This window comes from Gracilinanus agilis, chromosome 6 (genome assembly GCF_016433145.1).
Source record: "Gracilinanus agilis isolate LMUSP501 chromosome 6, AgileGrace, whole genome shotgun sequence".
Lineage (NCBI taxonomy): Eukaryota > Metazoa > Chordata > Mammalia > Didelphimorphia > Didelphidae > Gracilinanus > Gracilinanus agilis.
In genome coordinates, this window is record NC_058135.1 from 142,869,762 (window position 1) to 142,941,850 (window position 72,089).

Here is a 72,089-nt window from a genome sequence, read left to right on the forward strand (position 1 = left end):
CAGGGATGATTTAGTTTATTATAACAATGGAAGGTGAAAAAGAGAATTGGGATAAGCTAAACTAATATTCACTACCTAACCTTCCCACAGATCTAAAGTTGTTTCCTCACAGGAAGCCTTTATAGAAATTGAGCTACTCTGATCCTTACCTATCTGTCTAAAGCCTCAGTCCCTAATATAGATAAAACTACACTAACCTCAAACCCCCTCCCCTTTTGATGGTAATAGGAGTAGTGAATTTTGGCAGTTAGGCAGGACAGGGCCCAGTAAGAGGTTCTAGATCCATAAGGATCCTAAACCTAATTCTCACAGACAGATGGACCAGATGGTTCAGGATCAAATCAGGAAGCTAAGTAGATATATCAACCAGTCAACAGGGAAGCAGGTAGATGGAAAAACAAGGTAAAAAACAGCTACAGGAAATAGCCAGTCTCTTCAGGTTAAACCCAGAGAAAAGACTGAGATCCAACCTTAGTCAGCTGCCTCAATCCAATTTTCCCATTCTAGAAATCTCAACCTATTAGTCTCATGCCTCTGCCTTTTGCTAAGTTACTCAAATCCTCTGTTCCTTTTAACAGGTCCCAAGTCTCACTGCTCTCAGGGTTAGGTTTGTGGTGTCCTCAGCCAGGGCCCCTGATAACCTACCAATTGCCCCAAGCTCACTCTGACTGGCATACTTGCTCTGACTCTGGTGCGGTAGGTGTAGTGGGGAAGGGGTGATCATTTCATGCTTTAGTATGAGTGATTTTATCCCCTTATAGTGTGAAAATGCCCAAGCCCTGCCTACCTTCAAATCTTTGCCCTATAGTAGAGACCCTTCAGTCACCTAATTCTGCTCCTTGTCCTTTTGAGGTTCTTCACATCAGTCAGTTATGAGGAGAGAAAGCCCCTTGCTACTAGTCTGTGGCCATCTTATTCTGGAAATCCTAAGGAGCTTAAATTTGAGATGAGGAACCAAATGAGAAAGATAGAGGCATCTAGGCAAGAAAATGGGAAATAGTTTAAAAAGAAAATAACAGTTTAAAAGACAAAAACTCCCAATTGGAAAAAGAAGCCCAGAAATAAAATGAAATGATAAGCAAATTGGAGACCAGAAATTAACAGTTGGAAGCCATGAAAAGCAGGATAGACCAAAATGAAAAGGAAAATCAAAAAATAATAGTTAAAAAATCAGTCTTTAAAGATAAGAATTGGGCAAGTAGAAGATAATGATATCACTAGACAGCAAGAATTAATAAAGCAAAATCAAAAGATTGACAAAATAAAAAGAAACATGAAATATCTCACTGAGAAAATTCCTGACATGGAAAACTGGTCTAGCAGAAACAATCTGACAATGATTGGTCTACCTGAAAACCTAAAAATAAATAGAAACCTTGACATACTACAAGAAATTATTCAAGAAAACTGCCCTGATCTTGCAAAATTTGTGTGGCTATAAAATATATATACTAATGATTTGTTAACTTCCCATTTAAATTAATTCATCTTGATAATTTTTAACTCCACTTCTTAGCTTAGAAATTAAAATCAAAAGGACCTGGGGTTGAAATCTGTCCTCAGACACTTGTTGTATGATCCTATGCATTACACTTTAATTCAGGTAAAATCACTAAGAACTTATGTATAAATGCATAAATGGGTGGCATTACAATGGGAATTGTTGTAGGAATTTCTCACATTTTTTTCATTATTTCCCTTGATATTCTTGATCTTTTGTTCGTCCAAATGAACTTTGTTAAAGTTTTTTTTCTAATTCTGTAAACAAGTTTTTTGGTAGTTTGATAGGTATGGCACTAAATAAGTAAATTAATTTGTATATAATGGTCATTTTTATTATATTAGCTTATCCTATCCATGATCAATCAATGTTTTTCCAATTGTTTATATCTACTTTTAATTGTTTGGAAAGTGTTTTGTAGTTGTGTTCGTATAATTCCTGTGTTTGTTTTTGTAGATAGATTCCTAAGTATTTTATATTGTCTAGGTTGATTTCAAATGGTGTTTCTCTTTCTAACTCTTGCTGATATAGAAACAAAAATAATGCAACTAAAATCAGAAGGGAATAAACAAACTGGGAAAAAATCTTTATAACAAAAAACTCTGACAAAGATCTAATTACTCAAATATACAAGGAACTAAATCAATTGTACAAAAAAATCAAGCCATTCTCCAATTGATAAATGGGCAAGGGACAAGAATAGACAATTTTCAGACAAAGAAGTAAAAACTATCAATAAGCACATGAGAAAGTGTTCTAAATCTCTAATAATTAGAGAAACGCAAATCAAAACAAATCTGAGGTATCACCTCACACCTAGCAGATTGGCTAAAATGAAAGAAGGGGAGATTAATGAATGTTGGAGGGGATGTGGCAAAATTGGGACATTAATACACTGCAAGTGGAGTTGTCAATTGATTCAACCATTCTGGATGGCAATTTGGAACTATGCCCAAAGAGCTCTAAAAGACTGCCTGCCCTTTGATCCAGCCATATCATTTCTGGGTTTGTACCCCAAAGTGATCATAGGGAAAACATATGCACAAAAATATTTATAGCCGAGCTCTTTGTGGTAACAAAAAACTTGAAAACAATGTTGTGCTTGTCAATTGGGGAATGGCTAAACAAATTGTGATATCTGTTGGTGATGAAATACTACTGAACTCAAAGGAATAATAAACTAGAGTAATTCCACGTGAACTGGAATGACCTCCAGGAATTGAATGAGAATGAAAGGAGCAGAACCAGGAGAACATTGTACACAGAGACTGATACACTGTGGTAAAATCGAATTTAATGGACTTTTGTACTAGCAGCAATGCAATGACCCAGGACAACTCTGAGGGATTTATGGAAAAGAACTTCATCCACATTCAGAGAAAGAACTAAGGGAGCAGAAACAGAAGAAAAACAACTGCTTTTTCACATGGATTGATGGGGATATGATTGGGATGTAGACTCTAAAGGATCACCCTAGTACAAATTACAATAATATGGGAATAGGTCTTCATCAATGACACATGTAAAACACAGTGGCATTGCTCATTGGATATGGGAGGGAGATGAGAGGAGGGAAGGGAAAGAACATGAATCATATAATCATGGAAAATTTTTCTTAATTAATCGATAAAATTTAATTAAAAAAAGAAAACCTGAAAACACTTTATGAATTTTAACATCAAAGCTGTTATCCATAATTGTTAGACACGAAAAATAACAATCAAAAACTGAAAGTATTTCCTAATAAAGTCAGTTACGTGTCTATAGATTTTAAAACTAATTACTCTCTCTTGGAAAATCTTCAAACTTGTGAAGAGGTAAATACTTGCAAAATTTGTGTTGTTATAAAATCCAGATGTATAATTCAGTTGTTTTAGTTGTACATTGCTATTGTTAATTATATAGTAGCATGATAATTCCTGCATGTTTGAGACTCATGACATGAAGTTTAAGGTAATATGCCATGTCATTCACCACCTCCAATTACAATTCCTCTTTTCCTGTAATACATAGTATCTTCATAACTTTAAAAAAAGTCATGTGTCATAAGATATTTTGAATAACTCTTAATTAGGGATTTGTACTTTATATTTATACATTCAATCTTCTGCTCTGCCTTTCAAATCTGCAGAAGAAAAAAAAAAGATGCTTCTATATTAGATAGCCCATTGGATGTATCTCACTCTACTCTCTTTAATGTTGCCTTTTTTTAAAAAAAATCTTTTAGATTTTAAGCTCTTAGAGGCTGTGTGTTTATTATTTGAATCTCCAATGCTTAATACAATGCCAGGCACATAGGAGGTATGTAACAGATATTTGTTTGATCAAATGTGGGATTCCTAATCAGAAGTAAATGGGTAAATTGTTGAGAGTACATGAATTTCATAATATTACATCTTCATATTCACTAACATACAATTAAAATTTAGTATTTACATAAATTATTTAAAAATACTTCTATAAAAAGGTGTCTGTAGGCTTCACCAGACTCCCAAGGAGTAAAAAATAACAAAATATTTAAGAATGTCTGCTCTAATTTCTAGTGAAGATAGCAATATCAGCAAAACCTTACTCAATACTTTGAGCATAAGTCAACACAGTATATGAATAGGCAGTTGGAGAGGTTTCTAGCTTTCTCAAAAAATATGAAGCTGTCTGACCTTTACCAAGACATTAAATTATATTCTATTACATTTTATTTATTTAATCTTTTAAGATGTAGTTTCCTCATTTGTAATATTGGAATAAGTCTCATAATGTTTACCTCACTGATCTGTTGTCAAGATCAAGATATAGTACTTTGAATTTTTTTAAAGTGAAGAGTTATAGGTACATGTGAGATAATATTATGAGTACTCTGGCTACATATGAAGAAGTAAACCTTTTGTTGTTCTCGTCCCAATATTCCATAAATGTATTTCCCTTCATAGACTGACATATAGACACACAAAGATACTCATTTATGAAAGTATCAGAATCAGTTGATTTCATTTTAAAATGGATGCAAACATTATTCATAACAAATCTCATTGAACTCTTTCAATAACCAAAAAAAAAAAACAACTAGATGATTTTATTATTTTGTTTTACTTTTACCCATGCAGCCATGCAGTAAATATACCTCTTAGACTTCTTCTGGGTGATCTACTTTAACTGTTAGACATTTTTTTTCTGAAATATATGTTTAGATAAATTATGGTGAGGAAAGGAAGAATAATATTTATTTTTCCTTTTCTATAGATATGAAATTTACTGAATGAAACAACATCACTTGGGAGGTAAATTTTAAACCTAAAAAGTCCTTCATATTCCTCATATATCCTCTAAAATGATCTAGACTATACCTTTTATTTAAGGAACCAATTTTTAAAAAAATCAAATTGTAATTTGGAATTACATTTTCCTAAATAATTATGTTTCCAAAGAATAAAAGAAAAAAGTGAAATATTTCTCAATAAATTAGAAGAAAACCTCCAAATCTCTCTCTCACTCTCTCTTAATTTCATTTTACGATAGTAATAATAAAAAATAGCTGATATTTACAAGACACCTTATTATTTCAAAAGTGCTCTCTATATATGATCTCATAAAAACCCAGTAATGTGGGTATTACTATTAACACACTCATTTTATTGATGATATTACTGAAGTTCAGAAAATAATTTACCCGAAGACAGATGGCTTTTAAACATGTAAAACTGTAAAATCAAGGTCTGTTTTACTCAGTGGCTAAGGGCTCCATCCATTTACCCATTTTGCTTCATATATTGCTATGCTAAGTAGCATTGTGGATATTTATTTTTTCTAGGCATTCAAAAATTCATAATATATAGATTTTTAAGGTTAGGGAAATGAGTAATTTTCTGAGTTTATGCTTCAAATTAGATTCCAGCATGGAACCATACATTTCTAAAACTTTTAACTTATAGAATGATCTTCATTCAAAAAGTCTAAATGGTATTTCATTTTTGCATGCACACCTCTTACAGCCATGTGAAATTTTGTTATCTTTCTTCTAAGTAAAACACTGTATGGAGACCAGGAAATAATGTGTTTATTTGCATGATATCAAGGAGTCAGAGATAAAGCATATGGTTAAAGTCACAGTCCAAATTATGAATTCTTCCTCAGAGAACACTAATTAAATAAAGAATTAAATAAATCAACATAGTCAGTCACCTGGCAACCATTAAAAGAGTGCCAGGATTAATGTAGGGTAGACTTGATTAATAACTGGAGCCTCAGACACATTTTATCTATGTGACTCTGAACAAGTCACTTAATCTCATTTACCTGGCACTTGCCATTCTGTATTAAAGTCATTACTAAGACAGAAAGTAAATGTTTTTTAAAAGGTAGGCCCACATTTGAAAATCAGTTTGACAACATAAGTCTAATTCTGCTATGAGTTATAAATGGGTTGTTTCTATGTACTTTGTGTTTTGTCCATTGACATCTTTACTGAGTCCACACATGTTTGGTGTACAATATGAAAGTCTTTGGAATTATTTGATGAAAAAATCTTCATAAAATTGAGACCATATGATATAGAGTGTGATATATACATGTAGGGTTTCAATTTTTTTGTTTGTTATAAGTATTTAATTAATTAGGAGATCATAGCAAGAATAATTATAAATTGTGATTATTTACAACAAAGAATTGTTGGTTTAGCCATTTAATGAATGCACATTTATATTATTATGAATTGTTCTAGGTGTAAGGTCATTGGAGAGTTTGTTGTATTTAAAATTATAAAATTTATGATCCAAGACACAAAGATTCATCAAATATTAGAATGAGAAGAGTCTTTGGAAAATAAGCTAATCCAATCTACTAATTTTTCATAGGAAGCAATTGAAGATTTGATGAGTGTGATAACTTATGCAAGGAGCATAATGAATTAGTGACAAAGCATTTACTATCGTAATAGGCTTTAAGTCAGTTTCCATGACACTAATTTCATGCCCTTCTAGACTTTGTAATTCTTTAATGACCAGATTCAGATCTAGGATCCCATGGCCAGAAAGACCACTAATATGTTAGGCATAAAACCTGAGAATGATTTATGGGAAGATATGCATAAGAGTTTTGTCAATTGCCTTGTGCTGGGTGTTGGGTTCTCAGTTTGGGCTAGGGCAGAGACTTAGAGCTTTCCTTTGGGCCTGCACCAGCCAGGTACACTATATCCTACTCTCTGCTAGGGTTGGGGGTCTAACTGAAGGCTTGGGCTGGGACTTGGAATTTGAAGGTATATCCATTGCTGTTGGCTTAGGCAGGGTTGAGATTCTAGTCATTGGCTTGGGCCCAGGTTCAAAACCTACAATGGTGTCAGTTTCAGGGGAAAGGTGGGTCTTACTGTTGTCACTCTGTCTACCTTTCAAGTTCTTTTCTGCATGAAAGCTCCTTCGTCTCTTTGATGGTTCTTTCATTTCATTATTTATTTTGAGGCACTATTTTATGGTTGGCTGGAGAGGATTCTCATAGTGGTTTGAGCTTTCCCTGCTTCTATTCTACCATTTTGGCTCTGTTATTTTTAAGACAAGAATTTTCATAGTTATTGTTTTCATTACTGCTTTAAAGTACAAAATACCTATGGATAAGAATAAATTACTTTCATGTAATTTGTACTGTAGCATATTTAGAATATAATTTATCTGAAAATGCACCATTTTAGAAAATTGTACTTAAGTTATATGGGATATTGATAAGAGGCATTTAAAATATAATTTAAAATGCTTTCACTAGATTATTATTTTAGTCATGAAATTAATTCATTATTCATGTTTTGCAACTTCAGTTCTACATAAACCCAGAACTATAACATTAAAAAATTGGAAAACTCTGGAAATTTGTGGTTAGTTTGTATTCTGTGTAATTGTTCAAGTTTTTTGCTCTCAAAATAAGGATCATGAATCCCAGAGCCTGAGAAAATTATACAAATCTTATCTAAATTAAAATCTAAATTAAATTTGTTTTTCCTCTGATATAACTTATTCTCTTTTTCTGAGTCTTCAGTTATTCTAGTGAATTTATTGTTGTTCAACAGAAAAATACCAAAAATACAACAACATGAAATTAAAGGGTGGAATCCCATAGAACAAAGTTATTTCAACACAGTATTCAGAAACGCCAAAAAAATTCTAAGAACTCCAGTCAGAAGAAAATAAAAGTGAGATCAGAACACTGAAATTTGTGTTGGAAAAAGCTTCATTCTATATTACCATAGATTTAGCTTTTTAAATGAGTTTCTCAGTCACTCCAGGACCATCATAGTAATTCTCTTTGATTGAAAAATCTGAAAAATAGGTATTTTTCAATAAGTATTTTTCTTCAGTATAGTAGAGTTGGCAGTATTTTCCCCACTCAAATCTGAATAGAATAAAAAAAAAGTTTTAATTTTCCTTGAGTTGAAGGATTATCATAAAACCAAGCTTATAATGTGTAATATCTAATACAGCTCTAGTTCCAATAAGATTAAAAGTTTGATGAAAACCTATAAGAAACACACATATTAGTATGTATATGTATTTATGTATGTGTCTCTGCATATGAAAATCTATGGGAAACTTCTCTATCTAAATCTCTCTCTCTCTGTATTATATTTCTCTATCTAGACCATTGATGGGCAAACTATGATCCACAGGCCAGATGCAGCCCCCTTAAATGATCTATCCAACAGCAGGATATTATTCCTAATCTGACAAATACAATGAGTAGGATACAATACAATGAAACTTTGAAAGAGTTGCCTTAGAAAGAGACTGACAGATGAGCATTTCCTTTCCTTTGGCCCCCTCTTTAAAAAGTTTGCCCATCACTGATCTAGACACATATAACTATACATGCATTCATATATGTGTATGTTCATTATACATACATAGTGCATTCATTTATATACATGCACCTATGATTTAGTTTGGGAAATTTAGTGTGTGATCAGGTGAATAGTTTGTAGGATTTAATTTGAAATCACATTAATTTGTCTGTTTTATTATGATTTTTACTAATTTGATTGAAATTTTCTTCTGATTGGGCTTATATAATTATAAAACACAATAGGTTTGGGGCAAAGCAGAAAAATTTCCCTAAATAAAATTGGAGTATATGTATTACTAATTTTATTTCATTATTCATATCATCCCCAGGAAAAAAAAAGAATGACCCATAAAATATTTTGTGGAGAAAAATATTTTCTCAGTATTGTTTGGACAAGATGCCTTTTAAGTACCTTTGAAGAACTCTTAATGACCCAATAATCATCTAGCTAACACAATATACTTTTTTGTGCAATAAGAAGAATCAAGTTAAACATTCACAAAATATCTATATATTTGTAATTAACTAGAGAATCTTTCTGATCAAATAATTTTTCTGTCAACAATTTACCAAGAAGTAGAATATAAATATAATGGTCAAATATTTAATAATTCCTGAAACATCCCTTAAGCAACACTAAATAACAGTACAGCCTGAACCAGAAAATTTCAAGGTTCATAGAACAAACATTTCTAATATTATTGCTTAATAATGTCTTAATTTCTCTAAGTCTATCAGTTACAATTATAGGAGGATTTACTTTATTTCAAGTGCTATTCAATTAAGAAACATGTTATTCAAAATTAGAGTGATTATCATATACTCCTCTGGGTTAAGTAAAAATTTATTTCCACAAAGCTCCAGGAAAAATATAAAAATAAAAAATACACAAAATGCTGTTACTTAAAACCTACTTTTAAAGATAACTTTCATGTATAATTCCAAATTCAGTACTACTTACACTACAACAAAGATACCAACATTTCTATGAGGGACAAATTGCACATTTTGTTATTCCTAATTATGGATGAGAAAATTAAGATTTAGAAAGTTTATATATGACTTGTTTATATTAATACTGTTCATAGAATCACATTTTTGCTAATGATAAGAAACTTAGAATACTTTTTTTGTAAATGTTTCCATAATTTAGGACAAGAGAAGTTCAGGTCATATAAGTAATAAGTAGTAGAGTCAGAATTTGATCTGAGGTCCTCATATTCAGAATCCTGTCATCTTTGCATGACATTATAATGAGCTAGACTCTTTTCTAACAAGTACTCCTTTCATGTTGAAATGATGTTTTTGGCAGGCTTGCTTCTATTAAATGGAGAATGCAAAGTATTGGCACATGTGATTTAGGTAATTTATATGAGAAACATCACCAAGCCAGCTGCAGGATTCTCTATTGCATGATGGAGATTACAATCCATTAATCAATTTATAAGCATAAATAAATTATAGTTCAAGAATAAACAAGAATTTAAACCACCCCAAATCAATAAGCATAATTAAAACAATAGTATGCTGAAGTCATTTATTTGATTGTCTCACAGCTGCCGGGTGGAATTAGTGAAGCATGGGGCCAAACAGCTAACACTACATTTAGTTTCATTTATTGAAATAATGAAAGTATGTTAATGACAAAGTACCAAAGTGTATAATAGGAATTAATGTACCATGGAATAAAATTATATTTGGGAATCGAGGAGAGTAAAGTAAAAGTTGAAAAGTCTTTAAATGAACATTGTAGAATACATATTTGGAAATGACTAGTATATTATTTTCATACAGGGATATCTCCAATTTAAATACCATGAAGAATGATAGCAATAAGCAAAAGGCAGAAAAGTACTAGTGTAAAGGCATATTAAGTTCAAATATTCAAAAGAGTTTTCTACAATCACAGATAATAGGAGCTTCAAAATGTCAATACATGTACTGTCTCTTCTCTTCAATCTACATAGCTAAGTTTTCAGCCAAGACCCATTTTAATAGGACAATTATATTATGGAATAATACTATTTTATATTAAAGTGAGTGAGAATATCAGTGAGGCAGGATGACCCAGTGCAAAAAGCAACTTGTTATATAGCCTATGTGAGACTGTTGTTTCTTATATTTGATAGCTGTGCAGACTTGGAAAAAATCACTTTATATGTATTATATTCATTTTTGTATTGTGTTTAAAATTATAATTTGTTCTGGAATATTAATAAGATACATTTCAGCTTTTCATGTCAAATGTCTATTTTGGAAATTTTATGTATGGGCTTATTGAAATTAAAAAAGACACACTTCTAAAGCTCTTTGTAATTAGTTAGAGAGGAAAGAGGGATGATAGATCTATGACTTTTTCCTATTATTTTTTTCATTTTAAAAATATAGATATAATTTTAATATATTTTCTTGCATTTTGTACTCCTTATATTTCTGCCTCCCTCTTTCCCCTTCCTCTTCCTCTTCCCTCATTCCCCAAATGGCAGGTGATATAATTTAGGTTGTACAGGTTTTATCATGACAATACATATTTCCAAGTCATCATTTTGTGAAACAAGACATATATTGCTTACACTAACAATAAATTCATGGAAGAATTAAAGTGAAAAAATAATATGCTACCTTCTGCATTCAGACTCCATCAAACTTTCTATAGTGGTGGGTAGGTATTTTTTTATCACAAGTACCTTGACATTGTCCTGGATCCTCGCATCATTGATAATAATTAATTCATTTACAGTTGGCCATTGTGCATTATTAATGTTACTGTGTAGAACAGTCTTCTGGTTCTGCTCACTTCACTTTGGATCTTTCCACAATTCTTTCCAGATTTCTTAGTGATTGTCATGTTTGTCATTTGTTACAGCACAATAGTATTCCATCACAATATTTCACAAATTCATCAACTATTCCCCCAAATATGGACAACTCTTCACAGTTCTTTACCCCCACAAAAAAAGCTGCTATAAATATTTTTGAATAAGTAAATTCTTTCCTCTATACAACCTTATAATTTGATCTGCATGGGTAAAGTCAAATGGAAAACGTTCTCCCCTGGGGGAGATGGCCAAATATTTCAGAGTTACTAGAAAGTTAAAATCCATGCCCATAGTCAAATAGCTAGACACTAAAGGCAGGGATTGAATTCTGGTCTTCTTGGTTTCAAAGTTAGCTCTCTTTCTATCCATACTATAAGTTATCTCTCTTCCTGTCAAACACAAACTAAGAGACAAAAAATCTTAAGTCAATTCAAGTGTAATGTCATTAATTTACAGCAGTTCTTAAAATATTTTAGTTTAGTCATGAGCATATTCATAAGAAGTAATTATTCCTTTTAATATTACTTAATGGGAAACCAAAGCTCTATAATAAAACCAATAAAATATTAAAATATCATGATCCAGGCTAGATTCTTTAGAGAGAAATTATGAAAGGACATAAATAAAGATGAGACCACAAACTCTGTTTTAGATTCAAGATAACAAAACTTAACTACTTGTTTTACCAGACATTTAGTATCTATATGACCACAGAAGTCAATTCATCTCTCCAGATATTAGTTTATTCAAATATTAAATGACAGAGTAACACCAGGTAATCATTAAGATCCCTTCTAACTCCTGATTCTAAGAAAAGAAGTCATGAAGTCATGAACTTCACTTATAGAAGGAATATTTCATTCATTGAAATCATATATCTTTTGAAATATCAAAAGCATTAATGATCTAATGATGTCCTGAATGATATCTTTATATAAAACTCAAAGCTCTTAAAAATTAAACATATTGTCACTTAAAGTCCAACTCAGTTTTTGACTGATTTTTGTATATTTTGATATTTGAGATAAAAAGTTTATGACTACAAATATAAGCATCAAAAACCTTACAATATTTTAATATTGTGGCTACAGATTGGCAAATAAAATTACATTTCTAATGCTGTGGAACATTGTGCATTTTTTACATTTTCCAACATTTTAGAAAGATCTCTCTGGGTAATTTACCCCTCATCAGAAAACTTAATTTTAAAACCTTGTTCTAATACTTAATGAAGGATCTTGGGATGCCTTTGTTCCTTATCTAGAAAATTAACATTATGAACTTCTTATTTCTGTTATGAATCCATTTGAAAATAATAGTTCTATTTCATAGGAGGAAAGTATAAATTTAATTTCTTTCATGTTACATTTCATTTTTTCATATATATTTAATTCAATTATTATCAGAATAGTCTTTGGGTTTACCCTTCATCAGGCTACTAGATTAATTTATTTCTCTTATGTTATGAACCAAATTTTCCACTGATTTTTACCCATTACCTATTTTTAGCCAATATCAAATTATTTTCACAATTATTGCTCAGTATTGAAGTTTGACTACATTGCTTGACTACATTCCTTCCAACTTTGAATTTTCCAAATTTTTTTTTTACTTTGGTACCTTTGACTTTTGTTCTTTTAGAAAAAATTATTATAGTGAAATATGACAATACATTAGGTGAAAAAGAAGAAATTTCCTTTCCAATACATAGAAAATAGAAAATATATAAAAAACAAGGGAGAAACTATTGAAAAACATAAAATATATGATTTTAATTACATATTTTTGCTTTTACATAAACCAAAACAATGTTTAAAATTAGGTTAAAATAATGTAAAAATATTGAAAAATATTTGCAGAAATGTTCTTCAGAATATATAATTTTCAAGATATACTAGGAAATTATTAATATTTATAAAAATAAGATTAATGTACCAATTCCCTAATCAGCAAATGTCATGAATACTCACTTTTTCAAGTTCTATATCAAAAGATCCTCCAAATCCATAATATTAAAGTAAATTTTACATAAAACAAATATAATTTTCCACCTTGCTTTCATAAGTTTGACAAAAACAATGAAAAAAGGGGCTATGGGAAACCAGTCATTTAAAAAAAAAACTATTGGTGGAGCTCGGAATGGATACAACTACACAGGAGAACAATTTGGAGTAATACCCTCTAACTCATTAAAATGTATCAGCACTGTTATTTGGTGATCTTTCTAACCAAATGAATAACTTAAAGTTTTCAAATAAAGAACAAAATGTCCCATATGTGCAACAATTTCTATAGTAGTTTTATTTTAGTAGTGACAAAGAACTAGAAGCTTTGCTTTCACCTGTTAATCATGAAATGATTGAACAATTCATAGTAAAATAATGTAACACTGCTATGCTATGAGGAATTATGTAAGAAATGGTTTCAGAAAAAGTAGAAAAAACTTGTTCTAATTAGAAAAAGTCAAGAGAGAAGGGAGGAGAATCAGGCAGGAGGATAATTTTAAAATAATACCAATATTTCTAAGATAAATAACTTTGATAATTTTAAAAATACTGAACAATGTAATAACCAATTATGGGTCTAGAGGACTGGTAATAAAATCATTCATCTCTTGACAGGGAGGTAATGGATTTCAAGATGTTAAAAAAAGTCATTCATTTTTGGACATGCATTATGAAAGGATATATTTTACTTAACTATATATATATGTATATATGTATATATTTCTTTTCAATGATTTTATTTTACTTTTAAATATGATGGGTAACATAAAAAGAAAATATATTAATTGAAAGAAAATAAAAGCAACTAAAATAAATTCTAAAAAGAAGAGGTAGACAAGAGAGCTTCTGAGGATTTAAATTTTAGAGGGAGTGCCACTAGAAACGTCACAACTACTTTCTTTAACAATAGGTATGAGATAGATAAAATATCTCCTAAGGTAGCAATTTTAGTGTTTTGGTGATTATGAAAATGAGCAATAATATGAAATAAAAATCCTTTTTGAATATTCAAAGTCCAAACAAATGATTGAAATGGGAGGCCTGTTATCAAAAATAATTAAAGTTGAATAAGTAAACACATATAGTTAATGAGAAGTAAGAAAGCAAAACAAGTCCCACAATTCTCATTAGTTTCATTAAGATTCTGTCTTGAAAGTAACAATAAAGTTACAAGTAATTCCAATATAATAAACAGTGCAGTTGAGGAAGAGTTTAAGGCCAATGCCAGGGATGATTCTCCATGTCATTAAGGGGAATGTTTTATAAATAAAAAGTAGTTGTAGGGGGGAAAATGAGTTAGAGAACATTTCAGGGAAATATTCAAAGATTCACTTTTTCATTAAAAGTAAATATTTTGAAAAAATACCTAATGGATGAATGCTTCTATGTAAATAGGTGAATATATACACGCATATACATATTTCTATGACACCTTTATTCATTTCTTTTTCAGCTAAAGCTACTGGGGGGCACAATGGTGAAATGAAAGTACTAAGAACATACCCCAGAGTGTTAATTCCATTGTGAGGTTCATTTTGTGCTTCTGCATTTTTGCAGGATCAAACTACAGACATTTTATAGAACAATTGCAGCAAGGTAAAGCAGGAGTACCTTACCTTCTAAAAGATACCATTTATCTTTACCATCTTTACCCCAAATGGTAAAGGTTATTATATTCATTTGGTCCCCTGGTGGGGATGGAGAGGAAAGGCAGAAAAGTGCTGAGGTGAGAATTAGAATAATCAACAGAGAGTAGCATTTTGGATATTTTTGGTTAACCAAAAAAGAAGAATCAAATTAAGACTGTCAAATATGTGATATTGAAAGATACATTAAAATAGAGGAAAAATTTAAGTATTATTTAGCAATTTACCAACAAAAATATAAATAAGAAAAATAAAGAATCAACCGTAATGCAGGAAAGAAATAAAAAGTACAATTTATTTTCAGAGAAAGAACAGAAGTCACGTAATCTTTCTTTCACTATTGCTAAAAAACTACCAATACAGAAAATGCTGTAATTTCCTCATTGTGCAGAATTACTGCTTTGGGTACTCCTTCTAACAATGCAGAGCCAACATTTTTTTTAATAAGTAAATAATTGTGGTGGTGATTTTGGAACAGAAGAGTTAAGTGATTTATTTAAATCAAAGAGCTATAAATATCAGAGACAGGATTTGAAAGCAGCCTCCAAGTGGACCAATCTCTTCATTCTACAAGTTTACCTTTTTGGCTTTAGAAAACACACTGATAGTAATAAAAATAACATGGATACATTATATTTCTATTGTTTTGTTAATGTTTTCTTGAAGTTGACATATATATATATATATATATATACATGTCATTTAACATAATGTAGATATATAATTTAACTTCAAGGAAGCATTAATTAAAATGCACACATATTATTTATGTACTATATACATATACATATATGTATATATGTATATGTATATAGTACCTTTCCCAAAGTTACACATCAAAACAGTATTTGAACTTTGAAACTCATTTATTGGCTTCAAATACAATACACTGTCCCAAACACCATGGCTTATTCAATGTATCATCCTGTTGTCAGACAATGAGAGTGGACATGTAGAAGGATCTGAAATAGACTAATTTAATTAAGAAATAAAATTTGCCTAATAGTTAAAATGTTAATATGTAAGAATGTTTCTGGTGAGAAAAATTTCAGAGTATTTATTAAATTATTTTTTTTTTAGTTATAGTACTCAAAAACTGTCTTAAAATACTCCTACAATTCAGCACGTCGTAAATATCAGAGAAATCCTTTTTCAGTGGGGCTAGTTCAGTCGGTATAAATCTTATTTTTATGGTGCTGTAACCATCACTTTCACTTACTGAAAGCAACAGTAAGGAGCTAATGTGAACTTGCAGGTAGCTAAGATTGCTGCTGGGAGTGTATATTAGATCTCCCTTTATGCTGTGGCGGGTGCTGAAAGTTTTGGCACTCAAAAATATCTACTCTTCAACTGATGGAAGGAGGGAAAATTTTCTTATGAAACTACTAAAAATAAAGAAGTGTATTTCCTCTGAAAAGCATGGGTGGTATTCTAAGAACTCAGTCATGGAAGAACTGATATTTCTCTAGGCCTAATATAGGAACAAATCCTAACAAAATAGATTAATACCCAAAGTCATTATTTTTTCCTCAAAAACCAAAACCAGAAACAACATGAGAGATTATTTCAAATTACTAAAATAAAAAAAAATCAAATTTAAAACAACTCATATTTCACCTCTCATAGACAAACTTGGAAAATGACCAAGGAAGTGGAAATAATAAAAATGAGAAAAGAGGAAAAAATATACCAAATTAATGCATTGTTGGTAGGCCTGTGAATTGGTTGGAACACTTTGTGAACTATTTGGAATTATTTGAGAAAAGACAATACTAAGTGCATAGCATTCACCCACACATGCCACAATAAAGCATATATATTCTGACATTGGAGACAGAAAGATCCAGTTTAGTAGAAATTTTGGGGAGCCAAAAAATAAACAAAGACAACAGCAACCACAGTAACAAAATAAACTTAGAAGCAGAGCCAATGGCCATGTATGGGCAAGTAAATAGCATTTCATTTTTTTTTTAATTAAGTAGTGGAATAATAGAAAGGCCAAAGAAAATAAATATGAAAAATTCAAAGAACAATTATAACAATACCCATGAACATTAAAATAAGGTAAAATAAAAGAATACTAAACAGAATGTGAATATCCTAAAATTATATTGAACAATTTTTTTCCTGAAAAGAGGTGAAGCATTACAGCTCTCTTTTCCTCAGAGATACAAGTAGTAAAGGTACTGAATGTGGCATCCTATGTTAGAAGTGCTTAGTTGCTTTGTCTAGGTGTATTTTGTTATGGATGCTGTAGTTACTTTTATTTATTTATTTTGCTTCCCTCAATATATATATATATATATATTTTTTTTTTTTTTTAAATTTATTTTTCTGAATTTCATCATCTGGATGCTTTGTAGTGGTGTTTCTGGGAGAAAAGATATGAACATTGAGTTAACTTTTCACATATAATTCAATTATTTTTTCTCTACAATAGTCCTATCAATTCATAGGTTTACCAACAATGGATGAGTATACTATCTTTCTTTAAGCTCTTGGGCATAGTTCATTTTTGCCAATAGATTTATTGCAAATATTTGTGAATGTGTTTATATACATGCATATCTCCATGCATATATGCATCAATCCATATTCACATATGCATAGATACATGTATATGTATATATTTTCACTTGATTCAGTTGATTGTTGACTTGTTTTTATATCAAAGTATCTTAGTCATTTTCAGATGAAACTAGCTCCCTATTTCTATTATAATAATACTATCCTTATGTGTGTATATCATATATATAATATACACAGAAACTAACACATTGACTTAAGCTCATAATATATTTAGCATTGTGCATTCATAGACTCTTAGCTCTTTGCATTAAGAATGGAAATCCCTTTCTCAAAGCCTTTTCAGTCCAACTATGGTAATTTAAATGGTATAACAAGGTTAATGTTCACTTATTTTTTTTTTACAATTAACATTGCTTTTATAATTGTAGTATATTTTTCTGTCTCTGCTTTCTTTATTTTCTTTCAGATAATGCAAATTTCCACCTGTTCCCATAATTTCTTGTGGAGAATTATTATGGAGTGGCATGCTGGAAACTAAGATGGAAAAGTAAAGGATGCTCCACTACCCCATACCATTTCCCCCACATAAAGCAATTTCCTCAAAACAAAGGAAAGCAGAGCATGTCTCACTTTGGTAAAAAGACAGCACAACATCTGTGAGAAGCCACAAACTTGGACCTCCCCACAAGGTGGTACTCTACCAGAGGTAATTAAGCTGCAGAATGGGAATAGGTTTAATCCTAAACATGTGACACAGGTATAAAAGGCAGAAAGATGGGCGTGGAACACTGGCCCAGGCTCAGACACTTGATTAGGCAGCAACATCAGAAAAGGTAGGAAACCTGCAAACCTCCACATTGGAGCAGAGAACCTTAAGTAGAAAAATAAAACAGAGTGGGTACTGGTCTAACCTAAGTCACTCAGCACAGGTAGTTAAGAAAGAATATAAAAGACCACATCACTTCCACATGGCCTGCAGCAGTGAAGTGACAGAAAGACAAAGAAAGAAGAGATGAGAGTAGGGGAACAAGTCACTTGAAAAGAGAAAGGAAGCAGGAAAGTGTTGACAAGACCAGCTGGGGAGGACTGGTAATGTGGAGAGTTGAATACAGCTGGACAAAATATTTAAGCCTCCATAGAGTAAGCCAGCAGGGCCACATCCTCAAAAGACACACCATGGGAATTAAAGACAGCTAGACCTATCCCAAGTACAAAGGAAGAATACTCTAGAGGCTTGGAACTATGGTCCTTCCACACCAGAAAAAGAGAAGAAATTCAACAGATATATAAGGTAATGGGGGGAGAGTTGTGGGAACAAACACATTAGAATGAGTAAAAGATAAAGAAAAGAAGCTGACATTAGAAAATGACAGGTAATATGTTATGATGATAATAACAGATAGTTTGGAGAAGAGCAGATAAATGTGTCAGGGCCAAATAGAGCTTTAAGTCAAGAGCCAGAGATTGACAGGCTTCAGTGAAGAAAGGAGGGGCTAAACACTCCTGGCTCTCAAACCCCTCCCCCTCTAACTGCTTCTGCTTCAGTTGGTAATGAAGACAGGAATAAGATTCTTCTGGTAAGTTTCAGTTATGGCTGAAACCCCAATTGATATTCCTTTCCTTAAATTTATATTCCTCACAGGTCAGTATGATGAGTATATAGAAATTAGTTATCTAACAGTTGAGGACAGAGGAGATCTTCTTAAACTGGCAGCCAACAGGATTCGAACTAAATGTACAGACTGAGTTGTGAGTATCTTCTGAAATAATTATCAGGCACAGATTTCAAGGTAAAGGTTATATTAAGTAATAACAAGGAAAACTAGAGAAATTAATGAAAGGTGACCCTGAACTGTTAAATTGATGCCACCCTTCTCCCCTCCTCACTGGAAAGGATGAAGCACTTAACTAAAACTGGCTCTCTTGCTATTGATAAATATCCTTACTCTCTAATCCCTAAGTAATTATATAATTATATTAATGAAGAATAGTAATAACAACAGCCTAATCCTATGAGTAGAAACCACTGGCTTATACTACAATGGCCACCTCAGGAGAAACCCCAAGTCAGGAGTAGCAAACAGAGTGTCTGCTCACATCCACTCCCACAAATTAACTGTCTCCAACCCTTCTCAACTGCCCCCTCACCCAAAGTTCTCCAGGGGGTCTCCTGGAATTCTGGGTGAGGCTATCCCTGTACCTTTACAAGGATTCCATGCTTTGCATCTCCACACAACAAATAACAAAATACAAATTCAGGATAAGGAAACAGGTGAAGCCCCAAGAGAAATTATAAAAGTGTGTTAGGTCTCAAAATAACTCCAGAAGAACTTTAAAAGAAGTTAAAAAATCAAATAATAAAAGAATTGACGGGAAAAAAGAAAACAACAGCTAGGAGAAAACATTTACTGAAGAAATCAATTCCTTAAAAACTAGATTAGGTCAAAAGGATTTGGAGGTACAAAATACTTTGAAGAAAACTGGTCTCTTTTCATTGAGGCTGATGTGATGGTCTGAGGGCTAAGGGTTTTGAGAACTCCTCCACCCTGATGATTTAATTCACCCTTGAGATGCTGATGAATTATGGATTTACCTCAGGCTTGGGCATTAGCTTTTGATCTTACTCTGAACTTGATCAGGTCAGGGGCTGATAAAATTCTAGCCCTAGGCTTAGGCTCAAATTTTTTGTCTCAGTGTGTACTTGATTCAATTGGGCACACCCTTGATTGCCCTGTTCTGGAACTCTAATTTTAGTTTTGGACAAAAAGATTGGGGGGGCACCCCTGTAAACTGTATCATCACCCCAAAGTGTGAACTATGTCCTCATCCCAAGCCCAGACTGGAATTGCTGGGTTCTCATTTAGCCCACACAGATCAGCCCACTTCAGCCCAGACTGTTCTGGAATGGGACTCTGGACTTCTCCAAAGGTTTGAAATTTCAAGGGATGTGGGTTGACTTGTACCACTATTTTCCCAGGCAGGATCTCAGGATCTGAATATTGTATTGGATTTAGGTTCAGAACCTGTGACAGCAGATGAGGGGTGGTGGTGGTGGGGGGGTGTGACTTGCTCTTCCCTACTTGCTACAGCCTCTTGCTGGATCTACTCCCCTCTCAGTGCCCCAGATGTTCTCTGCCTAACTTTTGAGTTTTGGTTTTCTTGATAGTTGTCTCATCATGTCTCCTTGTTGGTTCTTTCACTCCTCTATTTGTTTTGTGGTGATAGTTTAATCTTGGTTGGAGAGGATTCTCATGGTGACAGGAAGCATCTCTGGTTTACTCCTCCATCTTGGCTCTCCCCCAAAATTCCCTAATTAATAGAATGGAACAAATGGAAAAGAGGCAAAGAAAAATAACACTGGAAAAAAAGTAAATATTTAAAGAGTAGGAATGAGCAGAAGGAAAAGTAAACACAAAAACTTAAGAAAGAAAATAACTTCTTAAAAATTAGAAATGGGTGATGACAACAGGGGATTTTGGCCAAGATGGTAGAGAAGATAAATAGATTCAATTTATTTCTACTATATTCTACATTATACCTGAAAACAATTTGTGGAGCATTATAACACACAAAAAGATGGGGTGAAATGATTTTTTCAACCCCAAACAACTTAGAAGGATGGCATAAAAGATCTATTGCATAGAGGTAAAAAGGCCTACCATGAAATAGGCATGGGGGACATCTGAATCAGCAGCAAAAGTTTCTGGACCTCTCAACAACAGATGGTAAAGAAGGTTAGTCAAATGCTCAGAAAGAGATTATGTAAGTCAGTTTGCTGGATCTGGGGCAAGACCAATTGTGGGTCCATACACATATCTAGGTCATAGTCCCAGGTGAAGGTCTCAGATTGAGGAGGAACATTAGTACACTGGCACTAGCAACTACAGGAAAGCAGGGAACCTTTGTTACTATTTCAAGGAGGAAAGAGTACTTGTGATTAATCACAAACCAGAACATGGGCTAAGAGATATTAATCATACCTCTCCTTACCTTATACCGCATTGGAAAAACTGAAAGCATAGAGATTCCTTAGAGCAGGTTCTGAAAGCAGCTGCATAATGAACCTGAAGCTTGCATGAGTGATCTGTTTGCTATAGTTACAGAGCCCAAATTTAACAGTTTTTCTTAATTAAAAGAAAAGAAAAAGACTAGAAAATGAGTAGACAATATCAACAACAAAATAAACTTAACATAGAGTTATTTTCATGACAGAGAAGACCAAAACATAAACTCAGAAGAAGACAGACAAGTTAATACTGCTACCTTCAAAGCCTCTAAGAAAAATAGGAATGAGTTTCCAGGCCAAAAAGAATTAATGGAGAACTTCATAAAGAATTTTAAACATCAAATATGAGAAATTGAAGAAAAATGGGAAAAGAAATGAGAGTGATACAAGACATGAAAATATCTTATTTTATAAATTACTAACTTGGAAAATAAATCCAAGAGCAATTATCTAAGAATTATTGGGCTACCTGAAGGACTTGATTTTAAAAAGACCTTTGACTTCATCTTTCAAGAAATTATTAAGGAAAAGTGCTTCAATATTCTAGAACCAGGGGGTAAATTAGAAATTGAAAGAATTTACACATCACTTCTTAAAAGAGAACCAAAAAAGATAATTCCCCAAAGTTTTATTACCAAATTCCAGAATTCCTAGATAAAATTCCAGAATTCCTAGATCAAATTCCAGAATTCCTAGATAGTAAGCAGCCAAAAAGAAAAAAAAAATATCATGAAGCCACAGTCAGAATAATACATGATTTAAAAGCTTTCATTTTAAAGAATCAGAAGGCATGGAATGATATCCCAGAGGGTAAATATATATATATATATATATATGACTTCAAATGAGAATCACTTAAACAGAAAATCTGAGCAATATCCTTCAGGGGGAAAATGAGCATTCAAATATTCCTGATGAAAAGACCAGAACTGAATGGAAAATTTGACCCAAATACAAAACTCATGAGAAGCATAAAAAAGTAAATAGGATAGAGGAAATCAATACATTGAATAAGGTTAAACTGTGTACATCCCTAAATAGGGAAATGATTATTGTTACTCCAAGGAACTTAGTCATATTAGGTCAGTTACAAGTTGTATACACAGAGGGGACAAGGTTGTGAGTTGAATAAAATGAGATAATATCAAAAATAACATAAAATTATGGAGTTAGAAGAATGTGCATTAGTAGAATTGGGAATGGAGAAATAGAGTGGAGTAAATTATCTCACATAAAAGAGCCACGAAAGAGCTTTTACAATGGATATAAATGATGGAGGAAATATGGTGGGAAGTAATTGAAACTCGCTCTCATTAAAATTGGCTCAATGGGGGAAGAACATTCCCAATAAATTGGGTATAGAAATTTATCAAGTCTACATGCCCTATAGGAAAATGAGAGGAGGATAGGGCTGATAAAAAAAATGGAAATTGGGTAATATGGTGATCAGGAACTAAGCAGGGGGTAATTGGATAAATAATATACAGTAATAATAATAGTGAAAATGTTTTACAAGTCTATTTAATAAATTCCTCACTTCTTAAATACATTGAGAAATATATACAAAACAATACATCATTCTCCAATTAATAAATGGGCAAAGGATATGAATAGTCAGTTCTCAGATAAAGAAATTAAAGTCCTCTATAATCATTTAAAAATAAATCTAAAACACTAATAGAGAAGTGTTAATTAAAACAGCTCTGAGGTACTACCCCACATCTACCAGATTGGCTAGTATGACAGAAAAGGAAAATGGCAAAATGTTGAGGGAATATGAAAAAAATTGAGACACCAATGAACTGATTGGGGAGTTGTGAACTGATTCAATTATTACAGAGAGCAATTTGGACCTATGACCAATAGACTGTAAAACAGTATATGCACTTTGACCTAGCAGCATTATTACTAGGTCTGTATCCCAAAGAGGTAAAAAACATAAAAGGGAAGTACCTATATGTATAAACATATTTAAAGCAATTATTTTTCTGAGGACAAAGAATTTGATAGTGCTACTCAGAAATTAGGGAATGAATGAATAAATTATAGTATATGATTGAAAGTGATATTGTAGTGCAGGAAATGATGAGCAGTTAGAGTTTAGAAAAACCTGGAAAGACACAACCTATAGCATGGTGAAATAAGCAGAACCAATAGAACATTACACAAAGACAACAACCTTGCATGAGGAACAACTGTGAATACTTTTACTAATCTCCATAATATAATGATCAAAACAATCTCAAAAGATTCATGAAAAAAATTATCATTTGCTTCCAGAGAAAGAATTGATGGCATCTGAATACAGACTAAAAATTTTTTTAAATGTATTTTTTCAAGTTTCCTTCCACAATAAGATTAATATGGGGAAATGTTATACATGATTACACACATAAAATCTTTACCAGTTTGCTTACCTTCTCAGCAGGGCTGGGGAGAGGAAGGGAGGGAGGGAGAGAATTTGAGGCCCCAAATTCATTTTATAATGTTGGAAACTCTCTTTACATGTAATAAAAACAATTTAAATAAAATTAAAATTTGATAAAAAAAGAAGCTATGAATCCATAAGACACCAGAAAATAAGATGACAAAATTGAAATACCACAGTAGAAACAACTGACCTTGAAAATAGATATAGAAGAAAACTTAAGAACCATAGAAATAACTGACAACCAAAAAAAGAAAAGAATCTGGACATCATAGCAAAATAAATTATCTGGGAAAACTGCCCTGATATCCTTGAGCCAGCGCAAAAAATGGAAATTGAGAATATGCACCAATTATAGAAAGGGACCCCAAAATAAAATACCCCAGGACTATTGTAGCCAAATTCTAGAACTCCTAGGGGAAGGAAAAAGTATCCTAAGCATCTAGAATGAAATAATACAAATACAAAATAATTATAACTCATCTAAAGGGAAAAAATTAAAGCCAGCATAGCAATTATAATCTCAGAAAAAGCAAAAGTAAAAAATGACCTAATCAAAAGAGATATTGAAAGAAACTACATCTTGATAAAAGACATCATGGGCAATGAAACAATATCAATACTAAACATATATGCACCAAAACACATATCATCCAGATTCCTAAAGAAAAATTGCATGTGTTAAAGGAGGAAATATGTAGTAAAATATTACTTGTGGGAGACCACAGCCTTCCTCTCTCAGAAGCAGAGAAATGAAATAAAAAATGAACAAGAAAGAAGTTAAGGAGGTAAATAGAATGTTAGGAAAAAATCATATTAAACCTCTAGAAAAGGCCGAATGAGAATAGAAAGAAATATACCTTTTTTTAACAGTATATGGCACATTCACAAAAATTGACCATATAATAGGGCAAAAAGCAATCAGAACCAATTGTAAAAAGGAAGAAATATTAAATGCATATTTTCTGATGAAAATGTAATTAAATTCAACAAAGTGAAAAAGAAATTCCAAAAGTTTATTGGAAAATAAATAATCTTATCCTAAAGAACAGATAGGTCAAAGAACAAATTCTAGAAACAATCAATTTCATTAAACAAAAAAAAATATAGGAGAGGACAAACCAAAATTTATGGGACACAGGAAACACTATACTGTGAGGAAAAAAACTTAAAATCCTAAAAGCCTCCATCAATAGAATAGAGAAGAGCATGCCAATGATTGATGTATATTAAAAAATGAGAAAAAGAATAAATGAACTTTCCCCATTAAAAAACTAGAAAACCTAAAAATTAAGTAGAATATTATTAAAAATGAAAGTACAGAGATAATAGAAGTATCATGTTTTATAAAAAAGGAAATAAAATAGATACTCAATTGGTTAACTTGATTTAAAAGAAGAAAATAAAATTATAAGAAATGAAAAAGAAAATCTCAACCAATTAAGAAGAAATTAATGCAAATATTGCAAGTTATTTTGCTCTACAATGTAAGTAAATCTGACAGTCTAAGTAAAATAAATGAATATTTACCAAAAAAAGAACCTATCCATACTAAAAAAGAGGGAGAAGAATACTTAAATAAAATAAAGAAAAAATATGATTCCTAAAATAGGAAGAGCTAAAACAGAAAGAAAAATGTAGCTCAATCTCCCTCTGAACATTGATGCAAAAATTTTAAAGAAAAATAATTAGCAAGAAAATTATAGAATATATATCAAGCATATGATCCTGTTCATCTTACAGAAAAATGCAGGAATGATTCAATATTAGGAAAACCATGAATATAATTTTCCATGAAAATTACAAAACCAATAGAGGCATATAACTATTTTGACAGATACAGGAAAAGTTTTTGACAAAATAAAACCTTCATTACTTATAAGAAACACCAAATTTTGGAGAGAAATAAATGGAGATTTCCCTAAAGTGGTAAATATCATCTATCTACAATCATCAGTAAGCATTTTCTGTAATGGAGATAAAATAAAATATTTCTCAATATGATAAGGAGTCAAGTAAGGCTGCCCATTATCACCACCACTATTTTATATTATACTAGAAATTCTATATATACAAATGACAGTAGGAAAAAAAAACCGAAGGAATTTGAATAGGCTATGAAGAAACAAACATCATTCTTTGCAGATATTATGATGGTTTATCTAGAAAACCCACTAAAAGACTAATAAAAATATTTAACAACTTGAGTAAAGTTGTGTAATACAAAATAAAATCACATATTTTATTAGTATTTCTCTTTACCATCAACAAAATCTAAAAACAAGAGAAAGAAAAGAAAATTCATTCAAAATTACTCTGAACAATATAAAATACCTGGAAGTATTCCTAACCAAATAAAACCAACAACTATATGAAAACAATTACAAAACATTCTTTACACGAATAAAGTCAGACCGAAAAAATGGAAAAACAATAATTGCTCATGGATAAACTACCCACCTTTCCAAATGTTACTCCCTTATCTCTTGGCCCCTTACCACAAAGCCCTTTCCTTATCCTCCAACTGTACCCTCCCAATTCTGGATCCCTTTATCCTCTCACTTTATCCCTCACTTCTTGGTATGTACTCACCTCTCCATATCTCTCCTTTCCCACCCTTTCCTTATCTCCTTGCCCTCCTTTTTCTTCCCAGTCCTTCCCTTGTCCCATGCCCCTTCTCTCCTCTTTCTCTGTATGTTAGAATGTTTTTTCCTTTCTAATTATGTATATTGTTCTCTCTTTATAAAAGGTCTTATGCGAGTTGGGTACTAGTACTTTCAGAGCTCCATCCAGTTGTGTTTTTTGCTTGTGCCTTTCTTTAAAAAACAATCTGCCTAGTGCAGTGATGGTGAACCTTTTAGAAACTGAGTGCCCACACTGCACCCTCAAAATACATGTGAACTCCCTACCTTACCCCAGACAGGGGAGGAAGGAAGCACTCCCTTTGAGCTTCTGGGCAGTGGGGTAGGTGATGTGAAAAATGTCTTCAGGTGAGTGGAGAGGGGAAAGGGAGCATCTCCCTCTGGCATGTTCCAGCACATGTGCCATAGGTTTGCTATGGCCCTATTTTATCTTCACAATTAATTGAAGGATATAATACAGTGAAGAAGATATTAGATTTGGAATTAAAAGTCAAGAGTTTGGATTCTGGCTCTAACTCCTTACAGCCTGTGTGAATTTAACTCCTTTGGCCTCTAATTTCCACATATACATACATGAAAATATAGTTTAGAAAGAATTCTCACAGAGCCAATAGATATTGCAGTGTCTTTAAGAAGTAAGAATTGACTCTTTGGAGATTAATTGTCATTCGTAGAGAGTTAATTTTTATGACTGACAGAAACTATATGAGGCAAAAGCAAAGAATAAGAAAATAAATGTCCTGAGATACAGAGGGTTTTAACATATTGTAAAAATAAAGTTCTCTCAAAAATTTTCTTCGGTCTAACTCAGCCTATAGAGAATAAATTTTAAGGAAAATTCTTGAAGGACTTTGAATTACTAGCCTGAGAAAACTTCAGCCTCTTCTCAAATTCACCATGAATGTCCTATTGGTCTCAACCTCCCACAGCCATATAAAATGATAGTAGGTGATCTTATTAGAAGACAGTTTGACACAATAAAATGATTTTTAGACAATTTAATTTTAAATCATTACTCTGAATGACTATCATGACACTAAATGTATATCTATAGATGAGTCTCTGTTTCTCTTTTTCCTTAACTGACATCTTGGAATGTTAATAACCACTTACTTTACATAACTAATAAAATGCTAACATAAGACATTAATTATGAGCATTATTTGAAAAACATTAAATTTTAAAATATTATATAAATGTTACCATTGATTCTGAATTTCCATGTTAAAATTTTTAAAGAAAATTAACAAAAATGGCATATTAAGAAAGACATAGATGTGTCTCTTTAATAAATGCATTCCCCAAGGATTTGAGCTATAATAGCATATATTTTTTTCATTTTTTATTCATGAACAGAAATCTATTATCAAACATCAATGAATAGAGTATATGTATCTTCAAAATTTGTATTTGAGTATCACTAAGTTGAAAAACTATTTTATTTTGTCAAGTACATTTTCAATTTGGAGCCAGATCAAAGGGCAATTACAGAATGAATCTAGAAATGAGCAGAAAGGAGATTGAAACATTCTAGGTTTAATTGGATAACTGGACTTATCCTTATTTATCTGTTATTTGCTTGCTTATTTCTTCTATATCAGGACATGACATCATGACACCCATGTTCTATCTTCTAAATGAAAGTATCTAAGCAAAAAATCAAGTTAACAGATAAAATCATTAGGCAGAGGGGGCAGCTGGGTAGCTCAGTGGATTGAGAGTCAGGCCTAGAGACTGGTGGTCCTAGGTTCAAATCTGGCCTCAGACACTTCCCAGCTGTGTGACCCTGTTTAAGTCATTTGACCCCCCCCCTTGCCCACCCTTACCACTCTTCCACCAAGGAGCCAATACACAGAAGTTAAGGGTTTAAAAAAATAATTAGGCAGAGAGATATTAGAAGCATAGATGTGGAGAAGGAGTACAATTAATTCTATAAATATATTTTTCTTTACATATCATACTCTATGTTTTTGTTATGGTGCAGCAATAATGTTCATTAAATTAATGGATATATCAAAATGTGTCTTATTATACTGATAAAAAATGGGAAAATCTATCTTTAGTTGATACCCACCCAGGAGATGCCATAATTAAATCCCCAAGAGAGATGAACAGGAATACAAAGTAAGTCGATTGCCAGAAAAGTTATTATTAAAGATAAGCATAAGAAGCTAATAAAGAAAGGATAAAAAAAGTGGATATCTGAGGTTGTCTTGGCAAGGCACAAGTGATAGTATATAAGGATAGGAATATCAAGGGAAGAGACCAGTATATAGATTTATTAATGGTTCAATATGGGATCAAAATGGGGAACGGAGGAGAATAAAACAAATACAAGGGTAATAGTCTGGAAAAGAATTGAGAATTTAGGAGTTTGGAGTTTAGAGTTTAGAGTTTAAGCAAATAAGAAGGTTTAGCATTGCAAGGAATAGGAAGAGAAGTAATAAGAAGTGATTATGATCAGAAAAGGGACTTAATTCATAAATATGTACAGAATATGTTGACAAAAAGAACTGTGATAAACCTCTAAATGAAGGCTGTTTCTGCAAATCTATCTCCCTACCCAGGCTTCCATGAGGTTTGAGAATGTATAGATCTATGGTTTCTTATTTTTGTTATGATTATTCTTTCCTTATCTTAAGTAGATTTTGGAGATGGAAAAAATCTGAAGATGGAGATTTGAAAGTTGAGCTACCAAAGGTCATGGCAGAAGATGCTATAGTTACTACACTTGAGTCAGTTATGGAGTGGGCCTAGTCCTAAGGAGCAAATTATGTTCCCAGTCTTCCAGTGCATCAACCTAGTAGCCATCATGTCCCACAATTAAAGGAGTGAATTATACATCAGTTATACCTATTTTGGAAGTGATTTTCATGAAAGGAATATTTTTATCAACCATTTTACATTTGACTTTATTCTCACCAAGACAAAGTAGAGAAGTGTACTCAATTTACAGAAATATTGCTTTATTTTAGGTTCGGTTTCTTTTTGTATTTTTGGTTATTGCTACACTATGCTAGTTATACTGAAGGCATGATTATGAACTTTGTGCTTTATGTACTCTGAACTTTCATTCTGATGTCTCAAGAGCAGTCATGTGACACCACAAAGAGTAATGTGATCATTTGTGAAAGTCAGTTGTATAAGATGCACAGACTCAAAGATTTCTCATGCCTTCGGTTCTTCCATCTAAAAAATGACTGAAAAGGCCTGATACTCAGCAAATGCCATGTCTAACTCAGTGTTACAGCAGCCCTTCTGTTCCTCACTATTTATATAGCATATCAAAGGAAGCCCATATGCATATTTTAATATTTAGAATGCTATTTAACTGATCAAGCTCCTTTTATGCTATTTGGGTGCTTTGGGGTTTAAAAAGAAGAAAAGTGTAGTCTTAAAATATGTTTTGTTGCAGCTCTTCAAAATGTAAAAATAAATATGGAGCATTTACTGCTGAGATGTTGGAATGAGAAATTAGAGTAGATAAAACCAGATATGCCTGGATTTAAGGTGCCAAAACATTGATATATTTATCTAGGCTTTATAAAAGTAAGTACTGCATTTATTCTAAATAAATCATAAGCATATGCTAATCCTAGTAAAAAGGGGGAAAAATTGAAAGGCACAAGATAAACATTATCTTTGGTGAAAGAAACAAGTTCATTTGTAGACTCTGACTTTTCTTTTCATTTGGAGGCTAGTTATGTTTCGCAAAGTAGAGACAGGATAAAGATTTTGGTAAATTTTGAGTTTATTTTATATGAATGGGACCTAGAAAAGTAATAAAGATTCTTGCTTTAAGTGTGATTCAGTGATGAAGAAGCAAGAAAAGCAAAATTTATGGGATATATTTGGATATTTACATACTAATTATACATAGATATATAAATATACCTGATATATGTATGTATACTGATAAATAGATAAACAAAGATCTAGGAATTCCAGGTGAGAGTATTCCTTTTTCTCAGGGTAGATAGCTACCCAAGAAGAAAGCATTATACATATAGATTCTGTAGGCATTATCTAGATCAAACTTCTCATTTTATATATGAGGAAACTGTGGCTTAGACAGCCTTAATGCCTCATTCACAATCACGTTAGTATGAGTGAGAGTAGGAATTCTAACACAAGTGTTTTGATTCTCAATCCAGTATTATTTTTGACTGTTTCAAAAAGTTTGTACACTTCTCTACTTAAAGTATTAATAAAGACAGCTTTGATATGTACATCCACAACAATTAAATGCTGATGAGAAGGATACTATAAGCCAAAATTCCTTGATAATTAGTGATATAAAGGAATTAGTAAAATGATGGAAGTAAGGGATTTTGTGGAATCTTCTGGCTGTTGAGAAAATGACCACATATTTTCTATTAAAAGGGCCAGCTGCTTTCATTCCCTAACCCTGAACCAAAACAGAAACCTACATATTAACATATTTCACATCATTATTATCATTCATTACAAAAAAACAACAACAAAAAATCACATTATGTATATAATTTCCAGTAGGTTTTTTGTTGGTCCACTTCCCCCAAGGTCTAAGTGATAGATAAGTGGCCTCATTTTAGATTTTTCCCTAAATATAGATTTTATGAAAATTAATTAAGTTTAATAAACATTTATTAAATGTCTACTATGTTTAAGGTATTATTCCAGATAGTAAAAGGAAAAACAAAATAAAATAATCTCTGACTTCAAGGAGCTTGTGTTCTACTGGAAATAGATAAATATAGAAATGTGAAAGGATGTATGTTTATTAAAAAAGAAACACAGCATTCTTAATGAGTTTTATTCTGAATTTGGACAAAATGAGGTAAAAGAGAAAGACACAATTTTAAAAATATATAATATATATGTAAGTTCCTGGTGTATATATTTCATTAGTGTCTTCACTCAGACATAAGTGAAATCTCTGATTATCCTTAGAAATTTGAGGAATGAATATATTAATCCTTCCAACAATTTCAGATTAATTATATTACCTTACACAAAAGGATTAGCATATTTTCAAGATATTTTGGAAGAATTCATAGCCGCTATTTGATCTCTATAAATAATGACCCATGCAACAGGCAATACCACTCTAATATGTTCATAATTTATAGAAAATGCCATACTTTTAATTTATGTTAATTTCATTACACATTGTAGTTTTCAAATTTTAGGCCTTTGTTATTCACAAGATGATTCTTGAAAAGAAAAAATTTGGTTTATTAATTAAGGTGGAAAAATTAATAAGTCTAGCAGTTGAATGTGGTATCAAAGTAGTTTGTGGTTATGATACCATTTATAAGTATTTGATATACATAGAAATTGAAGGTTTTTTTCAATTTGCTTTTTTATTGCTTTAAATAATATGTAAAAGTATCTATTATAACATGCTGAAACCACTCTTCTCTATTATTGAATTACCAGTACAAAAGTGTTCCCTGAATTCAATGAATACATTTTTTAGGGAAGTACAATTTTTATTTACATTGGTAATTTTAGCTAAGGAATAAATCAAAACTTTTCTATCTAACTTCCAAATATGTTTAATAATGGAAAAGAAAATTAAAGGCAAATCTTATTTAAACTATTAGTTTTATCTCTCTGTGTGTAAAACTTCCATCAAGAAGTATCCTAAGAAGTTTGTCTAGTAAATATCGAGTAATATACTTCCTTGTATCAAACTTAGTTACACATGTTCCCAAATTGGAAAAAAAAAAAAAAGCAAAAATATAAGGACAATGGTGTGAAGAAGACATGAAATCACCTATTTCATAAGTCCATCAAAGGAGGAAACCATAAAGAACTATTTGATCTAAGCAGGATTCTAAGGTAGTAGATTTTAAATATAACAATTGGATCAAATGAGAAAGTAATATAAATTAACTACATGTTTATGTATATTTGAGGTCATTTGTGTAGTGAAAAGAAGATTTCTTTTAGTTAACAATTATCTATAAGACTCTCACAGTGATAGCTCTGTGAGGATGAACAAATCATTTGGTCTATCTGAGACTAAGTAGCCACCTCTGTAAAATTGAGCTAGGAATAGTTAATGGAATGAGATAATTCAGAGATTCAAAAGGAATTCTGTGCTTGAATTTTACAAACCACAAAATGATATAGAAATTTTCATTCTTATTTTTATTTTAAGAGAAATTTTAAGGAAAATAGGTTAAAGTTAAAGTAAAAATTCAGGAATAGGTATGGTTTAGCAAGATACCAATGCTTTGGAAGAAAGATCCAAACACAGTGGGTACAATGTAAAATGATCCAAGAATTGGGCCTGCAATCAGCAATAGGTAAGTACATCCATCTGAAACGGTTTCCATAAATACTGAAGTGAGGACAAATAAAAGAGCAGTCAAGTAGCCAGAAAAAGGTCAAATGAGAGAAATGCCAAGGGAATGAAAGGTTATTGAAAACCAGGAGTTAGACAAAGGTGCTAGAATCAAACTCCCTAAAAGGATTTATATGTTAGGAAATAAGTGTGTACTGGCTTCACAACAATTATAATCCAAAGGGACATTTGATCTAAAAGATTGAGCAAATTTAGAAAAAAAAAATCATGTTTATTGCTGTGCAGTGGAAGAGATCTTAGAGAACATCTATTCTAATACATTTTTTGATGAGTAGGAAGGCCAGATGACTAGGTTTTGTGACTCTAAAGACTGCTTCACTGCTCCATAATCAGTGAAATATTTACTGGGCATAACTTTCGGCTTTTCATTTTTCATCAATATTTATTTTCTCATTTTGGAAACATTTAGTTGCTTCTTGAGAAAGTCTGTAGTTTAAAGAGGGGGAGAGATTGGTGCCACTGGGGATAGAGCACCAGCACTATAATCAAAAGGACATGAGTCTAGTATAAACTTTGAGATACTTTTTAGCTGTGTGGCCCTGAGAAAGTCACTTAATAGTACTTGCCTCACTTTCCTCATCTTTAAAATGAGTTGGCAAAGGAAATGACTAATCATTCCAGAATATTTGCCAAGAAAAAACCTCAAAGAAGTTCATGAGGAATTGGACATGACCAATTGATAAGACAACAATGAGAATTTACAAATAATGAGCAGACAGCTCTTCTTTCATATCTATATCTATATATATTTAGTGATCCAAAAATTTTATTGATATTCCATGGTAGAGGGTAAGAGTAAAAAAATCACCAAAGCACTCAAAAATTTATATTAAAATCATTTGTAAGAACCAAAAATAAGTTATAATTATTCATCAGGGATTAACTGAACATTGAAATATTTAATACCATCGAAATATATTTGTATTGTGAAGGCATGATGGGGATAAAAATAATCACAGAAACATTTGAAATATATGAATTGATACAAAATTAAGAAATTAGAGGGATTAAATAATCCATTCAGTGAATAAAATAATCCAAATACTTTATCTGCTCAGATAGATTGTTGCTGATTTCAGGTGAATGAGTTTAAATCACAATTCCTTCAGGTAAGAAATTTTACATATGAGTAGAAATCTGCATGTTTTCAGTCACATTGATATGGGGTTTGTTTTGTACTTTTTTGTGCACAAGTGTCAATTGCTGTTTTTTAAATATTTTTCTATTGGAAATGAAAACAAAATTTCCAATCAAACACACAGAAATGATAATTTCCCCTCACTTAAAGATTTAACTTGCATAAAGATATAATCTCATAACTGGAATTGTTCCACAAAAGGCTTAATTCAAAAGGGATGGTGGTAGAATTAGTTAATTAATTAATGACTAAAGGAGGGTCAAAGTTCCTTTCAAATATTAATTCCATGAGAACATGATCTTCATTAATTTAAAATATGTTCATTCTGAATTGTGCCTGTAAACACAAGATTTTGGTTTCTTATGGAATTGAAGGTTTTTTATTTCCTTCTACTCTTTTAAATATGCTGTAGTTCTTCAGTGATTCTAATCTCTTTTCTACTACAAGAAGTCTTTTGGTACTAAAATTCTCCAAGTAATGAATATCATATGACTAAAAATGGCAGACATGCAGTAGTAGAGATTTGTTCAAGTTTTGTGTTTGCAATTCCAGCATCTGATCTAGTGTCTGACATGGATCTTAAAGCTTCTTACACTGAACTAAACTGAACCTCATAAGTTCTTAGAAGAATCAGGGTTCCATAGGTCACAATGAGCATCAGGCAGATAGATGCATGACTAAACCAAGCAGAGGATAAATCAAAGGGAATATACTTGTTGAGGGAAATTAGCATTGTATCATTTGATTATTAATATAAATTTGTAATAATCCTTTTCCTGTGAAAAGGTCTTTTCTGACCATAATTTCCCTGACAGTGATAGAATTGCTCTTGAATACGCCCCAAAGAGCAATGAACTTGTGTCCTTGTTTCTCCCCACCACTTTTAGATGGGGAACATTTGGTTGATTGAGGTCAAAACTTAACCAAACCAACTTCTCTACTAGTAGCAATGCAATGATCCAGGACAGTTATGAAGGACTTATGAGAAAGAACACTATCCACATCCAGAGAAAGAACTGTGGGAGTAGTATAATGGGGAAAAACCAGGGAAGGTACCTTAAATATTACTTGTGGGCTTACTGGACTGGGGTGGATAGGAGACAGGAAGGGAGAATGAGTGAGCCTTTACAAGTCAGGGAACCAGGTTTAATTACAAGGGAAAGACCATTGACTGGAATGACAGTTAAGCCTGACCAACTGTCACTCAGCCCCACCCAGCCTGGAATACAGATTAACACATACATACAATGAGGACCTAAAATTACTAAAAACACACAAGGAATCAGTTTAATTATGATATGAGGGGATTGGAAAGGGGGTTAGGTAAACTATGGCTAACAACCCAGGACTGAAGTCAAAAAGGGTAGGATCCCTTGCCAACCTGGCTTCTGCCAGGCTTTGACAACTTGGCTAAGGACCTGAGGAAGAGGGCTTGGACTTGGGATCCCACAACTCTTCCAGGAATGTTACAGGATGCCAAGAACCAACTCCTCCAGAACTGATGTAGCCAGCTAGGGATTGAAGTCTGCAAGCTGTCCACCAGATCACAGGCCACTTCCCTACTCAGTGTTGCCTTGCAGGGTTGATGTCTTCTGCTGTCAACCTTCACCACTCTCCAGGATCCCAGGGAATCAGGGTGCAACTCCACTAGCTCTGTGGTCTCCAGGGTCAGTTACACTTGCCCCAACCACCTTGGAGTCCTTCTCAGAGAGCAAGCCACTTCCTGATTCCCCATTCCATGGGGAATTCCCCAGCCCTTCCTGCTAAGTCAACTACATAATAACTAGATAATAATCTTCCTCACAACAGTAGAAACACAGAAGAAAAACAACTGCTTGATCACAAGGTTTGATGGACATATGATTGGGGATGTAGACTCTAAATGATCATCCTAGCACAGATGTTAATATATGGAAATAAATATAGATCAATGACACATGTAAAACCCAGTGGAATTGCTGGCTGGCTATAGGCAGAGGGTGGGAGTAGGGAAGGGAAAGCACATGAGCCATGTAACCTTGGAAAAACATTCTTAATTAATTAATTAATTAATTAATTAAATGAACTTAAAAATATATATGAAACTTAAACCAAATGTAATTTTCCACTTAGATCACCATGTTCACCATGGACTATTAAAATATTAGGACAAGACTTTATTCTTCATATGAATCCCTCCACCAATATGAAGTAATCTAGGAGAGTTTGGAAAATATTAGCCCACTCCCTTATAAAGTGTCCACAAATTAAAGCTGTCATTTGAAATTTGGGAAAAGACTGAGTAATGAGCTCTCAAGAGAAACAACACCTATATTTAAAATGATACAAGACTCAGAAAAAGGGATCTCTAATTACTGAAAGAATTTTTACCCATGAATTTACTGATTGATGACCAATCTAATTAATAAATGGACTTTTTGTTTTAAACCCTTACCTTCCAACTTAGAATCAATTCTGGGTATTGGTTCCAAGGCAGAAAAGTGGAAAGGGCTAGGGGCAGCAATAGGGGTTAAGTGACTTTCCCAGGTTTCCACACCTAGGAAGTCTGAGGTCAGATTTGAACTCAGGGCCTTTCATCTTTAGGCCTGGTGTTGGGAGTTATTAAGAGAAATTAGAATCTCAAGTAGATATATTTATCTGGACCCCCTCAAAAGATCAATACAGACCAGCAGATCATCTAAGATAAAAATCTGAGATTCCTCTTTTGATTCCTTTCATAATTCTCACCTCCCTTCAAAATGCATTATAGTCTTATTGAAAAAGCTTTGGGCTTTCAGCACTCCAGCAGGAGGGGGGCTAACTCTGTTCCCCTTTACCCGAGAACACAGATGGCTTGTACGGCCAAGGCTGAACCCTTGGCAGGGCATTTTGTCCAGAATTAAAAGTAAAATAATGAGGCTCAAAAAATTGTTTAATACCATCAAGGCCGAGAAACTGATGGGACTTTCAGACCTAAAGGAGATGTCCCAGGCTCCACTTAAAGATAACACATGTAGTTGATAGTTTAGCACAGGTTTTTGTCCAAGCCTGTAGGCTTCTAAGGCTTTTGTTTTGACTATAGTAAAAATCTTGCTCTCTGTAACTGTGGGAAACTTCCTTGGCTTCTGGGGGAAAGGGATCTTTAATTTCCTTTATAATAAAGTGGCTACTTCAGTATTTCTTGAAGTACAATGAGCTAACAAGCCATGCTTCCAATCGGTTTCATTCTTTGCATCTGATGACCACTCAGGCCACTCAGATTAGTCTCTGGTTATAGAGTATTGATCTCTATAGCCTGGCTCTCAATCCACTGAGTTACCCAACTGCTCCATAAATGAACTTTTAATATCCAGAACTTTGTCTATCAAAATTTTTACTCTTCTCACTATTACTGACAATGAAAGACATCACCAATTGAATATAATGGACTTCTGTACTGGCAGCAATGCAATGACCCAGGACAATTCTGAGTGATTTATGGAAAAGAACGCTACCTACATTCAGAGGAAGAACTGCAGCAATGGAAACACAGAAGAAAAACGACCTTTTGATCACATGGGTTGATGCAGCCATGATTGGGGATGTAGATCTGAAATGACCACATCAATGCAACTATCAATAATATGTAAATAAGCCTTGATTGATCACACATGTTAAAACCAGTGGAAATACATATTGGATATGGGGGTATATGAAGGGGGGTGAAGGGGAAATTAAAAACCAGAATCATGTAACCATGGAAAACTTTTCTAAAAAAAAAAAAATATTAAGACACCTGAAAAAAAAGAGGTATTTGATCAGGAAAAGAGAACTGGTCTTGAGGGACAGTAATTTATATAGTTATTTTGCTTCTTTGAACAATGGTAGGTATTTAGCCTTTCTTTACAATATAATGCATCCTCTAAGAAGATAGCTTAGACTTAGGCAAGAATTGCACAGATGAGAAGGCATGGATGGACTGATATATTATGAAATCATAAAATTATTGAAGAACTGAAATCTTGAATTTAGAAAAATTCCTTGTTTCTAGTAAAATTAATGTTCAATGAATTGTTTTATGCTTTTTTAAGTTTAGAGAATTATTTATTTTAGAACAAAAAAAGATGTTTTTTAGGCTCAGCATTCTCAGAAAAGTGAAAGTCAGTATAGGATTTATTAACTCGATTTCCAAAATTAAACTTTGGATCCCTTAAATCAGATCATTTTCACTGCATCTATGCTCTAGAATTACTGATTAATTTTGATTAAAAGAATCTTAGCACACATTTATGTTTAAAATGTATTATGCTTAATATGTCTTTGTTCTTTAATGAATAACAAATCGTATTTAAAGAGTGATTTAAAGTTTAATAGGTATTATTTGCCACAGAAACCATCAGAGGAAAATTATGGAAAATGTATTATTTCCTTTCAAATATGTCAAAATTAAAACCAGTTGATGTTAACTGACTAACTCTGGTTAACACAAGTAGTTAAGCAGCATGCCTGGAATTCAAAAAGTGGTTCTTTGACTCAAGATAGAGTGGTCTTTGTAACATACTATACTATTTCTCTAATGCTAGGTAACTTGATTTCCTTATATGGCATAAAAGGCTTTTCCAGAAAGAAAAGTACATATTCTCATTTCCAAATGTATTAATTTTAGGAATATAATAATATATGGGTAAATATTAAATATTAAACAATTAATAAAAGTTTCATACATACTTTTTGTCCAATTTTATAATGACTATATTCAATAGCAACTTTAAAAATAATTTGAGGCACTTAAGAACAAAAGGCAATATGGATCGAATGGATTCAACTCTGAGTTCATAGTTCCTAAGCACTGAACTGCAACTTAATACTATTATCAGCTGAGAAACATTGAGCAACGTGACCTTGCTCAATTTAATATTTTCTTTCTTTCCCCTCTCTTTTTTATTTACCTTTTCATATTTCTCTTGGGTTTTGTAGTTGGATATCAAACTTTCCATTTAGTTCTGGTCTTTTCTGTGCAAATACTTGGAAATCTTCTATTTTGTTGAATGCCCTTACTTTCCCCTGGAAATATGTAGTCAGTTTTGATGGGTGGGTGATCCTTGGTTGTAGACCCAATTCTCTTGCCTTTCTGAATATCATGTTCCAAACCTTGAGGTCTTGTAGTGTGAAGGCTGCCAGATCCTGTGTAATCCTGATTGGTGTTCCTTAATATCTGAATAGTCTCTTTCTTACCTCTTGTAATATTTTCTCTTTAACTTGGAAGCCTTTGAATTTGGCTATTACATGTCTGGGGGTTGTCTTCTGAGGATTTAGTGTAGAGGGTGTTCTATGGGCTCTTTCAGTGTATATTTTGCCCTCTTGTTCAAGGACATCAGGGCAATTTTCTTGAATAATTTCTCGTAGTATGATATTTAGATTTCTATTTGTCGCTGATTTTTCCAGAAGACAAATAATTCTCAAGTTGTCTCTTTTAGATCTGTTTTCTTGATCTGTCATCTTCTCATTGAGATATTTCATGTTTCCTTTTATTTTGTCAGTTTGACTTTGCTTTATTAATTCTTGCTGTCTTGTGAGCTCATTGGCTTCTACTTGCTCAATTCTAGACTTTAAACACTGGTACTTGGCTATAACCTTTTGGTTTTCCTTTTCAGTCTGGTCTATCTGGCTCTTCATAGCTTCCAAATGGTTATTTCTGGTCTTCAATTTGCTTATCATTTCATTTGATTTCTGAACCTCAATTTCCAACTACAAAATTCTGCCTTTTAAACTGTTATTTTCTTTTTGAACTATTTCCCATTTTTCTTGCCAGATCTCTTCCATCTTTCTTATGACCTCAAATTTGAGCTCTTTAAGAGCTTGTGACCAATTTTCATTTTTTTGTGAAGGTTTGGATGTCTTTACTTTTTTGTCCTCCTCTGCTTTCTGTTTTTTTCTGTGCAAAAGTTATCAAGTGTTAGAGCTTTTTTCTTGGTATTTTTGGTGGTTATTTCTTGGGCCTTGTTTGCTTGTCATCATTATGCTGGTTTTTCTTTCTCAGCCAGAAGTCTGAGTGAGGCAGTCAGGCTCTCTTTGTATAGAGCTAAGAACCATTTTTTTTTCCTGAGGCTCCTTTGTGAGTCTCCTGGCTTCCAGTGTCTTTTATGCCTCTGCTGTCCCTGGGCTATCCACAGCCCCTCTCAGCTTCACTTCTGTATCCAAAGTTTGTGCTCCCCAACCTCCTGGGTCTCTAGTCTAGCTGTGCTCAGGGTCAAGCCCCTGGTGGTCTTAGTTAGCTAACCCAGAGCACAGAAACTGGCCCATGCTTGCTCCTCCACATGAGGTTCTCCTCTGTGGCTGAGCTGCTTCCACTGTCTGCTGCCTCTCTCAGCTCCACTCCTATGCCTAAGGTATGAGCTCTCTAGCCTCCTGAGGTCTCAAGTCTTTCTGCTCTCAGGAGTAAGCTCCTAGTGGTCCCAGTCAGCTGCTAAGAAGCTAGATTTTGCACCCACACACCCCTGCTCACTCTACCTCTTGTGCAGACCTTGACTCTGTGGGTGGAGTGGGAGATGGTTGATTAGCTTGCATTTTGATGGGAGCTATTTCCCCCCCATTTAGCATGGAAATGCCCAAATCCCACGTACCTTGGATACTGTGCCCTATTGTGGGGCCACTTCTTTCATTAGGATTTGTTTTTTTTTCCTTTGGAGGTATGCTGGTGGTTGGTGGTGAGGAGAGTTAAGTGACCTGTTCTACTCTGCAGGTATCTTAACCTGGAAGCCACTCCTTCAATTTATTTAGTGTTCTTGAGTTTTGGGCTCCTAATCTATAAAATGAAGATGTTGGCCTAATTGACTTCTAATATAATCTATGAAATAAGTATCCTTTATTTATCTGAAGCAAAAAACTGGGACTTACATTTTGATTCTTATACAGGCTACTATCTGTATTTGTTGCTAGAGTTTCCAGACAGAATTCTTCATATGGAAGACATCATAGATATCATAATTTTAAAAAGTCAAGGAAATACTTATCTAATCCTAATATTTCTTAACTAAAAACCCTAAACCTTTCTAGAAAAAAGTAAAATGTATCAATAATTAGAATTTATATAATCCTTTAAGGCTTATTAATCATTTTACAAATATCTCATTTTATCCTCACAAAAAGTCTAGGAGGTAGATATTATTATAATCTTCATTTTACAGATGATAAAAGTAAAGAAAATAAACAAAACAACAAAAACAAAAAAAATCATTGCCTTTTAAAGAGAATCATTTCCATCATGATGATCATATTAAGTTATAGCTCAAGAGCAATCTAAATTTCCAGGGTAAAATTATTTCTACTGACTTTTAATATTCATCTTGTATAATTTTCAGGGGGATATATAGCAATTCTCATTTTCCAAAAAATGAAATATTTAGTTCATATTATATCAATTAAAATAAAACAGGGTATGCAATTAAAAAGGATGATGGAATGACAGAGTGAGACATTTAGTATTGTCTGCAAAATTATCTTCTGTGTATATTCCTCTCTAGAGATCTATCTTTCTAGCTGTCTATAAGTATTTATGATAAAAAGTAATGTATCTAAATAAGAATTAAACTTGTTCATGACCTTAGTGAACTATGATTAGGGAGTAAAATCTAAAAAAAGGGGAAATTTAGTTGTGATAGTAGAATAAAATTTCTAAGAAATAGAGCTATGCAAAGGAGGAATGGACTTTCTATTAAAGTAGGGAATAAGTGACTTAGTCTCCTGAGAAATCCTGTCATAAATTTTACTAAGAAATTTCTGTTAAGATTAAGTTCTATAGGAGAAAGAGAATGGAATCTATAGTGAGATAACATGCATTTAAATCCCTATTTCTGCCCTTATTCTCTGTATGGCACTGAGTAAGTCACCTAATCTCTGTGGACCTCCATTTCCTCATGTAAAAAAATAAGAGAAAGGTATGCTCAATTACCTATAAGCAAACCTATAAACCAGAAATCTTTGTATCTAGAAGAATCAACATGAAAGATGTCACCAGTTCAGCAAAAGAAGGGGAGGAAAGAGACCAAACTCTGACTTCAAGGAGAGTGACTCCAGGACAAAATGAGATGCTTATGCAACTCGGAAAACCAATAGGAAGTCAAGTCCTATTGGCAACTTCCAAATTTAGTGCTGCATTAAAAAAATCCCCTCTCACCCTTTCCTAGTTTTAACTTCTTTTTTTTATAACATCCATTCTAACTCCTGGATCCATGATTCTTTTCTCAATATGGCCACTAAAGATCTTTCCAATTGTGATCCTAAGAAATATTTTTGGAAGGAAAATAGTATAATTTCTTCAGTGTTCAAATGAAAAAATAAAAGCATGCTAAAATCCTAAATATGTTTATTTCTTAGTAATTTTGAAGGTAGCAATTCTTTACATATATTTTGCCATCATTAATCAGTCTCAACTAACTATCACCATCTAGGGTTATCAAAGAATAAGCTAAGACTAAGATATCAATTAGAAATCATGATTCCATATTAATTACAAAATGGAATGCACTCCAAGAGTTGATAGTTTATCACAAAACATAATTTTAAAAATGAAAAAAAAATTAACAAACATTCTTGTCCTTTTCTTCTATGTAATTTTGGCTTTGCATTTATAAAGAAGGACTTGCCTCAGTTGTTTTTTTTTTCAGAACCAAGTAAATGAGGAGGAGATGACAGAATATATTAAATGAAATAAGCCTTGACATGTGATAATTGCATTTTAAATATTAGATTTGTATGAGGGAAGAATTTATTTGGATTGGGAAATAGAGGGCAGTGGAGTGAATGTAGTCAATTTTGCAAGCTGATGTTACATTTTGAAATTCATTTGCCCTTTTGATTTTTCTAACTAAATTCTTCATATTTGTAAGAGTGTTGTGGTCTTTTCAATACCATGAGCATTAAATGTAGCATTGATTAAGGCTTATAAATTACTAAAGAAAAAAAAAACATCTGAACATTGAATAGGAAACTGAAATTGTTTGGCAGTAAAATTCATTTAAGTATTGTCATGGAAATGTTTATCCCACTGCTCTGATATAGACAATTTAGGTAAACAAAGTCAAAAAGCCAAATTTCTCCAAATCTAGGTAGAATTTTGCAGTTTATTTGAAGAGAACCAAGTCTCCTAGATAAACCTGGAATCTCGCACATGTTACGTAGTTGGACCCCAGAGAGAGAAAATGTCCAGCAGCAGAGACCTGGTTTATATACAGAATGAATATTTCCAAACAAGTTTGATGACTTATATCATATAGCATTGTGTAGATCTATTTTAGAAACCTTTACCCAAGTACACAGCTGATTGGTTATTTCATTTAGGAAAACCCATATTTGTCTTAAGGTCAAATCACAAGACAATAGCCTTATTAAAAAATACTGATGACCATTATCTCAGGGCTCATCTGATTGAGTTGGGAAAGATGATTATTTCCCAATAGGACTTACACCATATCAGGACATGACGTAGCATTTCGGGACCTGAAACTCATATGGTCAGCATCTGATGATAGAAGGGAAATATGACTTAGGGAGGGGTTGAAAGTCCCCTTAGAAGCAGTTTTATGCTTTAGCTAGAGATCCTTATAAAAATCATGAACTCTACTAATTGTAATTAAGATCATAATCAAATTATACTAGTCACTTTAGAATCACAATATTGATTATCTTAAACCTATCAATATCACTAAAATCCAATCAAGTATAAGGGGGTAGGGGTCTTTCTTCCCAACAGTATTAATAAAGATATTTTCTGTTGTGTGATAATGACCAGTAATATTTAGAGCATTAATAGTTAAAAAAGGTATAAGGACTGTCAAACTTGTTATCTAGATTTTGAATTCAGTCAAGTAAAGATTTTAAATATTTAAAATATTATTTAATTAATTTATTTTAAATTATTTGCATCAGCTTTTATTTGCAAACACGCTAGAGATCCTAAAATTATTACAAGTTAAATTTAAATATCTCTATTTTCATTTAGTTAATTTTCATTATTGAAAAATAAATATCCACTTTCTTGGTATGATTATTTGCATTGGTTGGCTTTAGTTGACACTCTGCACTGTATTGTTCATGAATCTAAGCAATCCTGCTGAGTGGTTCTGCTGCATGTACTCCTGTATACTGCCCTACCAATGGGGGTGGTTGTGAGATTTCAAAATCCTAGCTGTAAATGTACACTATAGACCATAAAAAACAGATCTCCAGCATTGAATTCATTTTTTCATAGGATAGAGTCATAGAATGAATATTAGAGCTACTCCCTCCAATCTACAGATTATAAAAACAACCAAAAAAACTGAAAACCAAAAAAGAAAAATAAATTGATCAATATCCCACAGCAACACTTGGAATGGAAGTTCTGATTATTTTGAGACCTTATATACTAGTTGATTTTCATCAGTTCATAATTGGTTTGATTGATAACTAGGAAATAAATACAGTAAACCTGAAATATTTAGCCATGGTTACAGAGTAAAAGTCAAATTTAGGAAGAGATTTATTTAAAAAGATATTGCCCAAAATGTTGTTTTACATTTAGCATAGGCTCTTCATTCACTATGTAAACCTCTATTGGAAAAGGCAAGTCATACTTCAAGAGGATGGTTCTCTGCTAGTCTAGTGTTCTAAGGGTAGTGTTCTAAGGGTAATCCTAGGGTTTAACTATGTAATACCATGTTTCCAGTGGTATTGTTCTTGATTATTAATGGCTGTGCTTTGCCTCCAATTATTATCTGATGATTTGAATATTTAAATTAGGTTTAATTAGTTTTCAAAAGCATTTTAATTGAAGTGATATAGTAAGAACACCCCCCATACAACTCAAAAAATTTTGACAGTCTCCCATCAATATTTTGAGTTCTGGGAATATGGACTCAGATTTAGGAAGCACATGTGGCAAAAGGGCAACTCATAGCTCCTGGTTCATGGAAGTTCTTTTGTATCCCTTTTGTAAGGTCCTCAAAAAATTTATTTTAGGCATAGCTTATTTTTCTTCAGAGCTTCTTTTGACTTTTAAAGCTGCCTTTCCTCAAAGCACCCAATTTTAAATTAGCTTTCAATGAAGTTGTTACCAATACATTCATCTTAGGCAGGGGAAAGGGTCACAGTGAAGATGCTTGTTAGAATTCCAAAATGTTCAGATGTTTAAAAGTTCTCAAGTCCATCCTCTGGTAAATAGGCAAAGGCAAGCTCTCCTCAAAGTTATTCTCTGAGGATTGACTAAAGATATTTGCAGCATTGGTTTGGCTAACACTCAGAAGTAAAGCCTGAAATGTCTTATTCTTTTACCCAAGCCTAAGGGGTCATGATGAAGTCTTTTTAACAAATCCCAATATGCTTCCTATCTAGTGTTATTTCATTTCATCCTGTTGTTTGAAGCACTACTTTCACAACTTGGTTGAATACTCTTCACACTTATTTTAATTCCTTTTAAGGAATCCATAAAAGTTTTCATTTTACACTGAACAAGATAAAACATTTTCTTTAGTTACTTTGAGAGGGGTGAGGTTGATTCAATCAAAATTCAGTCTTTTCTGTATAAAGGTCATAATTAATTTGAAATGGGAGGAGGAAGTTGAATTTTAGTAGGGGCAATTTTAAATGAATTTTTATGTGGGTGGAGTGGATTGGAATTCCAATGACTTTGTTGAGCAAGCCATGTACTAGATCAAAGCTAGAAACAAGAATGAAGGATTTCAGGGAGAAAAAACAAAACAAAACAAAACAACACACACACACATATATATGTGCATATATATGTGTGTGTGTGTGTGTTTATAATGAATTGTATAGGTGTGAAAAATTTTGAATTTTTTTGTTTACTGAGTTACCATAGCCAAAGTATTCATTTAGGAATTGTCCACTATTGGTAATGGATTATAATTGAATTCAATAAAGATTTATTAATCTCCTGCTTTGTACTAGTCACTTTAATATATGTTGGGAAAAAAAATAAGAAAAAATAATCTCTTTGCCCTGAAGGAGTTTGCAATTTAATATGGGAAAGCTATGCACATAAAGGGGAAGGAGGACTAAATTGAACCCAGCATATTCTGTAGAGTTGAAACCAAGCATTGCTGCTGATACAAGGTAGCAAGTTACTTAGAAAGTACAGATTTTAGTCCTTTATAAAGGGAGGTTAAGGGGTATTTAGTGCTCTACCCTTCAGTCCTCCACTCAGAGGATAGTGGAGGGAATTGAAAAAATGCTGAATATACCCTCAACAATACTATTAATTTTTGTCAAGATGGTGGCTTAGAAACAGTAAAAGTGATTCCTCTGTCAAAACCCTTCCACACCAATAAAAAGCAAAGCACTTTGAGTGGGAGAAAAAAACAAATACAACAGGGCAGAGTTGGGGGACACTCCTGCTCAATTAAACTTATGAGGTACACAGATAAGGTTGAATTCTCTGGCTTAAGGAAAAGAAAGAAGGAAGGTCCCAGAGCCCTCCCCATCTACTGTGCTGAGACTCTGGTGGTTAGTAGGATCTTGGGATAAGGGCTATAGCCCAGTGGGAGTACCTTGCTACCACAGCTTCACTAGACTCAAGGCTCTGACATCAACTGACAGGGAGGCACCTGGAGGACAGGGGCAGAGAGGAGGGCAGCCTGATTGCAGCCTTCAGCCACCACTCATCCATCTTGGGCCTCTGCCTCAAGAAGTTTTTATCTCAGGGCACACTCAGTTCTGAAGCTTAGCTCAGTTGAATTAATCCAGTCTATCAATAGTGCAGAAAAGAAGCCTTCAGAGAACAGAAAAGTGCAATCTCCAACACCTCTCCCCCATTTACTGCACTGAGAACCACAGTAAGAATTCTGCTGAATGGGATCCCAAGGCAAAGGCTGCAACCATGTCAGGGTACCTTGGTACCACCCTGGGAAGCTCAGGTCTCTGACTGGACAGCTAGCAAGGAGGAGGCTGGCAGAAAGGAAGAGAGGAGGAGGAGGGTAACTACCTTCAGCCTCCTTACATTCACTTTCACCTTCAGCCTCTGCTGGAAGCTGGGGAAGATCTGGCCTCAGGTCACATTAATAAAATAAGTCAACTCCATCAGCTTAATCCAGTTAATTAGGAGAGCATCAAAGAATCCACTTCAGGACAGAAAAGCCCAAACTCACAGATAAGCAAGTAAAAAGAAGAACAAGAATACAGTCAATAAGGAGGGGAAAAGAATGAAAAAAATTATGAGTAAATAACAGAAAAATAAAAAAAGAAATTAAGATTGACAGCTTCTATCCAGGTAATGAACAAAAAAACAAATGGAACAGAGGAGGACCAAGGAACATCAAGCAAAATCTCAGGAACTCCAGTGAGTTGGACTCAGGTTTTAGAAGAACCCAAAACAAAGTTCAAAAAATAATTATGAGAGGATGAAGAAAATTGGGAAAAGAACTTAAAAAGCAAAATTGGTCATCTAGAAACAGAGGCACATGAACTAAAACAAGAAAGGAGTTTATTAAAAGCCAGAATTGACCAGCTCAAAAACAAGGCAAAGAAAATGCAAGATTACATACAAAGAAAAATAGACCAAAAGGGAAAAGGAGAATTAAAAAGCCAAGGATGAAATTCTTTCTTTAAAAATTAGAATCAAACAACTAGAAGCAAATGGCTTCCTAAGCATTCCTGAAGAAAAGATCATACTTAAACAGAAAAGTTGATGCCTAATTAGAGAACACAAGGCATCACCAAAAGGCAATTAAGAAATGGGGAAAAAATTCTTAAGCAACCCAATAAGTTAAAATTTGTATTTGTATTCCTATATGAAAAGATGATATAAGTAACCCTTTACAATTCTTATTATTTATTGGGGTAGCTAGAAGAGATATACTTAGACAGTACAGTAACATTGTATAGGATGATATGTCAAAGATATATATATATATATATATAGATAGATATAGATATAGATATAGATATAGATAGATAGATAGATAGATATGTGTGTGTAAGAAGATTATAATAATAAAAGAAATGGGAAAAGAAAAATGGATAAATATATATTTAATGAAGAAGCATATGGGGAGTAGGGGCAGGGGAGAGAAAAAAGGCCAATACAATGGAAGGGTAGAAGAGGTTGGCAACAGGTAATACTTATATCCTATGCTCATTTGAATTGACTTGGAGAGGAAAAAAAATCAGATCCATTGTAGTAGAGAATTGTATCATGCTCTATTGAGAAGTAGAAGGGTAATAAAGGGGCTGGTGGGGAGGGGAGCAATAGAAGGGAGGGAGAGGATGGGGGGGTCATTGAAAAGGCACTATAGGAAGATGGGAATAATAAGATGGGAGGGAGAGGTAAGGAGAGGATCATTATGGAGAGGAAATTGGGAAGACTGACTAAAAGCGAAAAGTTGGAGGGGAAGGTAAGAAGGATATGTAAAGTTGAAAAAACCTTGTACCCCTTTAAACTACATTACCCAAACTCCCTTTCACCATACCCATAATTCCTTAAGCCTTTTCCCATTTGTTGTTGGGTTTTGTGGGCTGTATTGAAATGGGTATTTTGGCGTGGTTATGGGGCTTTGGGGGACCAGAGGCTGCGTGTTAAAGTGTGAGTTCGGACTCTTTCCCTGCGCTTTTAATTAATCCTTATAAATATCATACTTTGGAGGCATTGCATATTAATTTTAAAACTTACAGTTTGATGACATGAAGGGACCTCAGAATCTAGATTCCTTGTGGAAATAGTTCCCAGTCAGGGCTTCCCAGCTGCACCCTGTCCCCCAGCGGCAGAGTATTCTGCCACTTTTAAAGCTTTGCTAAGATGCTGCCTCCCACCTCTTCCCCGATCTGTGCATTTTCCCTCCCAGGTGTCCCTCACATGCCTTCCCATACTCTCCCCCCTTGTGCTGGGCCAGTCTAGCTGCTGCCTCCCGGCTCCTTCAATGAGCTTTTCCCCATTCCCTGGGCTGCCGGCTCCTCCTCAGCTGAAGCTGCAACCACAGCCAAAGTCACACCTTGGCATAGGCTGCCAGACAGGGTTTAAAAGCCTCAGGCTGCCTTCAGCCCCAAGCCACAGCCAGCACCTGACATAAGCTGCTTCATCTACTATTGCAGTTTCCCACCACAATGCAAGCCTCTTTAGGACCATCCAGCTGGCCTGTCTACTACTTCTGTGACTGGTAAGCTTTAAAGCACCCCCAGCCCCTATTCCCTGTGCAAGAAAGACTGTTTTAACCTTGCAGAAACCCCTAACCTCTGCTGGGCTTTTTGCCTGTGTGTGGGGAGGTCCTGACCTTCTTTCATCCACCCCAGCCTGCTTTATATCTTCCTTCCTGTCTGACTTGGGTTTCAGAAATCAAGGTAACTGCCTCAACTCCCAGTTTCTTACTGTGAAGACTTTTAGAGCAAATCTCTCCTGTTCTGTAGCCATATCCTCCATTTTGGCTTCTGGAAAACACAGTCACACCCCTTGCTCCCACCCCTTACTCTTCCCTATTGTAGTGTGACCACTTGGCCACCAGAGGTCAGTAGATAGCACAAAAAAAACATTTTTTTTCCTTTTCTGTTTTCTTCCCCCTTCTTCCTACTAGGCTATAGTGAGTATTTTTTCTGCCACCAGAGGGCAGCAACACCAAATAACTAACTAAGTAAATAAAGGCATTAACATGTTTTAATTTAAAAAATAATTAAAAATTTTATATAAACAATTATAAACCATATATTATAAACAAATTATAATATATAATATATATTTATAAATTACAATTATTTTTTCAAATAAAAACCATATTTAATAAAAAATTAAAAAACAATATACAATATCCTTTATCTTGCCCCTATGCCCAAATAAACAAATCAATATATACATTAAAATATATTCTCTTTTCCACTTTCCTTTAATCTACCTTTATGATCACAATGCTCAGCAGTATAAATGCTACTCTACAAGAAACCCTTGTGGTTTCTGCCCAATTAGAAACTTATAGAATTCTAGATTACCTCTTTGTTTATATGTGGCTTGTAGTTTTCTTTTTTCTCTGCATTGTAAAGTCCAACAAAGGAGAATGCGAGCCAACATACAAGTTCAACTGAACCAGATCGTGCATCACTTACAAGGTCAAACAACAAAGGAGTCTTCTCCCCAACACAGGCCTGATTTTTGCAAACCTGTTTCCCCTGAAATAGGAATATCAGGCCCCTCTACTATATCTCAGGTGCAGAAACTCCTCTCTTGCACTCTGAACCAATTTGCTCATGCTCTGCAACTCCTGGTTAACATTACCTACCCACAGTCACCTTCCTAGAAACCACAACCACTAAATGATTCCTTTGCAGGACTTTTCCCCATAAAGGAAGTGTCCGCAATAGCATTTAATGGGGATGTGGTCACAATGAAACAGCACAAGCCTTTCATGAGCCAGGACATTAAGGATTTAAAAGAAAACTGCCCCTCTTACAAAAAAGAGCCATTAACAGTAATAAAAAAATGGATATTTTCTTTGACTATAACCCCTCTTATAAAAATGTAGAAAAATTGCTCTGGGCTTTCCTAACAGAACATGAGAGGCCTAAAATTATCTCTCATGTTAACAAAACCCAAGGATGCAATGCAGTACGCTGGCCATCTGAAGATCCTAACTCTCAATATAATGACCCCAAAGACTATTCAGACTTATGTCTTGCTAGGACTGCCATTCTCAAAGCAATGAGAGCATGCACTGAGAAACCACAGCCAAATTTAAACATATTACACAATCTGATGATGAGACCCCCTCCCAATTCATGGACAGGCTCACTGAACTGGGAAATAGATACATGGAACTTGACCTTTCTATTGAAAAGGATGTAAGGCAAATAAAGGAACAACTTTAAAGACCATAAAGAGAAATGGGAAGAGAGTAATAGTTTATTGGACATATTTCAAAAGAAAATAGACTATTTAAGTGATAAAGTTGGAAAACAACTGAAAGAACCAATGGCAATTGCCCCTCTCCAAGAATCTCTCAGCCCCTTATATGCCACTTCTGTGGAAAAAGGGGTCATATAATGATGAACTGTAGGACTTGGAAACAAGCAACTAGAAATAATAACTTCAGGAATTACAACTTTAGAAATAATTACAATTATAGAAATAATAACAATTATAGAAATAATAATTATAGAAATTATAGAAATAATAACGATTATGGAAATGGTGATTTCATGAATTGCAACTTTAGGACTAGTAACAGATTTAAGAATATGGATCAGGCAATTGATATCTCATACCAAAAGACTCCAGAGCAGTATATCTTGAGTGGAGCTTGCCCCAAACCACCCAGGGTGGTACTGCCCCTCAAGGAGGAGCCCAAGGACCTACCTAAAGATTATGAAGGTGTACGGGGGGGGAGGGGGGACTTGCACAGAAATCAAAGGATACAACCTTTGATTTTCCAGACCCTGATGCCTTACTATCCATTGTCCCCATCCACTTCCCCCCCAAACAAATGAGCCTTATGTTACATTAAAGATTGGTAACACCTATTATGACTGTCTTGTGGACACTGTAGCTTCCAGATCTGTATTGAAGAGTACACCAGACACATATTGCAATTCCATAGGATCAATAAGTGTAGTGGGGGTATCAGGGAAACCACAAATGGTTCCAAAGTTCTCCCCTAGAACAGTGCCCATAGGACCCCTAAATGTGGAGCACTCCTTCCCATTGATGACTGGCTCCCCTATAAACTTGCTGGGGAGAGATCTTTTATGAAAGCTTAGAGCCACAATAAATTGCTCTCCAGATAGCTCTGTGTCACTACAATTGCCTGAGAAATCCTCAACTTTGCTCCCTGTGCTTCTTTTAGATAGTTATGAGATAAAGGAGTCTCCCACTTTTGAAATCCCAACAGATACACCTGAGTCTCTCTGGGCCACATCACCTTCTGATGTTGGCCTATTTAAATCAGCTGTCCCTGTCCAAATTAAAACAAAATTTATCCCACCTCCTTCCATTACTCAGTATCCTTTCTTGAAGGAGGCAATAGAGGGCATTACCCCAGTGATAAATTCACTAATTGATCAAGGTATCATAATTCCCTATAAATCTGAATATAATACCCCAGTCCTGCCTGTTAAAAAGCCAAAACTGGGGCTTAAATGGCAAGCATCTCTATCGATTTTTCCAGCATGTGAGGGTTGTGAACAATCATGTTCTAAAGAGACACCCTGTAGTTTCCAATATAAATACTTTCCTTTCTTCTATTCCTAGCACAGCTACATACTTTAGAGTAATAGACTTGGGCTCAGCCTTCTTTTCCATACCTATACGTGAGGATTCTTTACTTTCACTTGGAAAAGTTCCCAATGGACATGGGCATGTCTGTGCCAAGGGTATGTCAACAGCCTGAGCCTTTTTGCACAGATTTTGAGCCACGACACAGATAATATAACATTTAAAAACAGCAAGTTAATTAAATATGTAGATGATTTACTCTTGGCCTCACCAGATGCCACAACATGTCAAGAAGACAGTAAAGATCTTATACTAGAATTACAACAGAGGCTACAAGATCTCAAAAGGAAAGGTTCAGTGGTTTCTCCCAAAAGTGCAATATGAAGACTTTATTTTAACTGCTGGGTCCTGTTTAATTTCTCCAAAATGTATTGAAAGTATCCAAAACTTAAGTGATCCTACCATTAAAAAACAATTGAGGGCGATACTTGGAGCAACAGGATTTTGTCGGCACTGGATCCCTTGCTATGGGAAAGTCACTAAGCCCCTTATAGCACTCACAAAAAATACAGTCCCTGAACATCTTAAATTGGGAAAGGAAAACCGAATAGCTCTTTCAAATTTAAAACATAATAACCTGACTGTCCCTGATCTAGGCATCCCAAATTATGACAAACCATTTACTTTATTTTGTCCATGAAAGGAAAGGGGTAGCTTCAGGTATTCTTACTCAACTTTTGGGACCTGATCAATGCCCAGTAGCCTATTATTCAGCCCAGTTGGACCCAGTAGCTGCAGGAGCACCACTATTCCTTAGAGGAGTAACTGCCACAGCTATATTAATGACTAAATCTGCTGATCTGATATAAGGATGCCTTCTGAGCATAATGTGCCCACAGGAGGTAGAAGCATTGTTATTAAAACATAGAACTCAGGCATTTACTGATCAAAGGATTATGAGATATGGGATAACCGTATTGAATAATGAATATATCACATTAAAACTCTGTGGAGCTCTTACTCCTGCAACCTTGCTCCCTGATTTGCCAATTGCTGGGGAAGCTTTACCTGATTGTACATCTTTATTGTCCACTGTTTGATAAACCTCATAATGATTTACTGGAAACCCTTTGGTTAATCCGGATTTAATATTATTTACTGATGGTTCTTCTTTTATGAGAGATGATGTGCCCTATATAGGAGCTTCAGTAGTTATAGAATTGGATACTCTATGGTCAGCTTCTTTACCCTCACATGTAAGTGCACAAGGTGCAGAACTCACAGCCTTAAAACAGGCCTGTATCATTGCACAGAATAAAAGAGTCACAATTTACACAGACTCCCATTACATATTTGGAATATGTCATGCTGTCAGCATGTTTTGGCTTCAGAGGGGATTCTTAACATCAGATGGAAGTTGTATTGCCAATGCAGACCTTATCACTGAACTTCTTTCTACCACCCAGCTTCCTGAAGCCATAGCTGTTATTCACTGCTCTTCACACACAGCTGGCACTGACCCTGTCTCCAGGGGAAATGATTGAGAAGATGCTGCAGCCAACTAGCAGCCTTAGAAGGACCCATGGTTTGGCTGCAGTGGCACTAACAATTACTGATAGTTTGGATCTATCCCTTTCCTATAATGACAAGGAAGTGGGAAAATGGAATCAGAGATTTAAAGCAAAATAGATGAATGGAGTATGGGTGTAATCTGAAGGCAAGCCCCTGCTCCCTAGAGCTTTCTATAACCAAATTGCGATTCCATCCATAAACATGGTCATTTAGGCACCCAAGGCATTGTAGACTCTGTTAAAAGAGTATGGACAGACAGGGACTTCCTGGTTAAGATGGAGACAGAGTAAAAAGCAGCTCCTTAATCTCTCCTAACCATAACATACAGGACTCCTCAAGAAGACATAAAAACAAATCCAGAGGAACAAAGTGACCCCAAAACAGGGCGCAGCATTGGAGGTATGTAGAATCGGGGCATTTCCATGCTATAAAGGGGTGAAAGAGCTCTCACTAAAATGCAAGCTGAGCAACCCCCTCTTACACCCCACACCACCTACAGTGATCTCTCCTAACCATAACATATAGGACTCCTCAAGAAGACATAAAAACAAATCCAGAGTAACAAAGGGACCCCAAAACAGGGCGCAGCATTGGAGATATGTAGAATCTGGGCATTTCCATGCTATAAAGGGGTGAAACAGCTCTCACTAAAATGTGAGCTGAGCAACCCCCTCTCCCACACCACACCACCTACAGTCCCAAAGCCAGTGCACAAGAGTTAGATCAAGTATGGGGCACACATTAAGTCCTTGTCAGCTACCTGGGGTCACCAGGGCCTGCTCCTGAGAGCTGCAAGACTTAAGACCCCAAGAGGCTAAAGAACGCATGCAGAGTTTGGACACAGACCCTGAGAGCAGGCATGAGTGCAGGCGTGGACACAAGCCCAGACACGGATCTTTAGAGCAGGTGAGGACTCGGATCTTGAGAGCAGGTGTGGCCATTGAGTGGGGACCCAGTGCAGAGGGGTTCCCAACTGTAAAAGCAGCTCCCTGAAACTGTTAAAGGAGCCTCAGGCAGAGGAACAATGAAGGGACCACTAGGAGTCTTGACCCTGAGAACAACTAGACCTGAGACCTCAAGAGCCTAAAGAGCATAGACAGACCCTGAGTGTGAGGATAAACCTGAGAGGGCTCAGGGCTAACAATGGCAAGCCAGAGACAAGAACCCCAAAAGAGAAAGATCATCAAAATCTGTAACACTCAACAATTTTACACATATAAAATCCAGACAACTGAGCAAACAGCAGAAGAGAACAAATAAGTATTCATATCCAAACCTTCCCAAAATAATGAAAACTGGCAACAAGCTATTGAAGAGTTCAAATCTGAGATGATGACATAGATGGAAGAGATTTGGCAAAAGAAGTGGGAAATAGCTCAAAAGGAAATTAACAGGTTAGAAGAAAGATACTCCCAATTGGAGAAAGATGCCCCAAAATTAAAAGAAATGTTAAGCAAATTGGAAACCAAAATCTGGCAAGAAAATAATAGTTGAAAAGGCAGAATTGTGTAATTGTAAAGTGAGGCTCAGAAATCAAATGAACTGATTAGCAAATTGAACACCAGAAATGACCAGATTGAAAAGGAAAACCAGTCCTTAAAGGCTTGAATTGAGCAATTGGAAGCTAATGATCTCTCAAGGCAGCAAGAACAAATAAAACATAGTCAAAAGACTGATAAAATAGAGGGAAATATGAAATAGCTCAATGAGAAGTGACAGGCCAAGAAAACAGGTCTAGAAGAGACAATCTGAGAATCACTGGTCTTCCTGAAAAAGCAGAAATTAATAGAAATTTGGACTCTATACTAAAAGAAATGATTCAGCAAAATTGCCCTGAAGTTCTACAACAAGAGGGCAATATAGACATTGAAAGGATCCATAGAACACCCTCTATACTAGACCCAGAAAAGACAACCACCCGGAATATAATAGCCAAATTCAAAAGCTTCTAAGTAAAGGAAAAAATTTTACAAGAATCCAGAAAGAGACAATTCATATATCAAGGAGCACCAATCAGGATCACACAGGATCTGGCAGTATCCACACTAAAAGACCACAAGGCTTGGAATATGATACTGAGAAAGGCAAGAGAACTGGGTCTACAACCAAGGATCACCTACCCATCCAAACTAACCATATACTTCCAGGGGAAAGTTTGGGCATTCAACAAGATAGAATATTTCCATGTATTTGCACAGAAAAGACCAGGACTAAATGGAAAGTTTGATATCCAACCACAATAATCAAGAGAAAAAGGAAAAGTTACATAAAAAACAGAGGGGAAAGAAAGAAAACTCATAATTTTTTAAATTTGCCTCTTTAATGGCTTCAATATGATCTAATGATTTGTATTCCTATGTGGAGAAATGTTATGTATAATTCTCTGTAAGGAACTCTATTCACTATTATAGTATTCACTATTATAGGAATTAGAAGAATTATTCATAAGGAGACACTGGAATATTAAATGGTCTAAGATGATTATGGGGGTGGGAAAGAGGGAGGTGAATAATAGAGGACACCAAGAGAAACTTGAATTAATAAGAAAAATAGGATATTCTATTACACACAAAGAGGGCATGGGAAGTGTAAGGGAGGAAAATTATTATAACAAGGAGAGGAAGAGAGCATTAAGAGGCAATATTTAAACCTTACTGTTAGTGTAATTAACCCTGGGAGAGAAATGTAGCTATAATATCCATTGGGATATAAAACTCTATCTAACTCTACTGAGAAAGTCAGAAGGGATAAACCAAGGGGAGCAGGGGAATGGGGAGGTCAAAAAAGGGTTGGGAGAAGAAGGGGGAGGGAATTCATTAGGCCTTAAAAATAAAAAGAGGGGAATAATAAAGGAGGGGTAGAAAGGGAAGTAAATCAAGGGAGGGGACAAAGGTTACTGGCATAACCACTGGTTTAAAAGGAAATAGAGTAAGATGAAGAGGTAGAACTAGGAGAGGATATTAAAATGCTGTGGAATACACAACTGATAATTATAATTCTGAATGAGAATGGGATGAACCTGCTCATAAAAAGGAAGCAAATAGCAGAGTGGATTAGAAACAAAAACCCTACCATATGTTGTCTACAAAAAACACATATGAGGCAGGTGGACATACACAGTTTTAAGGTAAAGGGCTTGAGCAAAATCCTTTGGGCCTCAAATGAGAAAAAGAAGGCAGGAGTGGCAATTATGATTTCTGACAAAACCAAAGTAAAAATAGATATGATTAAAAAAGACAGGAAAGGTCATTACATGCTGATTAAAGGCAGTATAGACAATGAGGAAGTAACATTGTTCAATATGTATGCACCAAATGGCCTAGCAACCAGATTCAAAAAAGAGAAACAGAGATCTCAAGAAGGAAATGGATAGTAAAACCATACCAGTGGGAGATCTAAATATCCCTCTTTCAGATCTAGATTAATCAAAACAAAAAAAATAAGAAAGAAGTAAATGAGATGAATGAAGTGCTAGAACAATTAGATTTAATAGATATGTGGAGAAAATAAATAGGAACAAAAAGGAATACACCTTTTCACCTGCACATGGTACATTCACAAAGATTGACCATGTAATAGGGCATACAAACATTGCAAACAAATGCAAAAGAGTAGAAATAATAAATGTAACATTCTCAGACCATAATGTAATAAAAGTAATAATTAGTAAGGGCACCTCGACAGGCAAATCAAAAACTAATTAGAAATTAAATCATATGATTCTCCAAAACCAGCTAGTCAAAGAAGAAATCATAGAAACAATCAACAATTTCATTGAAGAGAATGACAATGATGAGGCATCCTACCAAACTCTGTGGGATGCAGCCAAGTCAGTACTCAGGGGGAAATTTATATCCTTGAGTGCATATATTAACAAATTAGGAAGGGCAGAGATTAATGAATTGGTCATGCAACTTAATAAATTAGAAAGCAAGCAAATTAAAAATCTCCAAATGAAAACTAAATTAGAAATACTAAAAATCAAGGGAGAAATTAATAAAATCAAAAGTAAAAGAACTATTGAATTAATATTTTGAATTTTGAAAAAACAGATAAAATAGACAAAGTAATGGTCAATCTAATAAAAAAAGGAAAGAAGAAAACCAAATTGACAGTATCAAAGATGTAAAGGGAGACCTCATCTCTAATGAAGGGGAAATTAAGGGAATAATTAAAACCAGTTTTCCCCAATTATATGGCAATAAATATAGCAATCAAGGAGATTTGGATGCATATTTGCAAAAATATAAATTTCTTAGATTAACAGCAGAAGAAATAGAATACCTAAATAACCCCATATCAGAAAAAGAAATTGAAAAAGCCATAAAGAACTCTCTAAGAAAAAATCACCAGGGTCTGATGGATTCACAAGTGAATCTTATCAGGCATTCAAAGAGCAACTATTTCCAATGTACAAATTATTTGATATAATAAGCAAAGAAGGAGTCCTACCAAGTGCCTTTTATGACACAAATATGGTACTGATTCCAAAGCCAGATAGATCAAAAACAGAGAAAGAAAACTAAAGACCAATCTCCCTAATGAACATAGATGAAAAAATTTAAATAGAATATTAGCAAAGAAACTCCAGCAAGTGATCAAGAGGATCATCCACCATGATCAGGTGGGATTTATACCAAGAATGCAAGGATGGTTCAACATTAGGAAAACCATCCACATAATTGACCATATCAACAATCTAACAAACAAAAATCACATGATTATCTCAATAGATGCTGAAAAAGCCTTTGGTAAAATATAGCACCTATTCCTATGGAAAACTTTGGAAAGTATAGGAATAGAAAGACCTTTCATAATAATAATAAATTGTATATAACTAAAACCATCAACAAGAATTGTATGCAATGGCGATAAATTAGAAGCCTTTCCAATAAGATCAGGAGTGAAACAAGGATGCCCATTATCACCTCTATTATTTAACATTGTATTAGAAACACTAGCAGTAGCAATTAGAGTAGAAAAAGAAATTGAAGGTTTCAAAATAGGCAATGAGGAGACTAAGCTATCACTCTTTGCAGATGATATGATGGTCTACTTAAAAAATCCTTGAGAATCAACTAAGAAGCTTGTAGAAATAATCAACAACTTTAGCAAAGTTGCAGAATACAAAGTAAATGCACATAAATCATCAGAATTTCTATATATTTCCAACAAATCATAGCAGCAAGAGTTAGAAAGTGAAACACTATTTAAAATCAACCTAGACAATATAAAATACTTAGGAATATATCTACCAAAACAAACACTGGAACTATACCAACACAACTACAAAACACTTTCCAAACAATTAAAACTAGATCTAAACAATTGGAAAAACATTGAATACTCATGGGTATAATGAGCTAACATGAAAAAATGACCATTCTACCCAAAATAATTTACATATTTAGTGCCATACCTATCAAACTACCAAAAAACTTCTTTACTGAATGAGAAAAAATATAACAAAGTTCATTTGAAAGAACAAAAGATCAAGAATTTCAAGGGAAATGATGAAAAAAAAACATGAAGGAAGGGTGCCTAGCAATACCAGATATTAAACTATACTATAAAGCAGCAGTCATCAAGACAATATGGTACTGGCTAAGAGAAAGAAGGGAGGATCAGTGGAATAGACTTGGGGTAAATGACATCCACAAGACAGTGTGTGATAAACCCAAAGAGCCCAACTTTTGGGACAAAAATTCACTATTTGACAAAAACTGCTTGTAAATTTGGAAAACAATATGGGAGAGAATAAGTTTAGATGAACATCTTACACCCTACACCAAGATAAATTCAGAATGGGTGAATGACTTGAATATAAAGAGGGAAACTATAAATAAGTTAAGAGAACATTGAATAGTTTACTTGTCAGATCTCTGGGAAAGGAAAGAGTTTAAAACCAAGCCAGGGTTAGAGAAAATAACAAAACATAAAAAAATGATTTTGATTATTTCAAACTAAAAAGCTTTTGTACAAACAAAAACAATGTAGCCAAAATCAGGAGGGAAACAACAAATTGGGAAAAAATCTATTTAACAAAAAACTCTGACAGGGGTCTAATTACTCAAATATACAAGTAGTTAAACCAATTGTATAAAAAACCAAGTCATTTCCCAATTGATAAATGGGCAAGGGACATGAATAGGCAATTTTCACATAAAGAAATCAAAATTATCAATAAGCACATGAGAAAGTGTTTTAAGTCTCTAATAATTAGAGAAATTTAGAGAAATGCAAATCAAAACAACTCTGAGGTATCACTTCACACCTAGCAGATTGGCTAAAATGAAAGAAGGGGAGAGTAATGAATGCTGGAGGGGATGTGGCAAGATTGGGACATTAATGCTTTGCTGGTGGAGTTGTGAACTGATCCAATTATTCTGGATGGCAATTTGGAACTATGCTCAAAGGGCTATAAAAGATTGACTGCCCTTTGATCCATCCATACCATTGCTGGGCTTGTACCCCAAAGAGATCATCTTTTACAAAAATATTTATAGCCTCACTTTTTGTGGTGGCAAAAACTGGAAAATGAAGGTTTGACCTTCAATTGTGGAATGGCTGAACAAATTGTGGTATATGCTGGTGATGAAATACTATTGTGCTCAAAGGAATAATAAACTGGAGGAATTCCATTTGAACTGGAAAGACCTACAGGAATTGATGCAGAGTGAAAGGAGTAGAGCCAGAAGAACATTGTACACAGAGACTGATACACTGTGGAAAAATCGAATGTAATGGACTTCTGTACTAACAGCAGTGCAATGACCCAGGACAATTCTGAGGGATTTATGGAAAAGAATGCTACCCACATTCAGAGGAAGAACTGCAAGAGTGGAAACACAGAAGAAAAACAATTGCTTGAACACATGGGTTGAGGAGGACATGATTAGGGATGTAGACTCAAAATAACCACACCAATGCAACTCTCAACAATTTGGAAATAGGTCTTGATCAATGACACGTGTTAAAACCATTTGAAATAAGCATCTGCTATGTGGGGAAGAATTCAGTGGGTGAAGGGAAAATAAGAACGTGAATCATGTGACCATGGATAACTTTTCTAAAAAATAAAAATTATGAAATTTAAAAAAATAAAATCACCTTAGACAAAATAAAATATTTATTAATCTATCTTCCAAGACAAACACAGGAATTATATGAACACAACTTTCAGCACAATTAAAAAAGTGAAAAATAATTGGAAAAATTATTAATTGCTCCTGGGTAGGATGAGCTAATATAATAAAAATTATAATCCTACCAAAATTAATGTCTTTGTTCACTGCCATACTTGTCAAACTATCAAGAAACATTTTTATTGAATGAGAAAAAGTATAACAAAGTTCATTTGGAAGAAAAAAAGATCAAGAATATCAAGGGATTCAAAAAGAGTGTGAAGAAAGGGGGCCTAGCAGTATCAGATCTTAAACTGTACTATAACTGCAGTGATAGTCAAACCAATATGGTATTGACTAAGAGACAGAAGGCAGGTTCAATGGAATAGCTTTGGGGTAAATTACCTTAGCAGTATAGTGTACAATAAAACAAAAGATCCCAGCTTTTCGGAAAAAAACCCACTATTTGACAAAAACTGCTGCTGGTGGGGGGGAGCAGCTGGGTAGCTCAGTTGATTGAGAGTCAGGTCTAGAGATGGGAGGTCCTAGGTTCAAATCTGGCCTCAGACATTTCCCAGCTATGTGACCCTGGGCAAGTAACTTGACCCCTATTGCCAACCCTTACCTCTCTTCCACCTAGGTGCCAATACACAGAAGTTAAGGGTTTTAAAAAAAATTTTAAAAATATTTTAAAAAACTGCTGGTAGAATTGGAAAACAAAATGGGAGAAATTTGGTTTTATATAATCATTTCACACCCTATGCTAAGATAAATTCAGAATGGGTAAAAGACTTAAATATAAAAAGTGAAATCATAAGTAAATTAGATGAACATAGAATAGCACACATTTCAGATATATGGAAATGGAAAGAATTTAAGACCAAGTAAAAAATAGAGGATATCATAAAATGTAAAATTAATTATTTTGATTATATTAAATTAAAAATGTTTTGTGTAAACAAAACTAATGCAACCAAAATTAGAAGGTAAACAACGAATTGGGAAAACATTTTATAACAAAAGCCTCAGACAAAGGTCTGATTTCTCAAATTTATAAGGAGCTAAATCAATTGTAGAAAAACATCAAACCATTCCCCAATTGATAAATGGGCAAGGGACATGAATAGGATGTTTTTCAGGTAAAGAAATCAAAACTATCCGTAAGTAAATGAAAAAGTGTTCTAAGACTCTCATAATTATATAAATTAACATCAAAAAAATTCTGAGGTATCACCTCCCACCTAGCAGATTGGTAGATATGATGACAAAGGAAAGTACTAAATGTTGGAGGGGATGTAGCACAATTTGGACACTAATGCAGTGCTGGTGGAGTTGTGAATTGATCAAACTCTCCTGGAAGGCAACTTGGAACTATTCCCAAAGGGCTTTGAAAGACTACCTGCCTTTTGATGGAGCCATTCCACTGCTGGGTTTGTATCCCAAGAGATAATAGGGGAAAATATGCATACAAAACTGGAAAATGAGAGTGGTATCCATCAATTGGGGAATGGCTGAACAAATTGTCATATCTGATGGTAATGGAATACCATTTTTCTAAAAGGAATAATCAATTTGAGGAATTCCATGTGAGTTGGAAAGAACTCCAGGAATTCATGCAGAGCAAAACAAGCAAAACCAAGAGAATGTTATACACAGAGACTGATACACTGTGGCACAATTGAATGTAATGGACTTCTCTACTAGCAGCAATGCAATGATCCAGGAGAGTTCTGAGGGACTTATGATGCTAACTACATCCAGGAAAGAACTGTAGGAATAGAAACTCCGAAGAAAACCATATGATTGATCACATGGTTCAATAGGTATATAATTGGGAAAGTTGACTTTAAATGATCACTCTACCTCTATTATGAATAATATGGAAATAAGTTTTGAATAATAATACATGTTAAATCCAGTGGAATTACTCATTGACTCTGGGAGTAGGGAGGGAAAAACATAAATCTTGTAACCATGGAAAGATATTCTAATTTAATTAAATAAATGGATTTTTAAAAATTAAAAAAAAAATACTACTACTAGGTCTATATCCCAAAGAGATAGGGAAAAAGTGAAAAAAATATTTATAGTACCTCTTTTTGTGATGGCAAAGAACTGAAAACTGAAGGGACACATCACTCTTTATTTCCTCCATAAAATTTTCTGTACTGTAAACAACATATATCTTGTTTCACATGACAAACACGAAAATATGTATTATAAGATAATATATGTACAACCTATATCAAATTAGCTGATTTCTCAGGGAGTGAAAAGGGATGAGGAGATAAAGAACATGTATTTCAAAATATCAGAAAATGAATATTTAAAAATTGTATTGACACAATCTGGAAGAAATTAAAATTTATTATAATGAAAATATTTTTAAAATACTGTTAATTTTGTTAATGATCTCCTCTATAGTTGGCTATGCTATGTGGCAGTAAAACCCAAGTTTTTCCATCAGTTTAGGATACTGTATTTGCTTCAGGAAAATCTTGGAATGAGTTCACTCATTTCATTTTTTCCTCAAGAATGAATAAATGCATAGCTGCCACAACTTTTTGCTCATGAAGATAGGGGCTATGGATATTTTTAAAAGATTAGTCTCTTCATTAAAAAAAAGTGAAATATAGAGAGACTCAAGGAAGAAGACAATTAAGACAATGTCCTAAATTATCTCCAGTCAGAATATATTGTAATTATCCTTTAAGGGAAAAAAAAAAGTTCTTTTCTGGTTGGTTATACCTATTTATAGCTATGAAGAATGATCACAATACCCATTTTATCCAATCATACCTCACCTTTTCCAAAGCCAAAAGTTTTACTAAAGTTTATTAAAATAGGACAAGTCATTTTAAAGCAGCTTGTTTAGACTCATCAAGTTCCTGGAGATGTATTAGAGGCCTTTTCTGATTGGATTAATTTTCTTCATCATGTGTTGTACTGGCATAAAGTTCATAGACTCAGGATTATATATATTTCAATGATAAGAAATTTGAATAGCACTCATGTTTTAAATTACATTGAAGTTTAAATCCCAAAGGTGAAAAGATCACAAATAATTGCATAAAAATTGACAATCCTCAGCTTTCAGCTACCAAATTAGTTGAAGCCCTGACAATACATGTGTATTAACAAGTTTGGATTAGGTGAGTCTCCGGTCAATTTAATGAGTTCCTTTCCCCCTATAAATAACTGATGATATTGAAAGATATGGACCTAGTTCTAGTGTCTGAAGGTCATGCCTCTGGTAATCTCTAACATTTTGTTGATTAGATGTTAAAATATTAAACTAAACTGTGGAATTAGACTCTTCACAAAGGAACTAAACTATAAAGGTTAGTTTAGGCATGATCTGGGAATTTTTGCTTTGTTTTTTGTTCTTTTGTATTCCAGATCTTTTTTTTTTTTCCTTGCACATCCAGAATAGATTGTTTTAAGAGCAGGAAAGAGTATTACTTTCTTTGATCCCTGTACCCAAAGCAGAAATTGGTGACTTGGAAGAGAAATGCATGTTGACCAGATTCCTGTAATTTTCAAGACATGCCCTAAAGGAGACTTATTGAATTCCCTGTTCCAACTTATTTCTTATTTTCTGTCCATAATATTGTGGGCCTGGATTAAGGGAGAATTGAATCGAAATGGGACCTCAGACATTTAAAACTTTTTTGAACCTGAACAAGTCAGATACCATTTGTCTGCCTTCATTACTTCAATTATAAAAGGTGATAATAAAAGTATTTATCTACTAAAGTATTTATATAAGCATCAAATTAAAAAAAAAGTATTTTGACGTGTTTAGCATAGTGCCCGACATATAGTAGATAATTAATGAATGTTTCCTTTCTTTCCTTTTCTGGGCTTAGGAACTGAAAAATTTATGTTTTTAAAACTACCAATTAGCTCATAGACAATTCTGAGCTTGAGAGTTCAACTCTTACTAAGATAGAGACTTCCTTTATTGGTCATTAATCTCTTAGAGGGATTACTTTTTGCTGAAGCCTGAGAAATATAACCAAATCAGGAGAGATATAGGAATCAGGATCTTGCCAATCTTCACAAAGTTGTTCTGTTCTCAGATACTAGAGGTGGAAAGCAAATCAGTAGTGTTTGAAACATAGTCCCCAAATCTCTTTACTTTCTATAACATGTCCAAGAAAATATTCTTGAATTAACTCGAAGTATGAATAAGAGAAAAAGTTAATTAGAAAATGAGTATTTGGTGGTTCAGCCCTTTGGTAAGTGAGCATATTCTAGAAAGGATGGCTAGACATTCTATCAACTATGGTTAAAGAGTAATGATTATAAGGTAACTAAACTCCCGTCCACCTTTTGTACATGGTAGGGACAAAGTAGTGGGTCAAATGGAAAATTAAAAACTTTAACTACTTTAAATTTCTACTGTTATTTTCTCTGCATTTTTATTTCCACCTATTTTCTTTTCAGTCCACCAAAATTTCAAGCGGTGGGGTTCACTTTTCTCATTTAAAGGTGTGAACACAACCACTATAGATGTCCTAGCTATCTCTAAAAGTATGACACAACTGTCTGAATTCAACCTATGTGGTAAATAGCTGTCTTCCTGAATCAACCCTAATTACTGACTGGCTGTGACCTTCTCTTGAGTTAGATTTGACCACCATTCACCGAAGAAGACTTTTTCATTATCTGGTTTCTCACCCATTTCTGAGAGACTTCAAAATATTTCCTATAATATTGCTGAAAAAATAACTATTTTCTGAAAGTACGTAGAGTCACTTAATTTGACAGAAAGAATTTCAGAGCTCACTACACAGAGAGATATGAGACTATAGACTGCTTTGGAAGTAGAAAAAACTAGAAAATATGCCTTGACCTGAGTAGCTGTTCCCTTACAGAGGTTCAATTGAACTATCAAATACATATTTTGAAAATTTTTTAATCAAGTTTGATATTTTAGATGTTTAAAGATAAAAAATATACATTTTTTCTCATAATACTTTCTCTTTATAAGAGACTTCTGCATTGTTATGAAACGGGCATTGCTGATGAAAACAAGGGGAAAATCAAAACACTTATGTATCATAGCATACAGTTTTGTTTGAAACTTAGCTTCAACATATTTTGCAGAATTTTTTGGCTTTCAAACTGAAATAAGTATTCTGTTATCTACTATAACAAAATAATTTTAATGTTTTCTTTAAAACTGATTTCGATGATAGATCTTTGATCTTGTGAGTTTGAGTATTCTTTTACCAACCACCTGACTTGGCCATCCTATATGACTTTCATTTGTCATCTCTAAATATAGTCCAATATGAGTTACTACCCTGCTGCTGGGGGAGAGATATTCCCCCCATTTACCTAATTTTGTTGATATACTAGTAAAGTTCACAGGCTGCCCATCAATGCTTTCTACTCTTGTTATGTAACTACCTCATTAAAAAAATTGCAGTTGAATACTTCTCTTGAGTTCTTCCTACAATATCTACTACCTAATGCCTTATTTTGAATATGTTTCACCTTGCTCAGAGTCCACTGGAATGCTTCATTACCCTTGAAGTTATCCTCAATTTCAACTTTTTGGAGGTGTTATCATTCAATCAATCAAGGCCAAACAACATCATGGGAATAATATCGTTGTGCAATGCATAGGTCTTTACTTCAAGCAGGAGTGAGAGATTATTAAAAGAACTATTAGGTTTTTCCATGGTAATCCCATGTGTTCTAATGTCCCTTTTCAATTTTACATGCAACTAGTTGACCATGCTCAATCTATACAAAATGGACAGTGATTTGCTGAATCTATCTTGTTCATACTTAAGAGAGAGCTTATAGTAAATTCTCTAGTATAGTTACATCTTGAAATTGGCAAATGCAAAACATCACAGGATGACTGTTTTATTGATTGTTTAGGTTTAAGTAATAGAGAAAATAATAGATATTTGAGTTAAAAGTTTGTCATCCATATCTCTCCCAATCACCCCCCCCCAAAAAAAAATCCTGGTTGTTCAACATTTTTCCAGCATGCCTCTCTATCTACAGTTAGAAAACCTTTGGGTAGCAATATCAAAAACATAAATAATATTGATAAATCACAAAGAAAGTAATATATTGGGTTTTAATTAATATTAATGGCATATATCTGAAGTAAAGATAGCAATAGAACTCTGTAAAAATTCTGTTGTATTCAGTAATAAAAATGGTAGTTTTACCACAAAATAGTAAAAATAGAGATGCCATCATTTACATCTTTTAAATTCATCTACCTTTTCTCAGATTGAAACAAATTGAAGGAGACTCATGCTGGGTGTGCCAGCTAGAATAGAGAGAAAGTTCCCAACCACACTTCCCCTCCTTTCTCTCCTTTCTTCTTTGAGGTCATGTTTCTGTTTGAAACCCATAGAATCCTATGATTTTATATGTATCATGAAACTTATGGAAACTCTTGTGCCTGCAACTTGGATAGAGGTGTGTGTAAGACTGATTGGGTTTTGAGGGGTATTCACGAGTACAGAAGAGGGTCAGGTTTGGATTTAGGGAAGTCATCATGAGCACGGCATAGGATAAGATTGGCTGATTGGTTGTTAGATGGTGAGCACTTCCAGTGCAGGAGGAAATCCCACCCCACCTTGAAACTATACCTAAACACGTGCCTTAAGCTCAGCAGGTGCCTCCCAACTGTTAACACCTTTGAGGATGCCCTCTACCACTTAGATTAATGAATTAGCTTGCTCTTTTGTAATCTCAGACTCTCATTTTGTTTTCTTTTGAGTCAGTAGGCTCACATCCAATGCAAAATAATATCTCTAGAATCTAAGAATATTACTCATACAATGACCAACTGTGATAGAGTTAACTCTATCACCATAAAAGGAATCAATATCTGAATTCAGATTGAAGAATACCATTTTTCACTTTATTTCATCCATGAATTTTTCTCTAGTATAAGTGATATGTGTCTCCTTTCAAGTTTATATCATGGATCTTAGATATTAAAACCAAGGACCCCAAATTTCCACTAACACAATACTACACCAATATTCAAATGTACTCTCTTCAAAAGTAATAGTATTATTTTTATTTTTTCTAGATTACATATTGATACAATTTTTTAAATAGCATTCATCATTTTTATTGTATACTAAATCTTTGGAAGTTGATAATTCATAGCTTACAATGTGGCATGTATAGTAATATTAATTTTGATATTTTGTTGGTGAGAAAAAATTATACCATTCCAAAAATGGTGGCAGGGCAATCTCCTGTCCATTATCTTCCTCTTCTAATAATTCTTTTTTTAAAAGAAAATATTTTCTAAATTACATGTAATAATTTTCAACATGTTTTCTGAAATTACAAGATCCAAATTGTCTCCCTCTTCTTCTTTCCTTACCCCTCCTGGAGATGGTAAGCAATTTTATTGGACTTATATGTATATAGTTATGCAAAATTTACTTCTATATTGGTCACTTTTGTAAGAGAATATTGATATGAAACCAACACTTCAAAATAACAACAAAAATAAAGTGAAAAATAGTATATTTCGACCTGCATTTTGACTCTAATAGTTCTTTTTCTGGAGGTAGAAAGCATTCTTTGTCATATGTCCTTCAGAATTTTCCAACATTATTGTATTGTCTTTCACAGCTGTCATTCAATATTGCCATGAATGTGTATAATGTTCTCTTAATTCTGTTTATTCCACACTGCATCAGTTTATGTAGGTCTTTTCAGCTTTTTCTGAAATCATCCTGCTCATCATTTTCAATAGCACAATGGTATTCCATCAGCATGGTATACCACAATTTGTGCAGCCATTTCCCAATTAATGGACATCCTCTAAACTTCCAATCTTTGCCACCATAAAAGTATGGTATAATTAGTTCACATAAATACATCTTTTTACCTTCTTCTCCACTTTTAAATCTCTTTGGCTTATAGATCTAGTAGTGGTATTTCAAGATCAAAGAGTTTTAAACACAATTTCATAGCCCTTTGGGGGAATGACCTTGAATTCTTATACATTTAACTCAGTTCTCTGCATATTTGAGAAATGAGATCTTAAGCAGAGAAAATTGATATAAAATTTTCTCTAGATTATTTTTCCCTTCTAATCTTCATTACTTTAGTTTTGTTTAAACAAAAACTCTTTAATTCAATATAATAAAAGTTATTCATTTTACATCTTGTAATGTTCTCTGTCTCTTATTTGGTCGTAAATTCTTCCCTTCTCCATAGATCTCACAGGTCAACTATTCCTTGTTCCCATAATTTGCTTATGTTATCACCCTTTATGTCAAAATAATATACCCATTTTGCTCTTATAGTGGTATAGAATATGAGAGATTGTTCTATACCTTGTTTCTGTTATACTGTTTTTACATTTTTCTAGCTGATTCAATTTGTCTCCCTCTCTTCTTCTTTTTCTTTTTCCACCTCCCCTCTCTCTTTCTCTTCTTCCCTCCTCATCCACAATTCTTGAATGACCACACTTATAATAATAAATAGTGCTAATATACTAAAATTTTGTGGTTGTTTAATTGTTTTGTGAATTTTTTCTTAGAATTAGTATGTTGAGATTTGAATAAAACTTATATACAAATACCTAAAAATCAAATTAGTCTATTGGAATCACACAGGACAAATGAGCAAAATGTAATACTACAAACATGAAGAAAGAGCAACATCACTTTTACTTGATTGGTGGTGATGGATTGGGTGAGATATGGGGGAGTGGCATGACATGTTGAAATGCATCCTAAAAGAGGTGGTGCTAGAATTCATCCTTCAAAAGGAACTTTTACAGCTAACAGAATATCAAAACATAAGGGGAATCATTTTAGTTCCATCTGTTATTTTTATATGTTATCATAAATTCTAAGTTGATAATTGAAACTGAGAACCATGGAGACCCAGAGATTTCACCAAAGCTTTGGAGAATCTTCTTTGGATAGGAAGGATTGCATATGCAAAACAGATCTTATTAATTTCCTTTCCCTGCTCCATTATCTCCTGATGTTAATTTAGTAAAAATAATTTTCTGTAATAAATTTACTCTCATAATATTTTGTGATTTTTTTTTCAGGTCAGACAATCTGAACTAACCATAGATAAGGAGAATATATGTTCTAATTTCTCCAACATCAATTTGAAGTGAATGGGCCCTCATATCTGTATTAAATCAATGTTAAAATACCTAAAAATCTATAATCTCATTGTCTGAATGACAATTAATGTTTATAGAAGGTCTAAAACCTTTGTGATTATTAATATACTTTTTACTGTTTCTTTAGTTATTTTTAAACTAAAAATACTGATTTTTTTTTCTTTATGGGATGCTGAAAGCATTTAGAATTGAAGAGAAAACAAGCACCCTTTAAACAATTTATCTGTCTTAAGGTCAGTTTCTCAATCTATTTTTGTTGTTGTTTAATATGAATTAAACAAGTCTATTATTTTTGTTAATAACTACTTTCTACTTTTTCTGATATACTTTTTAAACTTATTTCTATTTTTTAAAGCCCTTACCTTCCATCTTGGAGTCAATACTGTGTGTTGCCTCCAAGGCAGAAGAGTGGTAAGGGTAGGCAATGGAGGTCAAGTGACTTGCCCAGGATCACAAAGCTGGGAGATATCTGAGGCTACATTTGAACATAGGACCTCCTGTCTCCAGGCCTGGCACTCAATCCACTGAGCTACCCAGGTGCCCCCTTCTATTTTTTTTAAAAAGCACCCCACTCATAAAACAAAATGAATGATTATTATAGGAGATATTTATTTACATTTTACATGCAAAAAATAACATTTTTAGCAACAAGGACATTAAAGGTTGGTAATCTATATATTAAGTGCATAGAAAATAAAGGCCTTGAGCTGTTTAGGGTTCAGTGTGAAGTGCATATGATTCATGAAGAAACTTGAAAATAATTTTTTAGAAGAAATAGGTGGGTTGTGATGTACACTGATTAAGGCATATTTGAGTAGATGACATTTTATACTCATTGAAAAATATAAATGAGAAATGGTATTAAATAGGGCATGAATTATATTGCATATGGAAAGCTTGTGTACAGCCAACATATGTTGAATGTAAGTGGTTGTTATGGCCCACCATCTTGCACATAAGAGCTTCCATTTCTTATTTAACCAATTTGAAATCTTAATTTGATTTTCACATTAATCATCATTTCATTCATACAATTAAAATGTTTATTACTGTATTCAAATTTTATATGAATTTATATATTTATTATTTCAGGGGAATAATAAACAATGTACAATTGATAAAATAAATGTAATAGTAATATATTGTATATTATGGAATATATAAAATATATTAATATATAATATGAATAGACATAAATAGCAAAATAAATAATAAATATAGTAACTATTTTATTATTCATATATAATTATTTCTGATCTCCTATTTCTTGAATATAATAATTTCTTCTTCATCAGATTATTTCATGTTTAGTTATTGGTGAATATTTAATATCACACATCTCCCACTCCCTGAGAATGTAAGCATCTTCAAGGTAAGGACCGTTTAATTCTTATATCTGTAGCCTAACATCCAGCACAGTGCCTTTCATATTATAGATCAGTGATGGGCAAACTTTTTAAAGAGGGGACCAAAGGAAAGGAAATGCTAATCTGTCAGTCTGTTTCTAAGGCAACTCTTTTGAAGTTTCATTGTATTGTATCCTACTCATATTCTTCAGATTAGGAATATCACAGGGCTGGATAGAACATTTCAGGGGGACGCATCTGGCCCCAGGGCTGTAGTTTGCCCATCACTGTTATAGATTATGTATAAATGTTTGCGGTATTCAATGAAATGGAATAGAAATATTGATTTGGGCCATATTTAAATGCTGTTTTAATAACTTAATTTTAATGCTGTAATTCATATATATAATGCATATACAAATATGCATTCATAACATGTATATGTGTATTTATACAGATATTTACTTCCCACAATTCTACAACACATATCTTTGAGAGGATTTCATAATTTAATCCTGGAGGTAGAAGAGACTCATTGAAATTTATTGTATAGGAAAGATATTGTCAGACCTGCATTTAAAAAAAGATCCATTTAACAGCTGAGTGGAAGATAGATCAATTTTGGAAAGTTTATAGGCAGGAAGACCAAATAACAGGCTGTTAACAATAGTCCAGGAAAGAGGCAATGAAGACCTGCATTAATATGTTAGCAATATCAGTGGATGGAATGTGACATGTTTGAGATATGTTACAAATGTAGAAGTAACAGTGCTTGGCAACTGATCATATTTGAAGGATGAGATGAGATAAAAGAGGTAAGAATGATATCCAAGTTGTGAACCTAACTGACTGAGAGAATGGTGGTACC